The 72,089-nt window shown below is 34.8% G+C and overlaps 1 protein-coding gene, 1 non-coding gene and 1 pseudogene across 3 annotated transcripts; 1 reads left to right on the forward strand and 2 right to left on the reverse strand.

The window, feature by feature from the left end:
- Nucleotides 1-11,525: 11,525 nt before the first annotated feature.
- LOC145037504 (uncharacterized) lies at nucleotides 11,526-17,206 on the forward strand. 2 transcript variants are annotated; one of them, XM_078986185.1, is made up of 7 exons: nucleotides 11,526-11,914; nucleotides 12,743-12,820; nucleotides 14,147-14,305; nucleotides 14,919-15,080; nucleotides 15,375-15,488; nucleotides 16,061-16,174; nucleotides 16,585-17,206. In XM_078986185.1, the coding sequence occupies exons 1-7, from the start codon at nucleotides 11,645-11,647 to the stop codon at nucleotides 16,981-16,983; spliced, it is 1,296 nt and encodes a 431-aa protein (XP_078842311.1). In that variant the 5' UTR covers nucleotides 11,526-11,644; the 3' UTR covers nucleotides 16,984-17,206. The 2 variants fall into 2 exon arrangements, with proteins under 2 accessions (XP_078842311.1, XP_078842312.1); XM_078986186.1 differs by lacking the exon at nucleotides 14,919-15,080.
- Nucleotides 17,207-33,315: 16,109 nt separating this feature from the next.
- Nucleotides 33,316-35,339, reverse strand: LOC145034037 (uncharacterized; annotated as a pseudogene).
- A 7,637-nt stretch (nucleotides 35,340-42,976) lies between these two features.
- LOC145037933 (small nucleolar RNA R71) lies at nucleotides 42,977-43,083 on the reverse strand. Its single transcript, XR_013679043.1, has one exon. It is a non-coding gene; the product is annotated as a small nucleolar RNA R71 (small nucleolar RNA).
- Between the last annotated feature and the right edge of the window lie 29,006 nt (nucleotides 43,084-72,089).

A 72,089-nucleotide genomic window follows, 5' to 3' on the forward strand; every position in this document is an offset into this window, starting at 1 on the left:
CTCCATTCTAAGAAGAAGGGAGAGTAGCTTTTATGCTTTATGATAGATCTTAATGATTAAGAACCATATCTCAATTGATCCTCTAAGTGAGTCTTAGTACAATTGTATGTTTAAGAAGAGGAATCAAGGATTGAAGAAATGGTTAAATCAAGAAGTCTGTCATACTTCGTTCCAATAACAAGTCTTAAAGTTAAGATTGTGACAATGAGTGAAAAGTATTAAAGGTTTATAACATTCATCAAATGTGGAAAGTTGTGATGTCTTGAATAAGACAAAGACCAACTAGGACCAATTTATGAAGTGTTTTGATAAAAACTACACTAACTCTTGAATATTTGTTTGTCAAGAAATGGTTACTGACAAAAGAAGCTTATATGTCAAGGAGTCAGTGGGAGCCTTAATGGTCTTGAAAGGTTTCAAGAACAAGTCAAACAAACCTTATTGATCATCACTAGCACACGAGTTGAGGTTTACAACCTATCGTGTTAACATTATTTTGTTTTTGTGCTGTTTCCAATTGAGTTAATTATGCATGTGAGTTCTATGAGTTCTCATTTTGAACTCATAAAAGGCAAGGCACCTTGATCAATGAAAGGTACATTGATAGGAAAAAGTGAGATGCTTAACTACTTGGAAGACGTGGTGGGCAGCTGTGCTACCATAAGGCAAGAAATCAAGATTAAGAAAGTTCAGTCCATATGAGTTTGAATTTTTCGTAAACTTTGGTTTTAACAAATTCACATGGATAGGAACACATACACCGTTTAAATCTAAGTGTCATAAGATTTCCTCCTTCATGAAAATGATTGTGAGGAAATGCTTTCACTAAGAAAGATTTTAAGAAGATAGTGATTGTAAAGTTGCATTCTCGAATTCAATTATGGTTACGGTATCCCTTTCCATAATTTGAATTGTGAGGTTTGGCAATTAGTCTTAATTGTTAAGACACACATATGAACTATCTAAGGCAAAGGTGTATAAGTTCAAGAAGCCTTGATAAAAGATTATCAAAGCACTAAGTATTAGAAACATGGACTTAAGAAATTCAATAGGTATTGTCTTTCTGAAAGTTAAGATGTTTATGAATACATGTCGAAGGTAGTGGGAGCATAAGTGTTATGTTTTATAGTAATCATCATGATAGTGGGAGCATAAAAGTTATGATTGTATGATTATTATGGAAAGTATTGCAAGTTGGCAATATTAATTATAGAAAAACAAGAGTCATTCTTTGCAAAGTTGTAAGGATGGAATAGTTGTTTTGCTATAATTAAGGGAGAGAATATTATGCTTCATTTCAAATCTAAAGGCTTAGGTTGTGGAATGTTAATAATATTTAGTCAAAGGTACATAGTGTGTTATTAAAATTTCGATTATGATTACGGCATTCCTTTTCACAATTCGAATTTTGAGAACATAGCAAATAAAACATTATGCATCATGTCCAATACGCGTCGGGTATAGGATCGATTGCAAATGCTTTAATGTTTGACCATTCTAAAATTTTCCAAATGTCTAGCGCATTTAGAGGGAAAAAGGACTAGAATCGGTTTTGACTAAAATAATTAAACAACTATCAAAGGACAATCCAAAGTTCGACGAGGATTGGTTGCTTGTAAGTAGTTGGAAGCATGGTATTGAATGGACCATATCGACATTATTATGAATAGATAAGATTCTATTAAGAAATGAGTTGTCATATGGAAAATATGGAAGCGTGTCCATATTGGGAAGTAAATATTGAAAATCTATGACTAGATTAGAAACTTTTATGCAAGAGGATGTTCAAAGAAATGTACTTTGAGTGAGAGACATCATATCTAAGGAATTGTCTTGTAACAATATCCGATAGAGGACTTTGTAATATCATTGGCAATAGTCTTTGTGACTTTGGTACAATGATATTACGAAAGAATCATTGCATAGAATGTTAGAATCTAGTATATTCTATAAGTAGCAAGAATTTGATATTCTTTCACTTATGAAAAAGGATTTGGAGTTGTGAAATGAGAATGATTGGAAATGTGTTCAATGTGATCTATTTCACAAAGTAAGAACCATAGGTAAACATTGTATGCATGCTAGGAGCATGGGACAAGTGTAATAATTCAAGTAAGAAGTTGATTACCCGAAATGACAAATAATGAGTAATCGATATGGTGATAAATAAAAGGTGTTTTATTTATGCTCAAAGGGTTGAGGCCCTATGGGATTAGTATTATTCTTGTGTTTCACTTTGCATGTTTTGACTTCCAGAATAATTGAGTTTATTAAGAATAATCGAATTATTCAAACGGGCCACAGTCGTTCATATGTTGGAAGTAGATATGAATGAAGACTGTCGTGAATTGGTGTGTGGATTGTCTAGAAGAGTATTAGACATAAGCAAATGTTTGCTGCAACGTTCATGAGTGCTTATGAATATGATTTGAGCATTGGATTAAACCCACACTCACTTGGATCACTCCATGAATTGTATTACGAGTGATTGGTGAGACGATAACATCTTATATTCTTGAAACTAAGATGTGTGAGTTGTATCTTGCGAATCGGTTGCACATTGATAATATGTAAATGCACTAGTAACTTGGTGTTATAAAACATATTGTTGTGTGTAATTCGGTGAGTGAGTGCAAGCAAGCATTGTATCAAAGTTTATCCGTTCCTTTTATTCAAAGCAGGATAAAAGCGATATCTTTGGGCCCCTCGATGGTTTCGTGATGACAAACGTAAATGCTCGGCCGGGCTAGGGCTAATTTGATCCGTTCAATTAGTCGGTTGTCATAAAATTGGAAATCGAGATATAGTACAAAGAGAATGGTTTGAAATCATATCTCATATGATATCTAGAATGGAGGAATATATGATCCCTTATCTAAGGACACGTGTATCTGATAGGATCAGAGTTGACAGCGGCTTTGGAAAGCTACGATTGCAGATCAGGATCTGAAGTCATACGCATAATAGTTATTAGACTGATCCAAGTGAGAGACTGTTGGATTAGTGTCTAAGTCCATAACTATTTTGGTATGTACTTGACCCGATGGTGCATGGTCCTTTTGGGTTGCCTTCACCAAAGCAACTTGATTGGATAAATAAATAGAGAGAGAGAGAGGTTGTTATGATTTATTAATATGTTATGAGAATAATATATTAAAGGAGAAATCATATTTGTTTGATTAATATTGGTCAATAATTAATTAAGGATTAATTTTGTGATCAAATGTAATTAATTAAACTAGAGGGGCTGAATTGTAATTATGTGATAGTTACAAAATATGGTCATGGTTATCCTAGATATAGGTTGGACGAATTCAAGGGATAAGATATCCTTGAAATCGTTCAAAGGATGAAGGATAAGGGATTTCTAAGACTTATCTTATGGTTACTTGGTAGGCAAGCAACTAGATAAGGATAAGGACTGAAACCCTAATCCCAACCCTATATAAAGACCCCTAAGGCCTTAGAATTCGTGTACTTGTTCCCAAGAAGTCCTAAGGATGAATTCCTACCTCTCTCCCCTCTCTTTATACCTTCTCCATTTGCTCTTGGTGTTTGTAAGCCATTAGAGGAGTGACACTTGTGACTCTAAGCATTCCAAAGTCAATTCAAGGAGGAATTAGGATTGTTATTACTCTATAACAATCAAGGTATGTTCTTAAACCCATTCATATGTTAATATCGATTTCATATACTAGAATTAGGGTTTATAGTCTTGGATTCAAAGCATGTACAATAGAGAAACCTAGATCCAAGCATTAGGGTTTGTATGAGCACATAGGATGTCTTATGACCAAAACCCATCACTCACCAACTTAATTGTTGACACTTTTTTAAAACTACTTGTATTCTCAGGAAATCAGTGAAACAGGAAAACTTCAGCGCTTTGAGGATGGGACGTTAAACCGTCAACAATTTATTTTTGTCATCATAATGTAATTGATTTAGAAACATGTAAACATATACTTTGGTGTTACTTTTTCAATTATATTTATGATGGTTGTATTTACTTTGAGCACTATTATACACGTTGTTGTGATATTGTACATGAAGTCCTCCACCCCCGGACGTTTCCGCCATCCTTGGTTTGGGGGTGTGACAATAAGTTTATATCTTATAAATGTTTAGAAGATTTTTTATAAACTTTTATCCCCTTTCTTTCTTAAAATCAGGAAGCTAGTGAGGGGAAAAGATATAAAGGCTTTTGATTATAATACAATGTTTGACATGCTTTAGAAGCATGCGTCTTTAACATCATTAATCATAGAAGTATGGGGTGTCTTAAAAGGTTAATACATAATAGGTAAAGGGATAAGCATAAAGGCTTTACACTTGACTTTTCCTCCTCACTTCATAAAGCCGAACACACTCTCTTTTTTTCTATCTTCTCATCCATCTTAATTGTTAAGACAAAGTAGAAACAAAATGATACTTGCATTCTTTCTTTCAAGACAATTGTTATCTTGTCTTAGAAGCTTAAGAGTTTAGGATAAACATCCAAGTTAAGTTGGTAATTGTTGGTGTCAATCTTTAGATGATCACTCTTTGAATAAATCTCTACAGATAAAACAGTTAAACTTAATTACCATTCGGTTGGGACAAACCCTGAACTTTTTACCATGATTAGTCTTCATGGTTGATGTCCAAATTCGAGAAGGGTACCCATAACCATAAGGTTTGCATCATCAAATATCTTATATGTCTTTTAATTTCATGAGTTTGAGTTGGAGATCATGGATTTACTAGAAAGAAGAATCCATTAGATAGAAGAAGTCATTCGTTCATGAAAAATCCCTAAATTGGTTTATAAATGTGGGATATATCAATTAATGTCATTTCATCAAGAAACAGAGAGTTGGTTACTAGTAGTTAACATTTACACACAATGCATAGTTTGTTGGTGTTTTCTATACTAAGATGTTATTTGGATTATGATTTTTAACATACCAAATTTAGATGATGTTTTATGAACGATTATGAAACATAGTTACCATCACGAGTCATTTTCTCTTAATAAACTTTCACATATAATATCTTGCCCATCACTTACAAATTTCATTTACTATAAAATGACATTTGAACAAAATATATAGTTTATTAGTGTTTTTATACAAAAATCTTATTTGAATGATTTCTTTTAAACATACCAAACTTGAGTATGTATTTTTAATGATTTTAAAATATAATTATCTTCCTAAATTATTCTTCTTTAGATATAACTAAAAACAGACTAAATTTAACCTTACACCATGTTCCCGAGTTACAATTAACGGGGGAAAAGGAAAGAAAAGGAAGGAATCGGAGAGAAAGAAGGAGTCTACAGTGTTCCCAAGTTTATTTTATGGAGTGATTTAGAAAGAAAGAAAAGGAAATTGGAGGTATCTTTTCTCTCCTAATCTTCCTCCAAAATTGGAGAGATTTTGAGAGAAGAGAACCATTGATAAATAGAATATCCTGGTGATAACCAAACAACCCATGAACCCTATATAATCACGTATAAAAACGACATGCAGAAAAAAAAAATCGTTGCTTCTCATCCTTTGTTTCATGCTCTTTTCACAACTCACTGCTTCATCCTCTATTCATGCTTCCATTATCAGGTTTCTTATCCTCTTTGATTTCTATTTTGTCTTTCTTATACATGATGTCATTCTATAATGAATACAAGATAGTCTATTTCATCTCTTCTTAGATTTCTTCTTAATATTTCTTATATGTTTGTAATTTGGTGTTAGTTTTGTATTTAATTGGCATTTATATATTCACATCATATTTGGTGCTAGTTGGGCACTTCAAATAATTTTGATTGCATTCTTATACATAAAGGTCGTATATAACTAATTTGGTACTGTTTCTATTTTGCATTATAAAGCTTTCAGTTTAATAATAAATTGACTAGGTCCAACCAACAGTTTTGGGTTTTCTTTGCGTCTCTGAAAATTTTAACAGTAAACTTTAATTGTTGAATTTTTTAGTTTGACTAATGACTCAAGTTCAGTTATTATTCAATGATTTAAGGCTAATTAAACTATGGTCTTATAGCATCATCCTGCAATATAATCAATAATATATTGTCCTACAAATTTGAAAATTGATTTTTTTTAATTCAATGACTATTTTACCCTGCCGTATACTTCAAAACCATGAAAAATAGAAAATACAATGTTACTATTTATAGCATCATATTTTTTCTTTAAAATATTTATTGTACTTTCATGTAATTTTGAAAATCCAAAATTTTTAATGAAATTACCATTTTATCCCTGCATTAGCTATTCATTTATTTAGAAAAAATTAAAGTACGTTGTCATTTACTGTAGGTTTTTAAACAAAGATATGCATTTGGGTTGAAGTTGATTATAATAAAAAAGTGAAATTTGTTTTTAAATGTTGATATTTTGGTTTTTAAACTAATATTATACAAAACTTTACCAAAAACTTGACCAACAATATTATATTTCTACATGTTTTAAGTAGTTCATAAATTTTTCTCCTTATTCGTATCACTAACTAGAATTAATGGTTTTCACTTTTCATGTTATTTTATAAATAACGAAATGACTATTTTAATAAAATGATGTATCACCTCCTGACTAGAAACTCTTAGACATGTTCTTATAATATGTTTGTTAAATTACATTTTTGATCCTTGGTTATACTTCACTTTAGCAATTTTGGTTTCATAAATTTCTTGAGCTTATCAATTTAATCGTTTATTATAAACATTTTTTTTCTCTTTGACCGAAATTGATAAGAAAATATACCATAGTGACCAAATGAACAAAACTTTCAAGAATCACATTTTGATAACCATAATATACCCTATACATCCAAATACAACACAAGAATCATACTTTAATAATTTCAATAAAATAGGTAACATTTTTTATGGATAGTGAGCTACAAACACCCGCTCAATTTTTGAGAGCTAGGCAAAGGCAAGTAGTTCATCTGCTTTGCTTGTTGATGGCCATTCTGACACATCGTGCCCTTGCCAACACAAACCGTTCCAAATTACCTTCTAGAAAAGTTATTTTAAAACGACGACATATACACAAACAATTGCTACACGACCTTTCAAACGGTGGTCAATGTTGTGAACTTATTCGTATGAGTGAGCAGGCTTTTAAGAAATTGTGCACTATCTTACAACAAGTTGGTGGTCTTCCAGCTACTCAACGCATGTCTGTTGAAGAACATGTTGCAAGATTTTTGCACATTGTCGGAAATGATTTTTGAAATCGATTTGTCTCTTAGTTGTATCGTCGCTCTAAATCCACTACAAGTAGGTGCTTCCATAGAGTTCTTCGGGTAATTATATCACTAGAAAGTCATTATATTCAACAACCAATAGGTGATGTTGTACAAAAAGAAATTCAAGAAAAAAAAACGATTTTATCCTTACTTCAAGAATTGTATATGTGCAATTGACGGGACACGTGTTCGTGTCAAAGTACCTAACAAAGATGCCCCTAGATATTGTGGTCGCAAGGGATACCATAAGATAAATGTTTTAGCTGCTTGTACATTTGATTTAAAGTTTACGTACATTTTAAGTGGTTAGGAGGGTACAACATCAGACTCAAGGATACTAAAGAATGTACTCAATAAAGAAGATAAACTAGTAATTCCAAAGGGTAAATTTTTAATACCAAAATTACTCTTATGTGTAATCTAATTTTTAATACATAACAAATTACAACTTATTTGTAGGTCGATATTGTTTGTTAGATGCTGGTTTTCCTCATACAACTACACAAATGGCACCATATCACGGTGTCAGATATCATTTGAAAGAGTATTCTGCTCGGGCCCTTAAGAATGCAAAAGAGTTGTTTAATCTCCGTGATGCTTCATTACGTAACGCTATAGAACAGACATTTGGTGTTCTAAAGAGAAGGTTTCCTATCATTAGAAGTACACAAGAACCTTTTTATTCTTGTGAAACACAATCAAACATTTTCTTGGCATGTTGTATTTTACATAACTTTTTGTTAGAAGAAGATCGAGACAAAATCTTAAAGATGAGGTCCTATAGGAGATGTTAAATGAACGAAGGTAGGAAATGCGCCATAATATAAGAGAGACAAGTGAGGGTAATGCTGCAGCAGAGCAAATAAGGAACTTAATTGCAAATAAAATGTGGACTGATTACTTGCCAAATCGAAACCATGAGATAAATATATTAATGTAGCTACTAGTTTTTATTATAGCATTTCAATTTGATTTTGTATGGATCTTTTGTGTTTGACTTGATCTTGTATGAATGATTAGTTTTTGACTTTATTTGTGTTAGTTATCTTTGGACATGTTATTTACTCATTATTTGTACATCCTCTAAGTATGTATTTTTATGTTATCAATGCATGCTTTGTTTATTTATGATGTTATGCATGTCAAAATGATGAAGGAAGAACAAGTTACTATGAAAGAACAAATAAATAGACAGATTGGATGGATTATTGTTTTATTCAATCTATGATGACACAAGATGAGAAAGGATCAAGGATTAGTGGGAGTTTCATCCCACAAGCGTACAATAACATGGTGGAGGAGCTTAATCAAAAGTTTGGGAAGAGTTTAACAAAAAATCATTTAAAAAATCGTTTGAAAACTTTAAAATCAAGTTTCTCGCAATGGTATGACATTTTCCACGAAACTTCATTGAGTGGGTTCGGTTGGAATTATGAAACACAACTAATTGAAGCGGACGAGGAAGTGTGGGCCAACCTAATTAATGTAAGTTTCTTTTATTACATGTGACTTAGTTTGTATACATTTATGTTATTTTTCTTAACAATAATTGTATTTGGGATTGTGTGTTACAGTCAAAGCCAGGGGCAATTTCATTGTAGTCCAAAAAAATACCAAACTACAATGAAATGATAGCTTTGTTTGCAAAAGATAGGGCTTCAGGGGTGCATACTGAAACCATGAAAGAGAAGAATGCTCGATTGAACAGGACTGGAGATATCAAAGTAGAAACAATTAAAAAAGTGGATCAATTACTAGCAAACAATGACATTACACTTGAGAAACAACAAAAAAATAATGATGATGATGATGATGATGATGATGATCTTGATGATATTTAAGTGTTATTTCCTACATGCTTTTCACCGGGGCAAAATTCAAGTTCTAAGAAGTACAGAAGTACAAAAGTAAAAAAAAAATGAAACATGAAATTGAAGATGAAGATGAACTTGAAGCTGAACCTGAATCGTTTGAAAAGTTTATTATGAGTACAGTTAAAGATGTGGCATCTGCTATGAGGGAGGGTAACAAAATCTTCGAAAACTCTCATCATCGGGTTTATACGGGTGATAAAATTTATAAAGAGTTAGAGTCAATGAATTTGGAACCCAATGAATTAGCAGAAGCTCTCCTGTTTTTGTCGTGAAATTAATCTGATGTGGGGACATTATTTAGAGTTCCATTTAAAATACGAAAAAGTTTGCTGAAAAAAATGATAGGGGCAAGTAAATGACTTACTTAGGATGATAGTTTTTTGAATTTTTTTTATCAATTTGACTTCATATTTTTTGGTTTTTGGTTTGAGTTCATACATTGGAATTTGTTTGATTCACTTTAAATTGGTTTCTTATGAATTTGTTTGATTATTCATACATTTATCTTATTTTTGGTTTGGGTTTATTGACTTCTGTTTCACTTTATATTAGTTTTGTTTGAAAAAAAGTTATACAAATAAAGAACATACTAGAATTGTGATTAATAATGAATTATACATTAGTGATTTTTGTATAAATAATCATGTGAAAAAAATAATTAAAGAAGTTGAGATGTAGGCAATAGTTGGCAAAAAAAATAATAGTTTAAGCATAATTTTGTTTTCAAGAGAATCACGTGGTCTATATTTGAAATTATGGAAAAAAAATGTGACAATGGTATAGTTGTTCACTTTTAATTTTTATTTATTTTCCTTTTAACTCGGAAACAAAAAAAAAATCATTTTCTTTCTCTTAAATTGAGAAATAGAAAAATACATTTTACTTTAGGGAATATGACTTATCAAGGTAATTAACTTTTCGGTATGTTCACATCTGGGTAACTATCTTTTTTTTGTACATATGTAGGTAACAAACTTTTTGGAAGTGTTCACATATGACAATTATGACCTGCTATAACAGGTTAAATCCTAGATGTGAACGCTTTCAACAAGTTTGTTACCTAGATGTGTACAAAAAAATAGTTACCCAAATATGAACAAAACGAAAAGTAAAAATTAAATTACATGAATGGTCCCTGTGGTTTGGGGAATTTGTGGTTTTGGTCGCTAACTTATTTTTTTTAACTTAAATGGCTCCTACTGTTTATTTTTGTTGCGCGTTTGGTCCCCGTCTTACCTAAAAATACTATTGTGCCCTTATGTATTTATTTTTTTAATTAGTATTCTTATCTATGTATTTATCTTTTACATATTCAAAAAAATTAATAGACCACACATATTTGTATCTCCTCCCCATCTTCTATTTCTTTTCCATCTTTAGTAACATCGACATCTTCACCGTCCTTTTTTTTTTGGTACTCCAACTCTGGCGAACCAACACCATAACCTACTGTCTTTTCATCTTTAGTGGGTTGTGGTGCTGATTCGACGGAGTTGAAGGACCGAAAAAAGAAATGATGATGAAGACGTCGATATCACTAAAGATGAAAAATAAATAGAAGTTGAGAATGATGAAAGATGGGATGATGATGAGATACAGATATGTGAGTTCTACTAATTTTTCTTAAACATATAAAGCATAAGTACATAAACAAGAAAATTAATTAAAAAAAATTACCAAGGGCACAATAGTCTTTTTAGGTAAGACAGAGACCAAGTTCGTAACAAAATTAAATAGTAGGGACCATTCGAGTTAAAAAATTAAACTAATTAAAAAATAAATAGTAGGGATCATCCGAGGAGATACAAATATGTGTGGTTTATTAATTTTTTTTAAATATGTAAAAAAATAAATACATAGATAAGAAAATTAATTAAAAAAATAAATTAATAAGGGCACAAAAGTATTTTTAGGTAAGACGGGGACCAAACACACAACAAAAATAAATAGTAGGGACCATTTAAGTTAAAAAAAATAAGTTAGCGATCAAAACCACAAATTCCCCCAAACCACAGGGACCACTCATGTAATTTAATTTTTATTTTTCGTTTGTTTATATTTGGGTAACTATTTTTTTTACACATCTAGGTAACAAACCTGTTGAAAGCGTTCACATCTAGGATTTAACCTGCTATAGCAGGTCATAATGGTCATATGTGAACACTTCCAAAAAATTTGTTACCTACATATGTAAAAAAAAAATAATTACCCAGATGTGAACATATCGAAAAATTAATTACCTTGATAAGTCATATTCCCTTTTACTTTACTTTTCTTTCCATCCTTTTTATCTCCACATTTCTTCTTTTCCTTTTTTCTTTCCTTTAAATGAAACTCATAACAAGGTGTTAGTCTTAAAAAATAAATAAATAAATAAATAAATGGAATTACCTTTGACTTCCACCGCATCATTGTTGACATGACTACTTACCTGGTTTTCGTGGGTACCTGCCGACCTGCGTATCATCGGGGTTACAGCCTTACAGGTTAGGCTTTCAGTCGATTCCCTTCTAAATATGGGCAAATCGGATAGCAAAACCTCAACAACCACTCAATCTGAAGAGGTAGAAGAACGAAAACCGAATCCGTCCCTGATTTTGCTCAGCAGAGACGATGATGCTTATGAGGACCTAAGCCTGAAACCGGTGGAAAAATTAGCTGTAGGAGAATGTAGTAATGTTAATAGCAATGACAATACTTCATTTTCATCCTATTCCGAAGTTATCATCACAGATGTTAGGGAGATAATTAAGAATACGAAGGAGATGACGGGAGCACAAAGCAATGTAAGCACTTTAGATCCAATTGAAAACTCCTCATTTTGTTTTTGTTGTTGTTGTACTACTTATTGAATTCTATAGCTTCGAGTAATTGGAAAAAGTGTCTACAAGTTCGCTCATATTGTGCGCAAATTTGATGGTTGGAGCTTATCTGCTTTTATTTTGTTTCCTTTCGGGGGGATGCTGAATAGAAACTGAAGCTCTTTTAATTCAGTGTTTCAAATATGATTTCTATGACTTCGAACCCCAAACACTACTTCAAAGATTCATAAGAAGTATTTGGTAATCATTTTTTTTTTTTTTTTTTTTGGGTAATTACAAGTTCTGGAGCTAGTATTTGGGGGTTTTTGGATTTGCTTCTCTAAAGTGATTATTCTGATTTCAAGAATTAAATCAGATAATCATTTGATAAAAGTTGGGAGTAATAAGATAATTTACATTTATCCATGATTACCCTACTTTCATTTCTTCCTAAATCCTAATACAACATTACACTTTAAAGAAAAATTGAAACCCATTTATAGCAATTTCATTGAAATTCAAATCAGTTATCAATGCTATAATTGGGTAGATTTTTCAAGGTATAATGTCTTAATATGATTTTTTTTTGAAACACAGTGCCATAATTATGTAGATTTTTCAAAGTACAATGCATTGATAAGAAAAATTGAAAGTACAATGCTATAACTAAAAGAAAAAAAAAACTAGGATGCTATGATACACAAATAAATGGAAGTGCATTGCTATTTCATTTAGCCCTGTATTTTAGTTACTAAATTGGCTGAAAGGTATATTGATGTGACTCATTTGGAAACCATTATTTGATTGCATTAGGTTGAAGACACAGAGAAGAAAGAGGAGAATGTTGAATTAATAGAGAAATCTGATAATGTTGTACTAAGGAAGCTTCTTGTAAGTTGAATAAATCCATTTGAATAGCAACATACTTGCATTGGCTTCTTTATTATATCATCCTACTTTCATTTCTTTCTATTGTAACATTATACTTTAAAGAATGTACCTAATTATAGCAATGTCATCCAAATTTTAACAATTTTCACTGTTAAAATTTGGTAGATATTTCAAAAGTATAATGCCCTAAAAAGAAACAAATTGAAAGTACAATGCTATATTTGTGTACGTCTTACAAAGTATAATGTCTTGAGAAGAAAAAACTTGTAAGCTGAATGCTAGAAAGAAATAAAAGCAGGATCATATAATACACAAATAAAACAAAGTAACTTGATATTTCATGCATTTAGCCCTTAAAATATCAATTCATAGCAATCCAAATGTTAGATTGTTATATCAAGGGTCAAGTACAATAAATAGCAACATACTTCCATTGATTTGTTTTGTGTAGCATCCTACAAAGAACAAATTAGGTAGATTCTTCAAAATACAATGTTTTTTTAAGAAAAAAAAACTTATATGTAAAATACTATGATAAAAAAAAAAATATTAGGATACTACAATACACAATTAAATAAAAGTACATTGCTATTCATGAAATTTAGCCTTTAAAGTATCAACTCATCTTACTAGTTTTATGAAGGGTCAAATCCAAGTAATAGAAAAGTACTTTTATTGACTTGTTTATTACAACATCCTACTTATATTTCTTCCTATTACAACATTATAGATTATACTTTGAAAAATCAACCCAATTATAGCAATGTCATCCAAATACAAATCAATTTTCACTGCTATAATTGTGCTGATTTTACAATGTACAATGTCTTAATATAAGAAACAACTTCAAACTATACTATCTTAATTAGGTAGATTTATCAAATACTTCCAACTACAAATACAATAGAAAGAAGGGTTAATCCCAAAAAAGACCTTATATTTTGTGTTTTTTCCGGATTAAACCTCAAATTTATCTCTTGCCTGAAAAACAATTTTTTTGCCAAAAAAAAATTGTAAAATGTGAGGGTTTTTTCAAGAAAAACTAAGAAAGTTGTGGGTTTTTTTCGGAAAAAATACAAAGTTGAGCACTTTTTCGGAAAAAATACGAGGTCTTTTTCAGACAAAAAATAAATTTCAGTTTTAATCCGGAAAAAACACAAAATATCCCTAAAAAGAAATAAAAGTAGGAAGCTATAATGCACAAATTAATGGAACTACCTTGCCTTTTCTTGCATTTAGCCCTTATAATATGAATTCATTGCAAACCTAATGTTGATGTAATTGTATATGATGAATTTTATTAATGAGTTAATTAATTATGTCTAGAGGGGACCTAGGTATTTTGATCCTCCAGATAATAATTTGAGAAATTGTTATAATTGTGGAGAAACTGGTCATACACTTGTCAATTGTTTAGCAGCTAAACGCAAGAAGCCTTGTTTTGTATGTGGAAGTTTGGAGCACAATGCAAAACAATGCAAACAGGTTTGGATCTTTAATTTTTCTTTAACATTTTTGATAAAAAAAAATCTTTAATATGTCTTTTAACTTTTTTTTTTTATCACTATGTTTTCAGCCCTTCATGTTTAAGGTTCTTTGAGCCCTTAAAAAAAATTGTATAAGGATGTTATACTTCCATAAATGTAGAGAATTATAGGAGTGACAATTGTGTTGTATTTCACTAACATTGCTATAATTGGGTAGATTTTTCAAAGGGCAATTTTGTAATTTGATAAGTTGGAAGTAGGATATGCTATAATAGTAACAAAAAGTTACACCTTTGACCTTCTAATCTACTTTAAACAAAAAAATAAAAAACCTTATCATGTTTGTTTTTTAAATAAATGAAGCAAAACAATAAATCTTATTACAATATGCAACTGCAAAACTTTCACATGTTTGTATATATGTTACATTAATGTTTATTCACAGTTGTTATCAATCATGAATATTTAAAATAAAAAGTTTTTGATATTACAATTAGCAACAATAACTATCCAAAGCATGTTAGATGAACATTATCCATTCAATCCAGTTCTAGACCAAATATATTTTTAACTTTTTATGTCATTGTAACAAAATTTTAATTTTTTGACAGGGAAAAGATTGTTATATATGCAAAAAATCTGGTCATCGTGCAAGAAATTGCCCAGAAAAAACTACAAAAAGCTTTCAAAAAGCTAAATTTTGTTTAAAATGTGGTGATTCTGGACATGAAATATTCACATGCAAGAATGTCTACTCCCCTGATGACCTCAAGGTCAAAATCTCTTTTTACATGAAATAAAAACATACTTACTCCTTTTACCAATAATAGCCCTAAAACAATTTACTTACATTGTTTTTTTTACTGATAATAGCAACAGACTAACATTTCTTTACACATAAAAACAACATTGCTATTGTGGGTAAAAAAAAGGTAGAAGTATGTTGCTATTATGGGTAAAGAATTGTAAATAAAATCCGTTCATATATTTTTTTAGTTATTTTAAAGAAACTGACTCATGACATATTGACTTATTGACATATTGACATGTGTGTTTGCATTTTTCAGGAAGTGAAATGTTACATTTGCAAAAGTTTTGGGCATCTTTGTTGTGTTGACTATGGAAAAGGTGCAAGTGAGGTTTCTTGTTACAGATGTGGTCAATTGGGCCATTCAGGTTTGGTATGTTATGTCCTCTACTTTTATAAATATTTTAGTTCAATTAATTTTGTATATTTTGTAAAAAGCTAGGGTTAGATTCATATTTATATGAACAATGTTTCACCATTTTCCCAATTTATGCAATAAAGTGGTTTTTAGATGAAATTGTATCCTAACATATTTCGTATAATAAACCACTTTGTTGGTTAAATTCACATTTTTATTTTATTTTTTAATGGAGGCATTGTATACAAAAAATTAAATTTTGAAGGAATGAGACAATAATGCGCCTTTTAGTGGCAGATTAAACCATAATAAGTTTCTCGTTTTTCCCAATTGTTTGTATAAATGATTTATTAAAAATATATTTGAAAAAATGACCACCCACGTGGGGAAATGGAAGGAAAATATAAACCAGGGCAAATTTGTAAAATATTAGGACTTAATGGGAAAGCCTCATTTACCTGACCTTCTCTATTAAGTCGTTCTTTATGCTTTAAATTAAAAAAGTAACACTCATACATAGCTTATTGGATTAAGTCTGTGAAAAAAAGACGTAAATGCCCTCCTCATTCTCTGATATTTTTTTACAGGAATGTGTAAATTCTCATGCACATGCAGAAACAAGCAACACAATGTCACCTAGTTCTTGTTACAAATGCGGAGTGGAAGGCCATAAGGCACGTAAATGTCCAACTTCAACTAAGGTAATAATAATACACTCATTTTTTAAACACTAACTTGTAGTCATTAATGCTTAAAAAGATGTAAATGCCCTCCTAACCCTCATCATCGAAAATAGCCCTAGAAAGCTTGTCCAGTCGGTTTACTTTTGTGAATGGGACAAAAATATCATTTTTTTTTTGTCCCACCTAAAAAGTTGGGAAAGACTCGTTTTTAATCTCTTGTTTGTGCAAAAGACGTAAATGCCCTTCTTACTCTAATCATTGAAAATTGGAAGAAAGCTTGACTGGTCCCATCAAGCCTTGTCAATGGGACAAAAATCGCAACCTTTCGTTCCATTGTGGAAAAGACGTAAATGCCCTTTGCACCCTCGTGTCATATTTTATGTCATCCAAACAAATTTTAAACCCTAAATTTTTCTTTTTTATATTAGAAGCGAAAGAGGAAAGCCAAATTTTCACACAAATTACAAGATAACCATGACCAAATAGGGGTTAGGTCCGCACCTCCTACTATAACCGAAGGGCGAAATAGGAATATAACACAAAACGGACACTCAAGTTCATATCAACCAAAGCATAGGGGTGGGTGGATGAATGAAGATCATGATGGGCATTACCATGTTAAAGAATGGGGATCTCCTTCAACACCACAAACTTATCAATCTAACAATAGTTTCCATGGAAATCATGATGCAAATAGTAATGGTTTTAGTTTTCCATATGAAACTTCGAGTGCTTCTAATGGGTATCAATATGGTTTTTCAAGATCAAGATTTGGTGACTCGGGTAATTATGGAATTGGAAGGAGAGATTACAATTTGGATAATTAGAGCTACAAAATAGATTTTAGTGATTTGAAAGTGCTAAAATGTTTTCTTCTTTTTATTCTTCGTTTTAACTTTTCCAATTAGGTAATGTGTAATCCATAGTTTTTACTTTTTATTAGTGTTTTGTCATCATGTCATATACAAATATTGTATCATGTTGTTTTGTTGATACGATAAAGAATGTATTCAACATTTTAAATTTTATAGCATGATTTTTAAGATGTTTCATGGAAATTGCAACTTGTTATACTATCCCTATATGCAATAGCATGTTATTTGGTTTGATGTGTTTTAGACTCGCTTGTGAGAGGATATACACATTTTTATGCGTGTGAGAATATTTTTGGCTCACTTGTTACTAGTATAGACATCCTTAGGTGGCTGAAAGTGATATTTTAATGAACAAAGGGTTAAATGTGTATTTATGGAATAATGTTATACTTTTTTTTCTTGGTTTTTGTAATAAAATGGGTTTTTTAGACAAAATATGCAGCCATATTTCATTTTATGATTAAAAGATGCAACATTTTAATGTAACATGTGACATGAAATATTAGCGAGTGATTGGTTAAAAAGTAAAACATTGTGGGTCATAGACAATATAGTTGGTTCCACCTCGATAGTGTGATTTTTTATTGTAATCATTGTGGGCATTTGGTCCTCATGCTAGCCTCTTAACACATAACACATAAGATATACATGATTCATATATCACATGATGTTTTTAGGGGATAGGCTTAAAGAATAACTAAATAAAAAAAAATGTGTAATGTGTGGTCATTTAAGTCATGTGGGCGGGTCGGGGTCGGGGTGGAGATGTAGGGGTGAGGTGAGGGTGGGTGGGTAGCATGTTGGGGTGAGGATAGATAGAGGTAGGTAAGGGTAAGGGTCGGTGGGGTGTAGGTAGGTGTTACTAGGTAGGTAAGGGCAGGGTGGAGTGGGTGTAGGGTATGAGGTGTGGCTAGGGTGGGATGGGAGCCGATGGGTGGGGTGTTGGTGAGGGTTGGGGTGTGTGTTTAAATATTGTAGAAAAGTTTTGGAAATGAAAAAAGTGTGGAAAACAATAATTATCAGTTTTCTAAGTTCTTTGTAATTTGGAAAATGGAAAATTTTTGTTTTCTAGAAAAATTTTGGAAAAGTAATCAAACCAAACACGTTTTCAAAATTTTCACTTTTCTTTGAAAACTAGTGAATTTTTCACAACCAAACACCACTAAGGTGCGTTAGTTTGTGAAAAATTTGTTTTCATTTTTCTAGAAAGTGTTTCCAAAAAATAAAATTAAGTTTTCATTTTTAGTTTTCAATGAAAATTTTAGAAAACACGTTTTGTTGAAACCTGTTGAATTTTCATTCTCCATTTTATAAATTTACAAAACCTTGAAAAACTGTAAAAATCACTTTTCTAATTTACATACAATTTAGAAAACCAGTGGAGTTCATAACACACGTACCTTGTTCGATATCAGTGTACGGCGTCACCATGTCGCAGTGTCCTTTAAGTACCTTTTAGCAGCCTTGATCTTTGTATCATCATCCACTATGCTTACTCCTTCAAATTATTGCTTCATTTCCCATAAAAAGTCATCGACCACCCTTGCTTCTCCTTTACCCACGAATGTTGATGGTTTTGGGACTTCAACTTTTTGAGCATAGATGTTGGAGCCACCTACTCCGCTAACTATCTGCATGCATATCCTCTACTCGTTGAGTCAAAATAGAGAGCTCACCTTGCACTTACTCACGTAATTTAGCCACCTCACCTAGGAACAACCCTTGTAAGTCACACATTTCTTTCCGTAAATCTCCACCAAGTTGATTGATCGCTCCATTTACATTGTCTTGCATTTCTTCATTGTCTAATGTCATCATGCCCATTTGTTGATGTTGTCACACCCCCAAACCAAGGATGGCGGAAACGTCCGGGGGTGGAGGACTTCATGTAGAGTATCACAACAAAGAGTATAATAGTGCTCAAAGTAAATACAACCAACACAAATATAATTGAAAACGTTACATCAAAGCACGTGTTTACATGATTCCCATCAATTACATTATAATACAAAATGAACTGTTTGACGATTTATCGTCCCATCCTCAAAATGTTGTTGATTTCCTGTTTTCACTGAATTTCTGAGAATACAAGTAGTTTTGAAAAGTGTCAACACAAAGGTTGGTGAGGTCATAAGAAATTTCGTTGGAAAAGTAAATCGTTTTCCTTGTAAAAGCGTTACAATATGCATCCAGAAAATCCGATATTTTCTTTAAAATCTGCGTAATGTAGTCTTATGACTGAAGACCAAAATGTATAAGTAACCTTTCTTATTAATTAGAAAATGTTATGTACTTAAATGGACATGGACGCGTTTGAATTAAATGAAATTTCTGTATGTTCTCATGTTCGTTAATACTTTATATATATGTAGTCCTAAATTAGAGGACCGAGAAATAACAAGTATTGACCATACTTAAAAGTATAAATGTGGTTTCAAATGATGTGTAGTCGTAACTACTAAAACCAAAAGTGTACAGTAATATCTGTACTCATAGAGATAAAAAGTGATTTTAAATCGACATAAAACTCATTTAGGTTTTAAAAATAAAATCCCGTAAACTTATGGATTGTTATATCCCTATGTGAGTCGCTATAATCATACTATGACTATGTGAACCTGCCACGACGTTCTTAGTGTCGCAAAAAAAATAAAATGACATTTGTCACCCGTAGACCTGCAGGTCCAACTGTAGCTAGCAGCAAGGTGTGGGGTGTCAAACCCAATATAGATCTATATACAAGTATCACGTTCTCCCTCAAGGAGATTCTGATTATAACTACCAGGAATTATATCCCGCACTCGGACGTACGGGGAGAGAGAGAGAGAGAGAGAGTCTCACAATATAGGTTAACAAGTTTACGTGAAATGTGTGTGAATATAAATCTTTCTTGTATGAATGTACCCTTTTTGTACGAGTGTGTTGAGTGATGTATCATAAACTATACCTATTATAGTTTATCTAAAATGTATGTAATATGTATGAATTCTTTTATGGAAATGTATTAGTGTTGTGAATTTATCAAACTATAGGTAAACAAGTTTACGTGAAATGTGTGTGAATATAAACCTTTCTTGTATGAATGTACCCTTTTTGTACGAGTGTGTTGAGTGATGTATCATAAACTATACCTATTATAATTTATCTAAAATGTATGTAATATGTATGAATTCTTTTATAGAAATGTATTAGTGTTATGAATTTATCAAACTATACTTTTTATAGTTTAATATACGTGTTCTAAAATGAATGAAATATATTTATTACGAATGACTTAGTTTTAGTTCATGATGATAAACTAACAAAGAAACACATTCAATAATTAGAGCTTATGATTATACACTTTGCTCAACATATTACAAAGTGTTATGATATTTACATGCTGTTGGCTAAATTTAGCAATTCTGCCCTGTTTTGGAAAAATCATAGAAAAATCATACGAAGTCGAAAACTAGATCCATAAATTCTGAGAGTTCACAAAATGTGTCTAGTTTACTCATAATTTTTATCACGATTTTTAATGACCTCCAACTTGGGTGAAAAAGTCCATAATCACAGACTGGTCCGGATTGTTGTTTGAAATGATAGGCAGTTTTGTAAAAATCACCATAAATTGTAGAAAAATCGTATGGAGATGTGCAAGTAGTCATTTTAAAGCTAAAAACTTGAACTATTTGTACCTTGTACAGTTTTGAAAACAAAAATGTTTAAGATGCCCAAAACAGTCCGTGAATGGAGTTGAACTTTTCTGATGAAGGCTGTTAGAAAAATTTAGTTATGTTCTTAGTGTTTTAACTTGTATTCCCCCCCTGAAAACTTGAGAAAACATAAAAATGTAGGGGTATGAACTCACCTTGAGTGATTTCAGTAGATAAGTGTTGAAGAAGAGAAGTGTTCAACCCAAGAACACTTGAAGAATCACTTGAAGATTCGAAGCTCTAACGCTAATATGATGGAGTTTGTGTAAGATATCCATGATTTAAGTGGAAATAAGTGAGATAATCATAAGGAGGATGAATTATACTTACTAAGAGTGGAAGAACACTTGATAATCAGCCTTGAATCTCGAGTTTGGTGGAGAAAAAGTTTGAGAGAAAAGTGGTGTTTGATACTTAGTGAAATGGGAGAAAATGAGAGAAATGAGGAGAGAGGATGTTTGTTCCAGCTCAAAAACGTGGGAATGAGTGTAAATTAGGTGTGAGGGACATTGAAGTGACCTAGGTAAGGTGGGGAGGTGTGGTTAGTCAAAGAGTGGGTGTGGGGTGGTTGCTTGTGACATTGGATAAGGCAAAGTCAACACTCCACCTTTAATAATTCACCCACTTGATTTTTATTATTTAAATAATGATTTTCATCAAAATATGTTTAAATTATGAATATTTAGAGTTTATTATGTTAAAATATAATTTCTGGAGAAAATCCCGTTTTAAAATCATGAAAAACGGGCTTAAAATGTTAAAAATATCAAAAATGGGCTAAAAGTGACAATTTCCCGAAGTCTGGCCGAGGTTCGGCCTTCTGGTGCTGAAACGAGAGAGAGAGGGAGGCAGAACCGAGAGGGAAGAAGAGAGAAGGGAAGGAACCGAGAGGAGGGAGGAGAACAGAGGGGCGCGAAGTAGAGACAGAGAGGAGAGAAGAGACAGAGAGGCGGGCAGAGACCGAGAGTAGGGAAGAGACAGAGAGGCGGGTAGAGACAGAGCGAGAAAAGAAGCAGAACGAGAAGCGACAGAGGCAGAGGCTCGGTCCTCGCGTGCCACAGTCAACAGAGGCTCGGTCCTCGCACGTCTTAGCCAACAGAGGCTCGGTCCTCGCGCGTCTTAGCCAACAGAGGCTCGGTGTTCGGTGTCTTAGCCAACAGAGGCTCGGTCTCCGGTTTCTTAGCCAACAGAGGCTCGGTCTTCGGTGTTTAGTCTCGGCCTTAAGGAGCTTCGGCTCCTTAAGAAGGGTTTCGGTTCTTAAGGTCCCGTTTTCTCGTTTTTACCCCGTTTTAAGCCGTTTTTGACCCGGTTAAGGGTCGGAATGACCCGAATGATTCCAAAAAGTTACGGGAAACTTTTGAGAGAGATTTGGGAGAGATTTCTCACACTTGGAGAGATTTGGGAGAGATTTGACATTCTTGGAGAGATTTCTCATACACAGAGATATTTGCGAGAGTTTTCACATACTTGGAGAGATTTGGGAGAGATTTGACATTCTTGGAGAGATTTCTCATACAGAGAGATATTTGAGAGAGATTTCACATACTTGGAGAGATTTGGGAGAGATTTGACATTCTTGGAGAGATTTCTCATACGGAGAGATATTTGAGAGAGATTTCACATACATAGAGGGATTTGGGAGAGATTCGACATTCTTGGAGAGATTTCTAATACAGAGAGATATTTGAGAGAGATTTCACATACTTGGAGAGATTTGGGAGAGATTTGACATAGAGAGAGAGAGATAGAGTGAAAACGATTGAGAGAGGATCCATGTGTGACAATTGTGAGTGTCCGGCATCGCAATGCATGGTTCGTAAACCCTGTTAAGCCTTGTTTTAGGATCTTACACAATCCCGATGAGTATGCATCATTGTTTTATCGGTTTGGCTCGCCACGTACTACAGTTTTTTTGGTTAAGGAGATCTAGATGTTCGCACTTTTTGTTTTATGATTTCTCATTAGAATAGAAGTTATGTAGAAGTTTCATAGTGTGAATTTTAGTACTCATGGGCAAATTGAGTAAAATGGTTTGACTTGCTGACTTTAGTTGACTTTGACTTGATCGAAATTTGACGGTTGTCACATCATCCCCCCGTTAGAGGGAATTTCGTCCCGAAATTTGAATTTAGGCGAGGAGTAGGCATGAATAATCAAGCCGAGAAGTGAGGATACTTCCTAATCGACTGACTCACACGCTCCCATGTGACTCTAGGTCCTTGGTTAGTATTCCAACAAACTTTCACTAATGGGAAGTGGCGTTGTTTCATCCGCTTGACTTCGATCAATGGTCACCATGGTTCTTCTAAGAAGGTGAGGCTCTTGTGGAACTCGATCTCGTCGAGGGGAATTGCAAGAGTCTCATCGGATAGATTCTTCTTGTAAATTTGGGACGTGTTGGGTAGGGTGTACTTTACCAAGCTCGCGGGAGTAGATTGAAGTAGCGAGTTACAGGGCTGATTCTGACAAGAATCTCGAAAGACACAATTATTTGGGGTATTGGCTTTCCATGATTTCCGAAGCGTACTAAGCCTTCCCAGAGTGAGTGTTTCTAGAGGAATTCGGTCGGTCATACCGGAGTTCTAGAGGTTTCTTCTTCTTGTTTCTCTTCCTGTCAAGGGTTGCTCCCTTTAGGGTCAAAGTTGGGAGGGGGTTCGTATTTTTCGAGAGGTTCCGAAGGAGTTAAGACGGTAGGTTAGCGAGACCCAGAATCTTGGCGTATTTCTGCTAACGCCTTCGGTGCTGACTGTTTCTCAACAGTTTTGATCAATTGAAAGGGTCCTTATGAATTTCCACCTTGGTAACGATGTGTCTTGAGAATTGAACTCCTTAATTCCAAAACTCGTATCTAGAGAACTTCGGGTAATACTTCTCTGATCGTATTTCTTCCGTGGTTTGTTGTAGCTGCTCTCCTTGGTTTCCTTCTTACTACGAGGGTAGATAAGTAAGTCATTTGTAATGACAATGATGAACTGATCCTAGCAAGAAGGGTATATCCTATTTATTACGTTCATGAATCCAACGAGGGGTCTGGTCCTATCCGAGGGTTATCACAACGAACTTTCAACATCTTCATCGAAATTGGAGGATTGTTCTCGGATATCCTTCTTCCATACTCGTGACTGGTGATATTCAGATCTCAGGCCCAATTCCTGAAGGGTACCTCGTTTCTTGAGGTTGGTCGGCCTATTCGTTAATGCGAGGCAGATAGTAAAGGTTTCTATTAGAGATGTTGTCGGGGCCTCTGAAATCGATGGAATTGTGAGCAATTTGTCTTTCTAATTTGAAGAATAAGACGAGAGCTTTTCAGGGTGAGAAACTTGGTTCTTCAATTTCATTGTTGAGTAGTTCGATAGGTTTGACCTGACAGCTCTTGTAGCTCGGTAGGAAGTATGTGGGTTTGGTTTACGCAACTAGGCCTTTTTGAATGGTAGGACATTCACTCATCCTTCTGGGCAACCTTAGCCCGAAGCTCATGGCAGGACTCGTACTCTATCTGTCCCAAGCTTCTATGCTTGAATCTTGTCTGCTACATGCGCGACAATCCCGAAGGTCTCCCGTATATACATGTGATAAGGCTTCGGGAAGTATGACACTCCTCTGGTTCGTGTTTTGGAGTTCCACAGCAAGAGATGACCCAAAGGTCCGTGCTGGGTGTTTATGAGAGATGATAGTTTCGATATTCAGGGGTTAGGCGAAAGGCCCTTTTGTAGTCGTTTAATCAGGAAGATGAGGGCAATATCAATCAAAATTGGAATACGACAACACTATCTTTTTAGATAACATGAGATAAGTTGTATACAAAGGAAGAGATCAATAGAGTGATAAAGTGTCCTGTATTTCTTTTCTGTGTGTTCCGTTTTGTTTGATGTTATGATTATTGTAGATGATTCCTACCACAGTGTCTAGCACTGGTAGTGGGTGTGTTTTCGATAGCCAGTAATGATACTTGATATCATGACTCCTGACAGGTCTCCTTACGATCGAGCGGTATATGATTGTCGTATGTAAATTGACATCGTGAAATTTGTCGAGTGGGTGACCCCACTCAACCCCTAATACTAGACATGGAATTGGAGTCAGGATGGAATTATCTATTTCAAGACTTAAGTATTTTGATTTTAAATTATCCCTGATGTATGGACAAAGTCATTACAACTTACAGGTAATGCTCCTAATGTCACATATGAATGTCTTTGGTTTGATTTGTATGAGAGAGAAAATATTTTAGCTACTTTTTAGAAGGAAGGTTACTTTAGTAAGCGTACCAAATTCATTACAAACATATAGTACTTAAACGTATTGTCGTTGGGAACATTACAAAAGTCCTAACATGGTTCCCTTGCTGCTCCTGTTGGTGTGTTCGTCACATTCCTCCTGTTCCTTCGTCGTTCTCAGTTGGACATTCTCTCTTGAAGTGTCCCGTTTCACCGCATAGGTAGCATACTAGGCCTACCTTGGTGCAGGTGATTGAAGGGAGGTGATGGGCCGAGGCCCTACAGAAACGAACGGTATGCCCTTTCCTGTTGCAGTTTTTACAATGCATCTCCCGGCAAGCCCCATGGTGATGAAAGCCACATTTGTTGCACTTTGGGAGTGATCCCTCATATGGTCTGGCAGACATTTGGGTGGCAGACCCCGAGGCTAGTGTCGAGGCATTTGTCATGACTGCTGTTGTAATGGTAGGGGCGGCCCTAGGTTGTTGTCTTTTAGTGTATCCCTTAGATTGGTGGCGCTCTTTCATGTCCCAAAACTTTCTCTTCTTGTTCGTAGGTTCGTGGCCTGAGGTATTTTTGTTGGTAGGTACCCATTGGTGTCCCTGATTGTTACCACAATTTGTATTGTTAGTATCGCTTCCACCCTTGTTGATGTTGTTAGTATTGAAATGCACCATGACGGCTGCCACGGCTGCCGTCACTGCAGCTTGAAAAGTAGCAGTGTCTATCCGAAGTGTTGGCGCCTTGCTAGTTGGTTTGTTGCCTCTTGGTGAAGACATAGCTCTGTTTCATGAAGAAAACCGACTTCGTTAGTGGAAATGATTGTCTTAAGTGCATCCTTACAATTTATATTTTACGCATATAAATTTTTGCACATTACTGTACTATCCTTAGTGTTTCTACTAACGCTCCCGAGATGGAGTTATGGCAGTAGGTAGGAGTGGGTTTCATACGGACGTTAAGTTTTACTCCTCTTAGAATCATGTTTGTCCGAACAATCTTGGCTGAGGAATCTTGAGGGGATCCGGTGCATTAGTGCTGGTATGATCGCACCCATGGGTCTATGAAGAAGAAACTTCTCAACAAATGCTTAAAGGTGAGACGATAATGAGTTTCTAGGATGGCTATATGTCGCGAGTTTTCTAACTAAGTTTATCTCATATCGATTTGTATCAAAGTTCGGTTGTTTAGGGTGTTCTGAAAACAATTTATAACGAGATTCTTTGTATAATAAACTCATATATTTTAGTAGCTCTGTATTCAAGTGAAACCTTATACTTGACCCAAGCTAAGTCCTCATCACGACCTGTTGATGTATGTTTAGTTATATAATTAAGGCTAGATAGTCCTTCGAGTCTGTTAGGTACATCCTAAGCCCATCTTGTTAATATGACTTTAGTAATCATGATTTTAGTGAAAATTTTGATCTCGATGCAGGTCTACTTCACATTTGTGCATGGGCGGGTTTTGATAGTAGATAGCTTTCTCGATTAGTATGACCATTTAGTTCGTAGTGTCGTGATTTTTACTTACAATAGAGTAGCACCAACGCATACTTATGAAGCTAATTTACCAGGCCTGGTGAGCGGCATGAACTCTACTTACGATGATCCATCCCTTGTGATGCCTGAGGCAAGGTCGATGCAATTTTGTAGCTTTGCCAATCAACGCTTGGCTACAATCATCCTTTCTTTGAATGATGTGTGTCCTACCCTGTTACTCTCTTTCCACTTCACGAGTGGTGATAAGGTCCTAAAAGAGAGTTGGTCTCGGGAATAGTAGTATAATTCTGAGTCACCGGTACATGAGATGGTGGGGTCTATAGTAGTGCGTAGTTTTCTGAACTCAGATTGTAGTCTTCTTGTTTTAATCCCCGATGATCGCGATCCGCCGGGTCTTTGCCGGGAGGGCTCTGTCCGTCGGTCCCCCGTGGTTTAGGTCATAGCACCCTCGTTGGTCTCCACATGGTGGTTGTTTTCATTGTTGTCGACATTCAACCCTCGATCACGATTGCCCAATGTTTCATGGGTTCGTTATAGTCGAAACGGTTCACGGAACCCTTGCTATGCATGGAGGATTGATTACCTCCGGTCCCGCTTATGATTCTTCTCATAATCGTTCACCATTCCTCGAGTTCGGATTAGGAAAGTAAGGGTCGTCCAGTAAGTAGGATTTTGCTATGCCGTATTTGCGAGAATAGAAGGGGAGGAGATAAGTACTATGCGTCTAACTCTATTATCAATTACTTATAGGGGTGATCCTTATTAGTTACTTCTATAATGACGTAGTGCATACTAATTACATATAACAAGATACGATAGACCTTTGACTAAGTGATCCCACTCTAAGTCCACATCCAAACAAGGAAAAGGAAGTAAAGTAATGACCACAATTCTAAGTCTATAATTTCTAAGTTATATATAACCTTAAGTACCCACTTAGGGACTATAGACCTATTAATAAGGATCTATTTAGTTTTCATATAAGTTATGATATTACAAAATACTCCTATAGTATTTTAAACTCATGTTCTATTCTAATGTTCTCATTGTGGTAGTGTTGGTAAGTTTTAGACTTGTTGCCATATCACAACTATTCTTGGGCATGTGCTAATCACTCCTCGGACCAGCATAGTTGATCAGGCTATGCCACTCCCAAGACTGACCATACATCCCCGAGCTTACTTGTGATATTCAACAATCATTACTTTTCTTTTATTCTAGAGTGGTGCTAACCTTAATATGTATGTATGCATGTATACCTTTAATAAGAAACTATTTATTTCTAAAAGTATAGTTGTTTTGAAACTTTAAATCAGAGACTTAGTCCCATTGCATTTATAGTTTTATATCTTATGTGGTTTGATATATTGAGTTCACTATAAACAATGCTCTGATACCAATCTGTCACACCCCCAAACCAAGGATGGCGGAAACGTCCGGGGGTGGAGGACTTCATGTAGAGTATCACAACAAAGAGTATAATAGTGCTCAAAGTAAATACAACCAACACAAATATAATTGAAAACGTTACATCAAAGCACGTGTTTACATGATTCCCATCAATTACATTATAATACAAAATGAACTGTTTGACGATTTATCGTCCCATCCTCAAAATGTTGTTGATTTCCTGTTTTCACTGAATTTCTGAGAATACAAGTAGTTTTGAAAAGTGTCAACACAAAGGTTGGTGAGGTCATAAGAAATTTCGTTGGAAAAGTAAATCGTTTTCCTTGTAAAAGCGTTACAATATGCATCCAGAAAATCCGATATTTTCTTTAAAATCTGCGTAATGTAGTCTTATGACTGAAGACCAAAATGTATAAGTAACCTTTCTTATTAATTAGAAAATGTTATGTACTTAAATGGACATGGACGCGTTTGAATTAAATGAAATTTCTGTATGTTCTCATGTTCGTTAATACTTTATATATATGTAGTCCTAAATTAGAGGACCGAGAAATAACAAGTATTGACCATACTTAAAAGTATAAATGTGGTTTCAAATGATGTGTAGTCGTAACTACTAAAACCAAAAGTGTACAGTAATATCTGTACTCATAGAGATAAAAAGTGATTTTAAATCGACATAAAACTCATTTAGGTTTTAAAAATAAAATCCCGTAAACTTATGGATTGTTATATCCCTATGTGAGTCGCTATAATCATACTATGACTATGTGAACCTGCCACGACGTTCTCAGTGTCGCAAAAAAAATAAAATGACATTTGTCACCCGTAGACCTGCAGGTCCAACTGTAGCTAGCAGCAAGGTGTGGGGTGTCAAACCCAATATAGATCTATATACAAGTATCACGTTCTCCCTCAAGGAGATTCTGATTATAACTACCAGGAATTATATCCTGCACTCGGACGTACGGGGAGAGAGAGAGAGAGAGAATCTCACAATATAGGTTAACAAGTTTACGTGAAATGTGTGTGAATATAAATCTTTCTTGTATGAATGTACCATTTTTGTACGAGTGTGTTGAGTGATGTATCATAAACTATACCTATTATAGTTTATCTAAAATGTATGTAATATGTATGAATTCTTTTATGGAAATGTATTAGTGTTGTGAATTTATCAAACTATAGGTAAACAAGTTTACGTGAAATGTGTGTGAATATAAACCTTTCTTGTATGAATGTACCCTTTTTGTACGAGTGTGTTGAGTGATGTATCATAAACTATACCTATTATAATTTATCTAAAATGTATGTAATATGTATGAATTCTTTTATAGAAATGTATTAGTGTTATGAATTTATCAAACTATACTTTTTATAGTTTAATATACGTGTTCTAAAATGAATGAAATATATTTATTACGAATGACTTAGTTTCAGTTCATGATGATAAACTAACAAAGAAACACATTCAATAATTAGAGCTTATGATTATACACTTTGCTCAACATATTACAAAGTGTTATGATATTTACATGCTGTTGGCTAAATTTAGCAATTCTGCCTTGTTTTGGAAAAATCATAGAAAAATCATACGAAGTCGAAAACTAGATCCGTAAATTCTGAGAGTTCACAAAATGTGTCTAGTTTACTCATAATTTTTATCACGATTTTTAATGACCTCCAACTTGGGTGAAAAAGTCCATAATCACAGACTGGTCCGGATTGTTGTTTGAAATGATAGGCAGTTTTGTAAAAATCACCATAAATTGTAGAAAAATCGTATGGAGATGTGCAAGTAGTCATTTTAAAGCTAAAAACTTGAACTATTTGTACCTTGTACAGTTTTGAAAACAAAAATGTTTAAGATGCCCAAAACAGTCCGTGAATGGAGTTGAACTTTTCTGATGAAGGCTGTTAGAAAAATTTAGTTATGTTCTTAGTGTTTTAACTTGTATTCCCCCCCTGAAAACTTGAGAAAACATAAAAATGTAGGGGTATGAACTCACCTTGAGTGATTTCAGTAGATAAGTGTTGAAGAAGAGAAGTGTTCAACCCAAGAACACTTGAAGAATCACTTGAAGATTCGAAGCTCTAACGCTAATATGATGGAGTTTGTGTAAGATATCCATGATTTAAGTGGAAATAAGTGAGATAATCATAAGGAGGATGAATTATACTTACTAAGAGTGGAAGAACACTTGATAATCAGCCTTGAATCTCGAGTTTGGTGGAGAAAAAGTTTGAGAGAAAAGTGGTGTTTGATACTTAGTGAAATGGGAGAAAATGAGAGAAATGAGGAGAGAGGATGTTTGTTCCAGCTCAAAAACGTGGGAATGAGTGTAAATTAGGTGTGAGGGACATTGAAGTGACCTAGGTAAGGTGGGGAGGTGTGGTTAGTCAAAGAGTGGGTGTGGGGTGGTTGCTTGTGACATTGGATAAGGCAAAGTCAACACTCCACCTTTAATAATTCACCCACTTGATTTTTATTATTTAAATAATGATTTTCATCAAAATATGTTTAAATTATGAATATTTAGAGTTTATTATGTTAAAATATAATTTCTGGAGAAAATCCCGTTTTAAAATCATGAAAAACGGGCTTAAAATGTTAAAAATATCAAAAATGGGCTAAAAGTGACAATTTCCCGAAGTCTGGCCGAGGTTCGGCCTTCTGGTGCTGAAACGAGAGAGAGAGGGAGGCAGAACCGAGAGGGAAGAAGAGAGAAGGGAAGGAACCGAGAGGAGGGAGGAGAACAGAGGGGCGCGAAGTAGAGACAGAGAGGAGAGAAGAGACAGAGAGGCGGGCAGAGACCGAGAGTAGGGAAGAGACAGAGAGGCGGGTAGAGACAGAGCGAGAAAAGAAGCAGAACGAGAAGCGACAGAGGCAGAGGCTCGGTCCTCGCGTGCCACAGTCAACAGAGGCTCGGTCCTCGCACGTCTTAGCCAACAGAGGCTCGGTCCTCGCACGTCTTAGCCAACAGAGGCTCGGTGTTCGGTGTCTTAGCCAACAGAGGCTCGATCTCCGGTTTCTTAGCCAACAGAGGCTCGGTCTTCGGTGTTTAGTCTCGGCCTTAAGGAGCTTCGGCTCCTTAAGAAGGGTTTCGGTTCTTAAGGTCCCGTTTTCTCGTTTTTACCCCGTTTTAAGCCGTTTTTGACCCGGTTAAGGGTCGGAATGACCCGAATGATTCCAAAAAGTTACGGGAAACTTTTGAGAGAGATTTGGGAGAGATTTCTCTTACTTGGAGAGATTTGGGAGAGATTTGACATTCTTGGAGAGATTTCTCATACACTGAGATATTTGCGAGAGTTTTCACATACTTGGAGAGATTTGGGAGAGATTTGACATTCTTGGAGAGATTTCTCATACAGAGAGATATTTGAGAGAGATTTCACATACTTGGAGAGATTTGGGAGAGATTTGACATTCTTGGAGAGATTTCTCATACAGAGAGATATTTGAGAGAGATTTCACATACTTAGAGGGATTTGGGAGAGATTCGACATTCTTGGAGAGATTTCTAATACAGAGAGATATTTGAGAGAGATTTCACATACTTGGAGAGATTTAGGAGAGATTTGACATAGAGAGAGAGATAGAGTGAAAACGATTGAGAGAGGATCCATGTGTGACAATTGTGAGTGTCCGGCATCGCAATGCATGGTTCGTAAACCCTGTTAAGCCTTGTTTAAGGATCTTACACACTCCCGATGAGTATGCATCATTGTTTTATCGGTTTGGCTCGCCACGTACTACAGTTTTTTTGGTTAAGGAGATCTAGATGTTCGCACTTTTTGTTTTATGATTTCTCATTAGAATAGAAGTTATGTAGAAGTTTCATAGTCTGAATTTTAGTACTCATGGGCAAATTGAGTCAAACGGTTTGACTTGCTGACTTTAGTTGACTTTGACTTGATCGAAATTTGACGGTTGTCACAGATGTGCATCCTCAACTTGAATGAACGTCTCTATAATGGTCCCAACTTCGCCAAGTCTCTTGTCTATGGATCCTTACATATCCTTAGACTTGCCTTGTCCCTTGCTTGCACCTTGACGAGTCTCCTCTCTTCGTTCTCCACAACACCAGTAACATTCTTCTCCATCTCACCCGACATACCTTCCTTTACTTGATGTGCTCTGATACCACTTGTCACAGACTTGACTATTCAAGCTCACCGTACAACACTTAGTTCTCAAACTAAGTCAGCCTAACTCGAACCACCACATAAAATCAAGGAAGAAAGTAACTCAACACTCGAAAGCTCTTTATTGCTCTAGAAAACGTAAACTCAATTACAATGTAGAGAGAAATGAAATGGAAGAGCCCTATATATACATGAGATAAGAATTATTAGGAACTAAGGGGCATCTTTAGAATGTTTCTAGAAGATGACTCTTCATAGGACTTCTATGATGTTTCTAGAGGGTTTCTAGAATCTTTCTAAAAAAACCTATTCTAGAGGCGACTAAAATAATTGGAAAATATATCTAAATAAGGCAGGTCTTTACAATAAGGTCACCACTCAAAATAAGTATTGTAGTTCAAAATCCTACCCATGTAACAACATGTAGCTGTCAAGGCTCAGTTCTTTTAATAAGATTAACATTCAAAAGCTACCAACACGTAAGTTGAACTATTTCCTTGTTGATTACTATGATCCCATAAACAACCGTTTGATCTTGCAAAATGTTTATTTAGATGTTACAAAAATAGAGGATTCATTCTGTTATACGAAAAAAGTGGTTTTAGTCTTTTGCTCATTAGAACCCTGTGATCCGAATGACTATATTCTTAGAATCGAAAGATTAGTTTCTTGATGGGAAGTATAATAGTGATGCTTATTTGGAATTCATTAAAAAATCACCTAACGCTGAGATGATGTTCAAACTAAACTCTCTTACATTGTTTATCAATACATTTTTTTTAGTCAATGATGATGGGTACACGTAACATATGACATTTACCTTAAATCACTTGATCAAATTGCGACATAAAACTGGGTATCTTGTGAGCAAACTTCGTACTTAAACCTGTTCTTGGATACTAATGAAAAGGTTTTAGTTCAAATTTTGCAAATAAAAAAGAATGATAAAGTGCAACTAATTTGACGTCTCACAACGGAATATTGTATTTATTTTATGCAAAGAATTAAATGCATTTTAAAACGAATGTGTAAATGACCCAATATGAATATGAAAATCATCTTGCACACCAAATGCCAATTTTGTTCTGACCCTATGCCTTATGGTTCTAGTAGTTTAAGGAACAAATTATAATCACAACTGTAGACTTTTCATTTCGAGAAACGGTAGATGACACTGAATAAGTATCGGGTAGATATTAAAAAGCTACAAAAATGGTCTGCATATTTTAATGTGAAGCTGAACATTAATGTGACATAAGATGAGAAAAGTAAATAGATAACAATGAAGAACAAGCCATGATAATGGTGAATTTGATATTGGCTAACAAAAATAACTAAACGATAACAAACTTGCAGACCAAAGATCACCAAAACCACACCTTTTAGAAAACCAAGGATGTCATCTACACTGTAAAACAAGGAGCATCCACTCCTTCCTTTGGCACAAGCTTACCAATCAACTTAAGCAAAGAAGCATCTAAAGATCTAGCTTTTTATATGATCAAGTAACATTGCTACAGTTGAAGCATCAAGTGAAAAACATTTTCTTTCCATTTCCTGTAGAAGCATTTCTATGGTATCATGTTGTTGGTTCTTTAGAAATCCTTGGAGAAGAATACGGTAAGTCACATCATTTGGCGAGCAGCCTCTCTTTTCCATTTCAATAAACAAATCTTTTGCTTCCCCCATCACACCTTCCCGGCAAAACCCACCGATCATTGTATTATATGTCCAAATATCAGGTGTTAAACCTTTAACAATTAGTTCATTAAAAAGGTTCCTTGCAATATCAAACTTCCCACTTTTACTTGCACCATCAATAAGTATATTGTACACAATAATATTTGAATTTAGGTTGTTGTCACCTATTAAATAGAATAAAGAAAGTGCTTTCTCCACTTGATTGTTGTTGCTTAGACCCTCCAAAATTATTTTGTAAGTGCATTCATCCGGAATCAGTTTGTTTGCTCGCATCTCATTAAAAACTTCATCTGCATCTTTACAACGTCCAACTCGAAACAATCCCTGTAGCATGGTGATGTAAGTGATGACATTAGGTCTCATACCTTTTTTAGTTATTTCATGAAACAAATGCATGGCCTCTTCTATCTTCAATTTCTTGCAATACCCATTCAACAAACTATTATAAGTCACAATATTAGGAACGAGACCTCGAAACCCCATGGAATCAAAAGTTTCCCTTGCTTTCGTGACTTCACCTCGCAAACAATAACCATCGATAAGTGAGTTGTATGTGACTACATCAGGATCTTTTCCTCTTTGGATCATTATGTTGATAACACAGTTTGCATCCTCCACCTTCCCTTCCTTGCAAAGTGCATCAACTAATATATTAAAGGTGTTAACACTTGGGGAAATCCTATCATCCTCCATCTCTTTGAGCAATTTAGAGACCTCATCCCAACGACATAAGTTACAAAGGTCATGAATCAAAGAGTTGTAAGTCACAACATCAGGTAGGATGCCTTTGTTGAAGACCATTTCTTTGAAGAGGTTTAAAGCATCATCTACCATTTTGTCCTTAAAAAGACTATCAATGATTGTGTTATATGTGACCACGTTAGGTTTACAACCACTCCTATACATTAGTTTAAGCAATGCAATGGCAGTATCATTATTGCCAAATCTGCAAAGCCCTTTAATCATAGTGGTGTACATAATTGTATCAGGTTCACAGAGTTCCTCTTTGATTAGCTTCTTAAATAATCTTTCTGCCTTGAGGACACTATCTTCTAGGATGAGCCCATTTAAGAGTGCGCTAAAGGTGCAGACATCAGGTGATATATCACGTTTGAAGCCATAGCCTAAGACTGCAAATCCTTCACTCGTGCGGTGCATTTGGCAGCAACACTTGATCACAATGTTAATAGTGTAACATCAACAGGAACACGAACAACATTCATTTGTTTAAAAAGCTCAATAGAACAAGAATAATGCTTCATTTTGGCAAGAGCTTGCAACAACTGGTTGCATTTAACAACTGAAGGCAGAGGTTGTCTTTGTGCCATTTCATCAAACAGTTGGAGGGCATCATCGAGGTTAGTAATCTTCTCACTCATAGATCGAGGATGCTTAACCATTGTTTGCCGGTTGGAAGAAGCCGTTGAATGAGAACGAGCTGAAATCGTTTTGGGGGTAAATATTCCGTTGCTTAATTGTGAAAATGATGAAGGATTTCTGAATGAAAGGATGGGGGAATGAGACGAAACCTGAGACGATAAAAGAAGCAAGGTTTTTGGGTTTCGCTCTAAGCATCAAAACCATCTTCAACTGCGAGGTTCAACTACTTGGATTCACCATTAAAAGACCGGAGTGCTTCTATTTCATATAAAAGAGAAACCAAGAAATCAAATCGTATGCTCGACATTCATTTTAGAATAACTTTTATCTTTTTAATTTTTGAAAAAAAAAAATAATAGAAAAGTTTTTCTGAAAATGAATTTTTGTATAGAAGAAAATGATGGATTTAAAAAAGTCATAAAAAATACAAAACTGCAAGATTGATTTTTGTAGTATTCAAAAATTTTTGGTTGGAATCCAAAAACTTTTCAATTTTCATGGAAATATCCAAAATCAAAATTTTTCTTTGATTTTAGTCCAAAAAGATTTGAAAAGATAATTATACCCTTTTAATTTTTTTTCTTTTTTCTATAATTATTTTAATGTTATTTTTATTTAAAAAAAAAAACATAATATAATCCATCACCCACCCCCACCATAGTCTCTCTATCTCTCTCTCTCACACGTATACGCACACTTCATCTTCTTCCCTGTTGAAACACATTGAAGCTTAAACAAACACTTCACAAATACATATACCTACGAATAACCCACATGAATCCCACTAATTTGGTCCCAACCACCATCCCTCATCGTCTCCAATATTCATAATTCAAAACCACCATAGTTTTAGAGAAACCTGATTCGTCATCTCTCTCTCTCTCTCTCTCTCTCTCTCTCTCCACCTGTTTTAGAGAAAAAAAAGTTATGAATTTGATGCTCAGTTGATGTTTGAATCATCTCGCCCCCAAAACTCACAATGAAGAAGACGAAAGTTGATTATTACTATTTGTTTGATTCTAATCAGATTTGCTTTTCTCTTTTATTTCTCAAGTTCAATTCAGATTTTTGAGTTCATTGTTGGAGATGACGAGGGAAAATTTTCCATTGCCACACCATCAAACCGCATCAAAATTGTATAAAAACAGAGTCTAGATTCTGATTACCTCTATTGGCAATGGAGTCCCATCGACTGCAACCTCCCACCATTCGACCCCAACCACATGTAATCATTGCTCTGGATTTTTTCTCAGGTTGAAGAAGCCGATGAAGTGTATCACGATGAAGAATACTGAAGCAAAAAATTGTTCTTCTGCTTATAGTTGACCTAATTTGGTCCTAATTTTGACTAACCAATTTCTTTCCATGGGTCTAATCGAACTTCATCTCAATGAAGTTGACCTAGTTCGAGCTAACCAATTTAATGACTATCGAACTAATTTGGTAATTGATTGAATTTGAAAAGCTTCAGTTTTTCCGATCTGAAGATAGTGATAAGGAACTTCGTCAGAAAGTGTGCTTGGAAATGGTCTTGTTATTGTTGTCAAAAGCTTAATGAAGAAAGGGGAGAACAGAGTTGAAGAGGAAAAGGGGAGCCGACAGTCACAAAAAATGGGTTTTATTTGCAGTAGAAAGTTGTGAGAGAGAGAGGGGGGAGGGGGGGGGGGGGGGAGGAGGAGGAGTGGAGTTATGGGGGTGGACATTTTTTTATTTATATCCACAAAATAGAAAATGAAAAAAAAAGTACAAAAAAGAAATTTAAAGGGCAAAACAGTCAATTCAAGTGCTCCATGGACCAAAACTAAAAAAAAAAAATTCGTAATTTTAGGGCCAAAACTAAAGGAAAACCTTGATTTTTAACTATCCATGCAAGTTGGAAACTTTTTGGACCCTATCCAAAGTTTTTTTGAATACCACAGAGGCTAATTTTGCAGTTTTGTCCATAAAAAACCTAACTTTTGTGACATGTAAAAGTTAGGGAAAATGACTTGTAAGGGTAACAAAGTATTAGACTTATACAAAAAATACCATTAAACTTTTTTTTGTACACATATCACCAATCAACTATAGCTTTTGTGCATATATGACCATTAAACTTCACCTTTATTCAAAAAATACCATTATGTTACCGGTAATAGTAGGTCACCAGCCACGTGGCATGTCATGTGGCTGCTGATATGGATTTTATTGTATATTATGTACACATTATACCATTAAACTATTTTTTGTACACACTATACCATTAAACTTTTTTTGTGTACATTTTACCATTAAACTTTTTGTACACATTTTACCATTAATCTTATATAATTTATTAAAAAAATATCATTTCAAAAAATACATATTTTTACATAAAATGGGTTTTCCATCATATATTGTGACTCCGTGATTTTGTAAGGTTTGGGGGAAAGGTTTGTTTTTTACAATGATACTAAGGACTTTCTTTTACAACTACATTGTGAATTTATGTTGGTCATACATCGATTGAAACCCACAAGGTTTGAACTTGAGACATCTATCTGGAGCAGCGAAGAAATACTCAATTGTTCATTATTTTAGCTAATGTCTAATAAACATATTGTTATAAGTCATTTTCTTAGGAAACTACGTTTGATGCACACTTATAAACTCATGAAACATTGTGTACATGTTACCTTATTAAAAACACCCCTCTTCTTGATTATGGTTGATAATTAAAAAAGTGCATTGAAATTATATCGTTGTTTACCGATAGGAAAATGACTTATAATGATAAGCTAACTAAAATTTAGAAAATCAGTAAAATCCACATCAGGTGATGGGAAACCTACTTTTATGTAATAATTTGTATTTTTTGAAATGATATTTTTTTTCAATAAATTATATAACATTAATGGTAAAATGTGTACAAAAAAAAAAGTTTAATGGTAAAATGTGTATAAAAAAAGTTTAATGGTATAATGTGTGAAAAAAATAGTTTAATGGTATAATATGTACATAATAAACAGTAAAATTCATGTCAGCAACTACATGGCATGCTACGTGGCTGATGACATATTATTATCAGTAAGATAATGATATTTTTTGAACAAATGTGAAGTTTAATGGTCATATATGTACAAAAGTTATAGTTGATTCGTGTTGTGTGTAAAAAAAATTCAATGGTATTTTTTGTACAAGTCTAATACTTTGTTACCCTTACAAGTCATTTTCCCTAAAAGTTACACTAAAAATCATTTTGCTAATCCAAACATATTTTAAATAGATCCTTTTACAAAAATTCATTCTACAAAAAAGACTTTTGATGTTCAAAAACAATTCCGAACACCCCCTCGTTTTCTTTATATGACCGTGCTTGGTCAAAATCTAGGTTCCCCAATCGAAGGTGTATGGGGCGAGGTCATCTATTGATTTGGATGTGTTTTTCAATTTATTTTTATATTTTGCAAGTTGCAACAAGTTGAAAAAAAAATGTGAATATTGAAAGCACAACAACAACTCAAATAAAGTCACATACTTAATACTTCATTTTAAGCAAATAGACATGAATTTTGGAAATTATGATTTACAAATAGACATGAATTTTGGAAATTATGATTTACAAATAAACAAGGTAAAAATTGATATTTTGATTTCACAAAAATGTCTTAAGTGCAAATAATTTAAAGGAACAACTTATGTTCACATTTTGCGACACAAAATAATGTGTGTTTCTTCAATACTTGGCCTTTAAACCATTACTTAAAGTTAAAACGACTTTTTATAAGTTAACACATCAAATATCACTCATATAATGTTAAAGTATTAATCGCAAAATTTATATGACTTTGACGCGTTTATAAATGGCTTAGAAAGAAAATAAAAGTATATTACATAAATAATCTATGTCGGTAGAAGAAGATTGTGGTTTCAATCCAAATTTTTTTTTTGTAATAATTTAGTCCTTGGGTTTTTGTCGTGGTTTTAGTCTATAGTCATGCTAAATTACAATCTTATCATTTGTAATTTCTTTTATTTTTCCTATATTGATTAAAATTTATACAAAAACATCTTTTTAAGTTGTTAATATAATGTTTTTGAGATGTCATAATATTATTGTTTTTAATATATAAATTATACCATAAATAACTATTTTTTAGCCAAAAATAGCTTCTTTTAGCCCCAAACAAAAAGGTTGCCCAAAATTAATTGGGAGCGGCGTAACAGGGGTGGGGGCGTGGACATAGGTGGGGCGTGAACATGGATGGGGAGGTTGGAGATTTATGGGTGAAGGTCGGGGGAATTTCAGGGGAGGGGCGGGGGATGCAACCCTCATCCTATTTGGTCTCGTTGACATCCCTACTTCTTCATTCACACACACATACATACACACTCTCTCTCTCCCTCCCTCCTTCTCTCTCTCTCTTATTTGGTTCTCTCTCTCCAAAACTCTTATTAGCTATCGGAGAATAACAATCCACCGCTACCGCCTTCTCCGCCTCCTCCTTTCACTAAGCCACCACCTTCCTCCTCCATTTTCTTATCCTACAAATACCATTTTGGGTGAGCCTATGACCAACATTAAAACCCTACCAATGCCGCCTCCACGTTTGCCACCAAGCTTATTTTCCACCCTTTCATCCGCCTCCCCCAAATGTCATGTTTGCTGTTTCAAACTTGTTTAAGGTTTGTTTCAGATTTTGGTAAGGCTTGTTTCAGAATGAACTATAAATGGAGGAATAAACGAGAGAATTAGAGATAAAGGTTTTTTGGGAGGGTGAACAAATTAGAGACTGGTTTTATTGTTGTTATAGGTTGTATAGTGGGAAGCTAAAAAGCTAATATACTTATGGTTCCACTGGTGAATGGGTACCGAAAGAAACGAGAAGGAGAAGGTAGTAGATGGGGCTCAGAATCAGTACCATTGAATCATGGGATTCCAATCCTTAATGGCTTTGCACTCTAATTGTTTGTTGTTTGCGTTGAACATATGCACCACTTGAATTCAAATTTAATTATGGATTATGGCATTGTTATTCCATACTAGCATTCATTGTTGTAATCTTGAAGGTTAACTTGATCCAAACAATAAAAAAATTCCAGTCATATTTGTGCCCAGATCTATTTGAACTTTGAGTAATTTCTCTTGAATTTGACAATTGGTTTGTTGTGAAATTAAACGGGAATCAATATTACCACCATAACTTTTTTGATCCATTGGTTGCCCTTATTGTAGAAGTTTTATTGATCAATAGATTCCCCTTTCTCGCAAATGGGGCATGTTTAGATATCTAGGTTATATATTCTTTCTGATAAGACAATGAGGACTATGATATCCTTTTGATTTCTTCACATGAGAGTGGGAGAGAGGAAAATATGGAGGGTGGGTGGAGGAGAACTGATATGTGCATATATTTTACATCGTATCTTAATATTTTTAGCCATTTTTATGCCTATTATAGAACAAAAGGTTCTTAATCTATTATATGTTGTGTTACAGTGGTAAAAGATAGCTTGGAGCAAAAAGGAAGCTAGAAGCTAGAAGCTAGGAACTTGGATCAAGGCTAAAATAAAGAAAAGCCTCATTACCACATCGTGGCATTTTGAAGTTTCCCGTCAAATCTCGATGACTTTTGGATTATGGGATAAACCAAAAGACTACGTCGTGGTGGACTAACTTCGAGAAAACTATAAATAGAAGACATGGAAACTTTGACTGGAAATATTGTCGTCTTTTGAAGGCCAAGAACACACTTTGAAGCTTGGGGTTGAGAAGATTGATTTAAAGTTTGGACTTGAGAAGATTTAAGGCAAAACCAACTTACTAACACTTTTTCTTCTTGAGTTTGATTATGAATTACAAGACGAACCTCATTTTTATGTGTTTACCTGCTGAAATCATGGGCTAAAAACCTATGAATTTCGTTTAGATTAAATTGCTTGACTTTTTATGGTTTGATTTATGGTTATGATTTAGCTTGGTTGGTTATTATTACTTTAGCTTATTAAAGAACCTCTTTATGCTTATGAGAACTACTCTTTTATTTATTGTTGAGTTTAATCAAGTTTGCATGACCATCATTCTTAATTGAACTTGAATCTTATGATCTTTGTGAATTGCAAAATTATAGGATTAGTTTTTTGACCAAAACCTAGGGTTAAATAGAAAAGTGAGTAAGTAATTATAGGAGCTAATATATGACAACCAATCATATATTGAATTGATTTAATGAACCAAATTGATCGATCCATTATAAGTCTAATTTAACTCGATCCGAACACTAGTAAATTTGTTAGTTTATTTGCCTGGTCACCGTATGAATGAACTTATTTGCTAAAGAATTAGGTTAGCGAACATTAACCTGGTCATCTTAGGAATCGTAACCAACGAAACATTAATCCATTGCACTTCCATAAATCAACCATAATAGCAAGTATATCGAAGCTAAGCGAAAGTCTCTCAATTATCTTGGTTAAATCGTATTTTGTGTTTCTTGCGTTTAATTTTAGTGATTTATGGTTTGGATTAAGCTTAGTTGGTTATTTGTTACTTTAGCTTATTAAAGAACCTCCTAATGTTTATGAGAACTACTCTTCTGTTTATTACTGAGTTTAATCAAGTTTGCATGACCATCATTCTTAATTGAACTTGAATCTTATGATCTTTGTGAATTGCAAAATTGTAGGACTTGTTTTTTGACAAAAACCTAGGGTTAAATGGAAAAGTGGGTAAATAATTGTAAGAGCTAATATATGACGACCAATCATATATTTATTTGATTTAATGAACCAAATTGATCAATCAATTATAAGTCTAATTTAACTCGATCTGCACACTAGTAAATTTGTTAGTTTATTCGCATGGTCACCATATGAATGAACTTATTTGCTAAAGGATTATGTTAGTGAACATTAACCCGATCATCTTAGGAATCGGTAACCAACGAAACATTAATCCATTGTACTTCCATAAATCAACCATAATAACAAGTATATCAAAGCTAAAGGAAAGTCTCTCAATTATCTCGGGTTAAATCGTCTTTTGTGTTTCTTGCTTTTAATTTTAGTTTTTGTTTCGTTAGTTGATAATTAGTTGAGAATTTTAATTAAGTTAATATGAACTTGTAAAATCAGATACCCCCCCCCCCCCCCCCCCCCGCCTTTAGTTGTTTTTCTTAGTTTAACTTTTAGTAGTTATTTTTCTAATCAAATATCATTCCCTATGTTTGACACCTGACTTACCTAAGCTATTCTACAATTTGACTAGCTACACTACCTAGGTGTATTTTAGCTAGTTAAGTTTGTTAGGTTATAAATTTAAAACTAGTATGTACTTTTGTGCACATCAAGTTTTTAGCGTCGTTGTCAAGGAATGACTTATTTGATTTTCATTTTAATTGATTTTAGTTATTCGATCCTTTTGTGGGGTAAAAAACGCAAAAATTAATTTTTATGCATTTGTTTTTCTGTTTGATCAGCAACCACGTCATGGGCATCTTGGCCACATCGTGGTTACGTTACAGTCATTTTTTAGTTTAGTTATTTTTTGTTCGTTTTATGCGTTTTTTTTTTGTTTTAGCAAAAAAAATCGGCATATGAGGAACGAAAACAAATGAGGTCTTGATCCACCAAAAATCCCAACCACAACAAAGTTTGAAATTTCAGGGCACATTCTTAATATGCTAAAAGATCTACCTTTTATGGAAACGAGCATGAGGGTGTTTATGAGTACATAGAAGAGGTGGTGGAGGCTTCACATTATTTTAATGCACCAAATGTGAGTAAAGATGCAGTGATGCTTCGACTTTTTCTGGTCACGTTGAAGGGTAAAGCTAAGGAATGGATAAAATCACTTCCCTTTGGAGCATTCACGACATGGGTTGATTTTAGGACTGAGTTCATAAACCAGTTTACCCCTCCTTCAAAAGTGGTGAGGCTAAAGTGAAATATATAGAATTTTCAAAAATTAGAAGGGGAGTCTCCATAAGAAGCTTGGGAGTGTTACAAGAGATTGTTACAACATTGCCCTCAACATGACTTCAATATGCAACAATAAATATCGATATTTTATGATGGAGTCAATGTGTGCACTCGTTAACTTCTAGACTCGCAAGGGCCCATGACAAAGAAGGATATGGCAACAAATAAAGCTTAAATTGAAGAATTCTCTAAGCATTTAAGAGAGTATCACAACTCAAATGAGGATTTCACTAGAGTAATATCAATTATAGATGGAGGTAAACATGTTGTCAGTGCATTTATTGCAAAGCTCAATGCAACGGAAGAAAATATCACAAAAATGGGAGGATCAATTCAAGATAGATGTGGAGCTTGTGGGAGGGGGTGGGCATTTTAGAAGGGATTATGAGTTAGATTACAAGAGAGGTCGAGATACAAAAGAAATTTAACTAAAGCATGATCTTAGAACAAATGCAATCAGAGAAAATACATGCTCTCGAGTCAATGTTATTTAGATTCATGGAAGCTAGCGAAAAAACAAGATGATGCTACAGACACAATACTTAGAGAACAAAAAGATTCTATTTTAAGTATAATTAACAACGCTTGTACAAGAAAAGCTACTAGATTCACATTCACAAAAAATCGAGTCAATTCAAAGCGCTCAAGTCATGGCTGTTTATATAGAGAAAAAAAAAAGACAAATTGGTGCTTATGGAGGACCTTGAAGAGCAGTCTGATCAGTCACTCAAAATAAAAATGAAAGAAGAAGAAGAGTGTCATTATTCTGACCAGTCACCGCGACGTGGAGGCAACAGTGTCACGACATGGAGGCAATAGTGCCATGTCATGGACGATAAATGATTATGATTTTTTCTGTCATTAAGCCATATCTACCACCTCTCCCTTTCCCATCTCGTGCCAATGCAAATTTGGTGAAACAAGAAAACGCGATGTTCCTTAAGCATGATGAATTTGAACGCGTGAAGGAAGAAGAGTGAGAGGAAGGGGAGGAGCCTTTACCCGAAGAGCAATTGGAAAAAGAAGTGAATTATTCGAAACCTCCAGTTTCAACACCTATGATTTTTGAGGTGTTTGCTTTTAAAAGACCGCCACATCAAGTCACAGAACTGATTGAAGAAAAATAAGAAGAGAGTGATGAGTCTAATTTTGATAAGAAAAATTCAGAAAGAAACAAGACAATAGGTAAAGACATGGGAATGAGAAAAGAACCCAAGCAAAAGCACAAAGAAAATGTCAACCCAACAATGCAAGAAAGCTCAAGAAATGCATTCAACAGACGGGTTGCCTACAAATCAACAAGGCTCAAGATGATGGAGAAGGGGAGATTACACTTCCACCTAACGTAACCTATAGTGGGAAGGAGTCTGGCTCACGAATCTTCAAAAAGAAGCGCTTATCGGGAGGCAACCCGATGTTTTAAGAGTTTGCATTTTATTTTATTTTTTAAATTATTTTTAGTTTTTGTATTCATTTTTTTTTTGTAGTTTAACCAAATGATGATGTGTTTCTCTAGTCTTTGATCTTATTTTGTAGTGAAGCAGTGAAGGAGCTTAATTGTGGATCGTCAGGAGATATAAGAAGACTAGAAACTAGAAGCTGCATTTTTGAATAAGTGTGAGGTACAGAACAGGAAGAGTTTTGAAGAAAAGCACTCTGTGAAGACACCATGACGTGGTCATCATTACCACTTCGTGGCAATTTAGATTTTCGCCATCAAACGAGTTCTGACTAATCACCACGACATGGCCCTCAATTACCACGACGTGGCAATTCTTATTTTCGCGATCAGATTTTTCCACCATCGACACCACGACGTGGCGTCACTTTCCCACGTTATGGTCGGGTTGTAGTGAAATATTTTTACGTTTTTTGTATCGTACTTTTTTAAGATGCAAGTCTATGGTTCACATTTTTCCGAGAGATTTATGAGTATTTGCATGGGTCCAGTTTCCAGTTACATTTTCAAGATGTCCAAGCTTTCCCACCAACAATTAGAGATCGACCTCGCAACTTCTATCCCAGGGGAGCCTATTCCTCTTTCTCCATCTTTAGTTTTATGTTTTGCATAGCATGCAATGGGGACATTGCATGCAATAAGTGTGGGGTAAGGGTTTGATTACATTAGAGTACAAGCATTTGATTTTTACAAAAATTGCATTATCATAAAAAAATTACTTGTTTTGACAATATGCATTCACATAAACTTGAAATAATAGTTTAATTTAGAAAATCTAGAAAATTAAATTTTTTTGCTAGTATCGTGTAAGATGATCCGATGCTAACCCAAATGTTTACCTAAGCCAATATATGCAAACCACAAATCGTAAGCACAAAGCTTAGTGAGTTGCCTACAATACCATACACAACACAAAACAAATAAACAACTCTGAGTTATCAACAACCATGGGGACTACCAGTAGTCTTACTGAGCTAACTGGTGGGTTATTAGCAACCCTAGGAACTATCAGCAGTCCCAGTGAGCTAACAACACGTCTGGTGGGCTATCAGCAACCCTGGAAACTATCAGCAGTCTCAGTTACACATAAACAACATAACACAATAATCACAGCTAGACGCAACTGGTCATCATAGATACATCCTATTCTACCACACAAGATCATACAGACATGCAAGAGTCACAAAGACAGCTAGCATCCTACATACACAATTTAGTGAGCCGACATTGGTGCCTTCGACTCACGAGCATCAGGAGAAGACTCACCTCTACTGATGATAACTAAAACAACACTTCATCCACGAAGAACACTGCTCCTCACGCTAAAACAAAACCATAAACAAACCCAATCAATAATTATGGTTTAACCCAAACCCATGGTCTAGTCCATTCCTCATCATGATAAGGGCAAAAGACCATTTTGCCTTTTATATACAAGCCCAACTAAACTAAGCCTAAAACCTTAATGGCCTAAGGCCCAAAATCGATCTATTAGGCTTCTGTTGAGAACACCTGACGTTCCACCCTATGACGTCTGGTGTCTGAATGATGGGTGCTCCCATGTAAACACCTGGTGTTTGCTCATTGATTACCAACTTCTAAACCAATGTCTTAATGGATTAAGATCTCATGCCCAAGATTGCATTTTTATGATTCTAGACTCACTATTATGCTTGAAAGGACAGTCCAAACTTCTGGAGCATTCCAAACTCACAAGGACCAAGTCTTTAGGACCAAAAAGAACATAAACTAGTCCTAAACCAAGATATAACAAATGAGACATCAAGATCGATCTGAACTTTATACCTCAAAATGATGCTCCAAGATGTCAAGAGTCTAGATCCACAAGCTAGAGATCAACCACAATACTCCAAAGATCTTCCTTCTCTTATCAAGAACACCAAATGATGCCAAAAAGATGAATCAAGGCTTCAAACTCTCATACACTCTTAGGGTTTTCGAAATGACAATGGAGGCTGGAGTGGTGAAGGGTTATGAGGCCATGATATTCTTTAAATATGGTGCAAACCCTAAAAATTAGGGTTTAGTCTCTGCGTGCAAGCGTTGGGCATCCATCATATAACGCCTGGAGTTTGGACCAAAGTGCCAAAAATTAAAACAAGGTTAAAAGTGTAAATACCTTGAAACCATGGTGTTACAAATTAATCAATTCTGACTATCCTCAGTTAATTCATATTTAATTATTAACTATTTCTAATTAGTATATTAATCACATAATAAATTAATAAATCATTTATCTCTCTGCTTTGATCAATCCAAGTCATTTCCTGGTTATAAGGGTGACTCAAAAAGGACTTTACTTTTATTCATCAAGATTATGCCAATTTAGTTAGGACGTTAGACACCTTAATCCAATAAGATAAACATTTGTTTTCTTCAGAAACTCTTTCAAATGTTCTTTCAAGGGCTAAGGTATGCAAGATAAACACCACCAACGATGTCAAGTGCGTTTCAGATATGCTGAAGTGGTGGATGACAGTCCACATGGTTCTTAAGGGAATGATTCCAAAAGTTTTTTATGAGCAGTAGTGAAGACTATCTTTTTCAACTTTACGTAAAGGGGGAGATTGTTAGGTTTAATATATTGTGTAGTTGTGTCAAGTCTATATACAAAAGGTTTCGCAAGTCTATCATGTATAAGTCTTTATTGTTTTGTATGTGATTTGACTATTTGTATTTTGTATATTTGTTTATTACTTAGGTTCGTAGTATAGGCTATTAACTTGGGTATCCAGACCTCATTAAGACTCTTCGCTCATGCAATATATATATATATATATATATATATATATATATATATATATATATATGAGGGTTAGTTAGATAGAGAGGGTATCTTTTGGAGTTTAGTTCTTCTATCATTGTTTAGAATTATTCTTTACTCTTTAATGAAATCATTGATCTTATTTACTCTTGTGTGTTCATCTGATTTGATCATATTTTCCATCGCATTGTTTGATTAGAATATATTTGTTTCTATTATTCTAACAATTACGACATCCCTCTTCTTAATTTCGGATTGTATTATCGGGACGTACCCTTGAATATTAGTTTGATTTAAAATATTTAAGGACAACCAACTAACTAAAATCTTACATCTTATTTTTTATGTTTGGAAATGGTAATCTTCCTTCTACTTCCTACCCACGCCTTACGCACGCTCTTTCACCTCTTATTCCTAATGAGAAACCCTCTCCATTCTGTTCTTATGAGTATTGAAAGATTTGATATGAACAAAGCCTTACTTGAATGCAAGTACTATGAAGGAACTTCTATATATGTGCGTTGGTCAATAAAGTGAAAATGTACATTGACAGATTGGGCAACATGGGGGGTGAATTTCCTATGGAGTTTACTATAGGTTTGATTCTTACAAACCAGTTGTAAAAAATGTCCACATGAAGAAATTCAAGGTTACCGTAATGGAACTTTCTAACATGTTGATGGCCGAAGAATTTGTCATCTCTAAAAAGGAAACTCTATCTAAAGTTGTTAAAATTGGAAATGGCTATGAGCAAAAGATGATTAATCTTATCAAAGAAAATGAGAAAATCGTGACTAAGGTGTTCAATCAAAGACTCAATAGAAAGGTGAATCAAAAATTTTCTCCAAACCATGATTCAATTGAAGCGTATTGTCCTTGTTGTCAAGAGAAAGGCTTCTGGAAAAGAAGCTGCCTTGATGAAATCTTGCATCCCACCAAATTTGATTCAGGTATTTACTAAAACAATTCATACTAATAGATTCATTGTTTCTTGATAATGGATGTAATGATCACATATGTTCGGTATTTTAGGAACTAAACAATAGAATCTCAAGATGGAAGAGATCAAACTATTTATGGAACTAGATAAAGGTCATATGTTACATTGGTTAGAGAGATCAAGTTGAAGCTTTAGAGTATAGTTATGATTAGTGTTTTTCGTTTCTACAATATTTTTGTTATTCATCATAAATGACAAGAAACATAATTTCATTTAATTTTTTATTTATACAAGGTTATCGTTATGGTTTTGATAATGACAATGGTGTAATTTAAGTTTATAAAAATGGTGCATTTATTTTCAAAGCTTTTCCTTGTAATGGTGTGTATGAAATTGTTGTGTGCATGAATGGACTTGGCAATTGTGTTTATTATATTTATTCTTCCAATAGTTTGGATAAGGAATGATTATGGCATTATCGTCATGGGCATATAAACAATAAACATATTGCCCAACTCCAAAAGGATGGAGTGTTGGAATCATTTGGAGGCTTCCAGAAACCCTAACATGCTCCTCAAAACCGTCCATATAATGGAAGGTTCTGGAATGCTTCTTTGTTAAACTATTGAACAATTGCATCTCAGCCTTTGCACTCTTAATTAATTCTCATAATTAATTTCCAAATTAATTCTGATTAATTTTTAATCAATTATTACAATTTCTAATTAATATATTAGTCACATAATATATTAATAAATTATTGATTACAATTTCCATTTAATTTATTAATCACATAATCAACTAATAAATTATCCTATATACAAATGTCATTCTAATCAAATCCTAGTTAGGAGGGCAACCTAAAAAGGAATTTGCTTTTAACTAAAAGTATATATCAATTTAGTTATGAGCTTAGACATCTTAATCTAACAGTCTCTCACTTGGATAAGTCTATAACTACAATTACAGGTATAACCTCGAACCAAACAAAAAAGTATTCTTTCCAAAGCCATTGCCAAACTCTGATTCAAATCAAATGTTGGCCCTATGATAAGTGATCAACTATTCCATCGTTCTACAAGATATTGTATGAAAAGAGTCATGGATTAAATGATTAACCTCATGTCATATATTTGTTTTCCAATCTCTTATTTATGATCAAATTCATACTACATAATTTGTTTCTCAGTGTCCGATTTCTAGACCAGGCCTGGCTCTTATAGATCAACTCAAATCACCGACGAGCCTAAAGATATCGTTTTTCCTGTTAGGGAAAAAGGAATGAATAAACTATGACTAAATAATCATAACCTTTACTCATCAAATCGCACATGAGACTACATCTTATAACATCAAGTTAGTGATGCATTTATGCAATACCGATGCACAACTGACTTGCATATTACAACTTATGTATCTTTGTTTGAAGAATAGAATATATTATCGTCTTAGAATTACTTATGATAGAATCCATGAAGTTATCTCTAAGTGTGGGTTTATCTAATACTTAAATTCCCATTTCAAATACGCATGAGTATTACAACAATCACAATGTTATGTCCAATCACTATGGACAATCTACTAACACTCCATGATAGCTTTACGAATTATTCATTGTAGATTGCTTCATATAATCAACTAAACACTTGAATTAAATTAACATCATTCATGTCATGTTATGGACATACATAATACACCTCTCTATGGTCCTTCCTTTGTGAACAGACCGACTGAACATTACTCCAATGATGTTCATTTCACAATTACTAATTCTTATTGTTATCTATGATGTAGTGGAATTCATCTTTACATGTATTGAGTTTTTGTGATGTCGAAGTTCTAAAGTCGTAGAGATTGAGCCTTCAACATTACAGAATGTTCCACTAAAACTTGTTACTCGGAACAATTTCATGGTTATGAAGTCTCAAATTCAAGGTACACTCCTTCGACACTTCTCTTGCATTAAAGTTTCTAACTCACATGTAGACTTTATAACCATCTCCCATTATGGAAACATTTCCATATTCTCATATGACCATCAGTTATGACTAAGAATCATCTTAATCCAAAACATGTCACTATGGTATATCCCAAATGATATCATACTTCTAACTGTCCACAAGCAACCAATCTTCAGTAAAATGTTATAATGTTCTTGACATTTGTTTAACAACTTTAGTCACATAAAATTCTAATCCTTTTCTCACAATGCTCAAGGCAATTGAAAAATCAGAATAAGAGAATATTATAGCCTATATGGTCGATCTTATATCAGAAGCATATGGAACTCGACTCATTATTACCTATACATGGATTTAATATATGTTTAATTTCTTGCTATAATATTTCCATATATAATCTCTTATGTTGAAACATTTTAACATGCTATTCATATATGTTTTTTGACTAAATTCTATTAAACTATACGATCTAAACTTTTAGATTCGGAATGAAGTATAAGTGCCATCTCCCCTAAGTCTATCATAGAGGAACATTTCCTGAATTTTGCAATTTGCAAACTAGAGACGTCGTTTCCTATGAAAATATTGTCCTCGTGCAATTCTAGCAAAACAGTTATGCTCCCAATAGCTTGGGACATGTACTCAGAAATCAACTAGACTTATAGAAATCAATACTATTTGACTTTCTTACGGAAGTGTAGATTCCTATTTCGTGATGCTTTGGTAAGTCTCTAATTAGGCTTCTCAAGCTTATGCACTTTAGTAGGATAGTGTAAATGCTCAAACCCTTCAAGACGTGATAAACAAATCTCTTGAAAGTTTAAACAATTCCTTGCCATTCCTCATAATTCATAATATGAAGAGGGATGCCGTAATCATATTATTAATAAGAGAATGCAATTAATATAATTAATATCCATATTGATCTTTATCGAATCTCTAAAATCTATCAGCGAAATCATTTCTTCATAACCATATTCATGAATTAGAGTGAAACCTTTTGCCACTTAGATTTGAAGGTGCATATGTTCCTATTCATGTGGATCTTACATTTCTAACCTATAGTCATAAGACTAGGTTTAGGACAAACCAACATCAAACTTAGATTTCCCTCAAGGACTGAACTTCACTATTCTTAATTTCTTGCTTTCCGTCAGCTTAAAGGCCTACTAGTGCTTCTGTGCCGTTAGCAGCTCACTCATATTGATCAATGTACCTTCACTGACCAACGCGCTTTGTTTTGCAGTTAAATCAAAACCAGAGAACTCATAAGCATTACTAACTTAACTTGAAGTGCACATAAATAAAGTATGTCAACACAACAGGTTTTCAACCTCAGGTCGCGTGCTAGTGATAACTAAAAGGTTTATGGTCGGTTGACACTTGCAATTCTCAAGATCAACACGATTCCCACATAATTCTTGACATATGAGTTTTTCTATCAAGGAACACTCCTTGATAAGCTAAATCAAATATTCAAAAGTTTGTGATGATTCTTGACAAGAAACACTCTTCATAGAATTGGAATTAGTTTGTCTTTTGTTTCTCGATCAATAAAAACATCAAAACTCCAGCTCCTAAAGTTCTTGAGTGAAGAAATCACTCCTACTCCACATCTTGCGAGGTGGTATCAACCTTCTTAGTTTGGAATGAGTTTTAAAACATGATTTGGAGTTACTAGAGCATCGCTCTAAAACTTGATTGGAACAAATCATAACTCATATATGATCAAACCATTTCCAACACTGCTTGATTCCTCTTGTTATTCATAAGTTTTCACTAAGATGTTCTTGGAGGAGTCAATTGTGATATAATTCCATAATTACTAAGATGATCATAATACATGATACTAAAGTACTATCCTTTTCTTTCATATTGGAGAGTTTTTTACCTTTCTACTTAATAGATTCTTCTATGTCATTTTGTTACTCTTTAAACCTTTTCAAAATTATTAGAATTACACTTAATCTTATAAACAAAATCATATTCACTGAAGCATCAATAAATCATGACGATTAGAGTTATCGTCCCTTCTGGTGGATCTGAAGAATCTATAGCAACATGTACTAGATCCAACGATCCTTCATTTTCCTTACATAAACATGTGAACAATGATTTAGTCATAATTTTCCAATGAACAAGATTCTCATGCATCATGCAATTCGTATTGTATGACTCCAAGTTTCTGTCCAATTGAAACTTGGTGATGAGATTTCTTTTCATTTAGTCAAATTCTAATAGTATCACAAGCTCGATATCATAAGAATCAAATCCACAATTAATATTGCTATTATTAGAAACATAATCGACATGCTTATCAATGTCATTGCAAGGAAATATAAAACAAGACAACTATGTAAACCAAAACTTCACTTTTATTGATATAAAATGAAAATTGGAACATGTCCTTACAATGCATAAAACAAAAACTATGTTTCTAGATATCTCTGAAGAGTAATAGAAAACTATTAAAACTATCCTAACTCTTTAGTAGTAGCTCTGACCATGGAACCATGAGACTAAAGTCCATTTCCCATGATCAGATTCAACTACCTTTACTTAAGCTTCCTTCTTTCTTTTAGATCCTGTAATACCATCAAAAATGTGATCATCATATTATGTTTTAAGAGTCTATGAATAGGAACTTATAAAAATAATGGAGTTAGATAATGGATATACTTAAATTAGGGTCACACGACTTGACTTTACCATCTTTAAGATCCGTTAAGCATTTCGGGCAGCTTTGCTTCCAATGTCCCTTCATTTGGCAGTAGAAACAAATAGAATCATTAGGGTCAACATAGGGAAGGATCTCAGAGCGAGCCTTTCTCTTTACCATACGATTAAACGGTTTGGCCTTGGCTGATCCCTTTCGATTGGGAAGAGAAATCTTTTATTGATGACCAATATTACCATTGTTAATGTCCATGGAACTCTTGGGATTATATTTCTTAAGAATTTCTAGTTTAGTTGTATTCTCAAGAATTTCTATTTCAGTAGTTACCAACATATAGGTAAGATCAGTTAGGGTCACGTTGAGGTCCCTCATATGAAAGTTCTTAATTAACTGACCATATAACTTTAGAAGCGACAGAAGAACCAAATCATCGGTTTTCTCCTTTGGGAATACGAAACCCATTCTTCCCAACTTGTTAATGTACGATTTCATTTTTAGAACATGCACACACACACACAAAGTATCCATCTTCGTGTTTACATGCTAATAGAATTTGAGTAGTTTCATACCCTTAAACTTGAGGAAAACGTGAAGATAGGAGAGTTCACAGGATGAGGATGTGGAAGAGTTGAAGGATGATGATGTCCAATTCCACCGTTTCCCGAAGAAGGGAAGACATTTTCACCTTGACCAGAATATGGAAGACACCATCTCCAAAAGAACGAGGAAAAATGTTTACATGAGAATGAGGAAGGTCATTACCATCTTGACCAGACATCTAAAGATGGGGAAAGAGAGAATTCAATTTAGTTGATTTTAATCCTTAATTATTAACCCAAAATTTAAATTAAGACTAGGATCCATATTTTCATTTTGTAATATGAAGAGAGATGACATAGTCATATCACAAAACTATTTTAGGTAGGTAGAAACTGTTGGATAAGGTGTCTAAGTCCATAACTTATTTGGTATATACTTGACCCGACCCGGCATGGTCCATTTGGGTTGCACTTCACCCGAACAATTTATATGGATAATCTTATGAGAATAGTATGTTTATGATTTATTAATATATTATAAGTTATAATATATTAATATGAAGTCATGTTATTTAATTAGTTTTAGTCTTAAATTAATTATGAATTAACTTAGTGATTAAAAGGAAGACTAATTAAACATGGGCTATTGCATTTTATATAATGTGGGCTTAAACTCATTTGGAATGGGCTAAGCATGCATGGGGGTCCATGGATGATCCATGGAGCTTTAACCCATGGATCCTTGGAAAGGAAAAGACATGGGTTATTAGGGTTTACCCTAATCCTCCACAATATATAAAGATGCACATATTGCAAGAAATGTAACTAGTTGTGTGAGACTTTGTGGTGGCTGATTTCTACATAGCATATTATTCTCTCAAGGTTTTTCCAAGTTTGTGGTGATTTGTGATTCCACTTGAGGCATTCACATTATTGGTTCTAGGCTCTCAAACTCCAAGCGATCAATCACTATCAAAAGGTATGTCATTCTTCTAGTATTTTATGATTCTAGTTCTTCATGCTATGCTAGTTAGGATGTAAACCTTGGAAATTATTATTTTCATGTATTTTTAGATAAAACATATATCCAAGGTTATTAGGGTTGCATGCACACCTTAGGAGTGTTAGAATGCTCAAAACCCAACAGTGGTATTAGAGCCTAGGCTTGTTTTCTTAAATACTTGATGCAAATTGCTGAAAAATGTCGAAAATCTGCATTCTGCACAGCTGACTCGCCGAGTCCTTCATGGAACTCGCCGAGTCCATGCATATATTCAACCAACTCGCTGAGTCATTTCATGCACTCGCCAAGTTGGCAGGTCTGAGTCAGTTCATGCACTCGCTAGCTGACTTTTGGTGCTGGAATTGGTCTAGAATCATTACCTTAAACTGTTTTGAACTTATAAAACTTGTTTTTGATGTGGTAATGATAATGGTGGACCAATTTCAAAGTTATAATCAAATTTTCAAGTTTATATATGCTTATATGATTCTTGAAAGTTATTGATTATGAATGTTCATGAACTTATGAGTTTTGATAGATCATAGGAATTGTTTGCAAATTGTTTGATAGAATAATTCTTGATCTTTATGACATTGAATGAACTCCATAACTTGTCCTCAAGTTATGGAATTCCAAAAGTTTTTCTTTTAAATGTTTTTTAAGAAGACATAAGTTACACTTTTGAAGAGTTTTTTTTCTAATAAATGTTTTTATGGACTCCATAACTTGTCCTCAAGTTATGGATTTCCAAGAGACTCTTCATTAAAAGTTTTAAACACTTAATTAAAAGGGATAATGACTTAAAAAGGTAATGAAGTTTCAAAAATGTACAAAAAATACCATTATTTTATTTTTAGTATTCAAAATACCATTAAAGTATATTTTTTATACACAAAATACCAATGAAGTACACATGTGTTCAAATAATACCTTGTGGGTAACCTACAATAGCCGGTAAAATGGTATTTTGTGTACAAAAAAAAAAAACAATGGTCTTTTTTGTACATTTTGAAACTTCGTTACCTTTTTAAGTCATTTTTCCTTCTTTGAATGTAATGGAAATTTAGCTACTTTTTATAAAGAACCATCCACTTCACTTCGGCCACTACTGTTGTTCATCGCCACCCTCCACCACCATGGCAAAACCCTTTTTCTTATTCTTCCTCCTAATCATCTGCCTACTTTCATCAACGTCGGAATCTCACCGGCCACCTCCGTTTCTCGGCAAATCCCCACGGCTTCTCAAAACCCAAAATTTTTTGTTCAGCCGAAGTACACTTACGAGACACGATATTTTGATCAGACTCTTGATCATTTCAGTTTCAATGATCTTCCCAAGTTCCAACAACATTATCTCATCAACTCCGATCACTGGGTGGGCCCAGGCCCTAGTCGTTTGGGCCCAATCTTCCTTTATTGCGGCAACGAAAGCGACATCGAATGGTTCGCTGCCAACACCGACTTCGTTTGGGAACTCGCCCCTCGTTTTGGTGCCATGGTCATCTTCCCCGAAGTAAAATCCCTAATCACTCTACTCTACATTAATTTGTTCACTTGCAGACCTTTAATAATACAATTTTATCCAAAGTTGTGTGATTTGATCTAGCATCGATATTATGGTGAATCGATGTCATATGGAAGCCAGAAAGAGGCATACAAGAATGCTTCTACTTTAGCCTATCTAACATCCGAACAAACACTTGCTAATTACGCTCTTCTCATCACCGATTTGAGAAAAAATCTATCAGCCGAAGCATCACATGTAATCTTGTTCGGCTGATCATACGGTGGAAGTAAGATCTTTTCCAACAATTTCAACAAAAATTAAACAAGCACTTGCTGATTACGCTCATCTCATCCCATTTACCTGAAGTACCTGGTTACCACAATGTTTTAGTTGAACACATGTGTATTTTGTTGGTATTTTGTGTACAAATAGTAACATTAATGGTAATTTTTGTACTAAAAAAACAACAATGGTATTTTTTGAACATTTGGAAACCGAATAACCTACAATAGCCGGTAAAATGGTATTTTGTGTACAAAAAAAAAACAACAATGGTCTTTTTTGTACACTTTTGAAACTTCGTTACCTTTTTAAGTCATTATCCCTAATTAAAACTCATAAGTTATGAATAACCAAAAGTTTATGAATTGTTCAAAACTTTCCCTCAAGTTTTAAAATTTGTAAAGTCTCACACAAACTTTAATTTCAAACCCTTAGAGTTTTAAAAGTTGAAATTCAACCCTTATACTATTATAAAATTAATGGTTAATATTTATATATATGTATAAGATTAAGTCATTTTACCGTTAGTAGGCCTCATTCACGAAGCCGGTCTATAAGGGGGGTATAAGGTTGTTGCCTATAAAATGGAAGCTTAATGGGTGTCCACTCTCACCCACCGCTTCCTTGATCGGTGGAGGGTCATTAGCCGAACAGGTAGGACACTGACTTTAATTCTCATTAAAAGTATAATGATTATTATAAAGTAACTAAATATTTTAATTCCCAATCTTAGTTACTTTAGGAAAAATGTGAACATGGTGCTAGCCCATGGAATTCGCACTTTGTACCTTACCAAGTCGTTGGTGGAGCGTGTGTGGTTAACCGGCACACTAACTTGGACTAGTAAGGATCACGAAGGGTGACTTAATGTTTGTCATAGATCAATAGAGTGTGTGTGGTTAACCGGCACATTGATTAGGTGATAATATTAAGGGTACCAAGTGAATTAGTATAGTTATTCACACCTTGTTTTGTGATCCTTGACATCCCAGTCACAAAACTTGAAGGGCACACTTGAGACTAAAACATGTCATTGAAAAGTTCAATGAATCTCAAAAGATCTAGGAGTTTCAAATCCAATTAAAAGCTAATAAATTATTTCGTTTTTCATGGTGGAAATTGGTGAATTGTCATTCGCCTACCTTCAAATATTTTATAGCTTGGATTACGGCATCCCTCTTCCAAGTTATAAAATATTGTGTTGGGTCCTAGCCTTAATATTTCATATTGGGTGTTATATTAAGGATTTTGAATCAACTAACTTGATTATCTCCCATTATATATGTGTGGTTCAGACAACTATGATCTTCCCAAATCTCTTGGAACAAGCTTTCCTCTTAAAGATGATGTCCTTCAACATCATGCTTCACTTCCTCCACCTCCTCCATTTATTCTCCCTAACCCAAAAGCTCGAAGACTTGAAAAGTTCAAGATCACTCAAGCCCTACTGGCAATGAAACATAAAGATGGAAACGCTGTGTGTACTCATGTCTTAGAAATGAAATCACACATTGACAAGTTGAGAATGTTAGGTGTCGATATCTCAAGGAAGTTGGCTGCTGACTAGGTTCTTCAGACACTTCCGGAGTCATATAGTGAGTTCATTAAGGACTACTATGTGATAGATCACGACATGACTTTTATTGATCTTTCTTATTTACTCATTGCTGTTAAATTAGAAATGTTTTGGCGCACTAGAAAAAGTAAATATTGGTGAAAGATGAAATTCACAAACTTCCATGGACATGGATAATGATAACATTAGAAGTCCAGAAAAGCTTTCTCTTCCCAATGGAAAGGGATCAACCTTGGTCAACCCAGTTGACCGAAAGGTAGAGGGAAAGGCTAAGTCTATGATTGTATCATGTACCATTCCCAAAGAGTCTGTATGTTTTTATTGTCATAAGAAGGGACATTGGAAGCGAAGTTGCCCTGAATACTTGAAAGATTTGAAAGCAAAAAGTGACAAAATGGTTGACTCTGCTTCAGGTAAGTCCACTATCTAACTTTACTGAAGCTCCTAATTGTTGATTCTTATTACATGATATGACTAGATTGCATCTTGATGTTTAGCATAATCAAGCAAAAGGAAGGAAGCTTAAAAGAAGAGTATGTTGAATCTGATCGCGAAAATGGATTTCTATCGCATGGTTTGAGGATCGGATTTTTGAGCTACTACTTAGAAGTTATGATAGATTGCTAGGGAATATGTAATAGCATAGTTTCCATTTAAAGTTGCATTGTAAGGAATTTTTTCCGCATTTTAATAAAGAAATAAAAGTTTTCTTTATTTTATTTTATATTCTATCCCCTTACAATGACACTTATAGAAAATTGATGTTTGTATGTTTCTAGCAATATTGGAAAAATGAGTTTGATTCTTTCATTTGTGGTAGTGTCTGAATTTAACACATGAGGAAAGTTTCTCATCACCCAAGTTTCAATTGGACAGAAATTTGGAATCATACAAGATGTATTGTATGATGAATGAGAATTTTCATCTTTGTAAAATTAAGACTAATTTATTGATCACATGCATATGTGGGTCAATTGAAGGACTAAGGGATTAGGTACATTGGGTGTGTGCTGGTCAAGGTCCATCACAAAGATCGATTCGTCATGATTTACTAAAGTTTAGTAAATATGGTTATACTTGCAAGTTTAAGTATAATTCAGAAGCATTGGAAACTTTTCAATGTGTGGCATAACAAATGGGAAAGAATCAAATTAACCAGAAAGATAAAAGTTTCTCAAATCTGAAAAGATGGGAGAGTACTATAGTATCTGTGCCATCCCCAAAATCACGGCCAGAAAAGACCGATTTTCATTTATGCTTTTAGAATAATTTCAGAGTAAATCCTTTTGATTTAAAAGAGTTGCAGAATTTGTTCCCAAAAACAAAACGTGATAAAATAATATTTACCAAAGCATTTCATAAAGAAATGTATTTTCATTATATAATCAAAACTCGGGATGTCATGTTCCGATACAGACCATAAAGCATAAACGATAACATTACAAGTCATTCAACAAATATATACATATACAAACTTGTAAAAAAAACAACTTGATGACTCATCCATCTTATGCCCTTGCGCCACTTCCTGTAATACAAATAAACTGAGTGGGTCAGGATTGGGAGCCTAGTGAGCATATAGGGTTTTCAACCCACAATAAATGATTAAATTAATTTTTATCAACCAACAATAACCCAATTATCCATTCCCGTTATTCTCACTTTACGTCCCTAAAACAACTAACACAATGGACCTAGTCTTAGAATATTTCATCGGGGCGACAACACATGCATTCGGGGGTTTCCCGACAATATATGTCAAATAAGGCAACCATGAGGGGGATGGAGTATAGCGAATGAACACCCAAGTTCATTAACACCTACAGGTGGCAAACTTGCTAGCATTCCATAGGACTGTCTAAAAAAGTCTGTGGTCGTCACCTAAACTTCGCTAGATAACTGAATCAAAAACAACATCGAGGCCTCTCATCTGTTTATCACACAACTATCTACCTATGTTCTACCCGACATATTACTAGATAAAAATATATATTTTTATACATAGTTTAAAACTTGTATAACATTCTCATTCAATACATATTCCAAACAATAGATGAGACACATACACATAACATGTATTTCATAGAGAATAAATCATATATATGAGATAGAAGAAAGTGAATATACAGTCACACATATAACACAAAATATACACATAACATGTATTTCATATAAAATACTTCATAATTATGCGTTATAAGAAAGTAACCACACACTCACCTGATCAGAAGATGATCGGACAACACTGTGGCTTATAGAAGTAGTATTCTTCGGCAGATCTGGAAGATCTTCACAAAAACCGGACTCCTCACAGGCAGAGCTTCGGCTCGGGAATTGCGCTTCCCGGGATCTTCAGGGCTTCGGGACTTGCTTCGGGGCTCGGGAATGATACCGGGACTTCGGGATAATTCTTGCACGAAAAACGATGCAAAAACGCGAAAAAATGCAAGAAATGAGCAAAGAACTCGGTTGCCCTCGACATCCTTTTATAGGGGGCTAGAACGTCGATTTACACTGGGCGTAAACTGAAATTACACTGGGCGTAATGAGGATAGGGTCGCTGACTCCCCCCCCCCCCCCCCCCTTCGGATAATATCGGTATTTTATATTTAAATTAAATATCGAAAATATTTAATAAACTTCAAAAATTCATATCTTCCTCATACGAACTCCGTTTTGACGTTCTTTATATTCACGCGTAGCTGAGACAATGCTCTACAACTTTCGTTTAGACTCTGTTGGCTAATTTTGATTTTATTTTTTATTATTTATTTTTAGTAGGCCAGGACAGGAAAACTCCGTTATAAATTCATAACTTCTTCATCCGACGTCCGTTTTCGCCTACCTTTTTATCGTTTTACTAATATTAACAAGACCTTCGATTCTCATTTAGATTGTTTTTGCTAAAAACCGCTCGATCTCAAATCGAGTATTCGGGCTGCATACTGCTAAGTCGAAACTTCGAAAAATCATAACTTCCTCATACAAAGTCAGATTTGGGCGTTCTTTTTATGCATGCTCTCGGTTTAACGAACTCTATGACTTTCGTTTAGATCACTAAGGCTAAATATTTCTCTAACGTAAATTTCACTTTTTACATCATTCAGCGTCGTCGGTTCTATCGCGAAACTTCGACAGGTCATAACTTCTTCGTTATAACTCGGATTTTGGCATTCTTTATATCTTCGGAATCCTTGTTTCGACCACTACATCTTTATGCAAAGATATCGGGATTATCTCATACTTTAATTTTGATGCTTATTTTATTCTTAATTAATGAAATTATAATAATTAAGAAAATAAACACATAATTCACATAATACTCAAATATTTCATCATTAATACTTCAAAAAGAGTTACAAGGGTTAACGTAGACTATTACATCAATGATAATGCCTAGCCTGGAAACACGGGCGTTACAATTCTCTCCCCCTTAGGATGATTTCATCCCTGAAATCACACATCAACAAACAAATGCGGATAGCGACTCAACATGTCACTCTCCGTTTCACATGTAAGATTTGGCCCATTTGAATGTTTCCAGCGGACAAGCACTAATTCGACCATCTTGCGTCAAAGCTTCTTAGTCTTTCGGTCAACAATTGCCTCTGATTCTTCAATTAACCTCTTGTTTTCATCAATTCTCAATTCAGAAATTGGAATTATATCGGGAACTTCTCCCGTGAACTTCCTCAAATAACACACATGAAAAGTGTTGTGAATTCCATTTAGTTATTCGGGTAAGTCGAGCTTGTAAGCTTGGTTCCCAATTCTCTGAAGAACTTTAAACGGTCCAATAAACCTTGGACTCAACTTTCCCCTTTTACCAAATCTTATAAGTCCCTTCCACGGCGAGACTTTAAGCAAAACCGAATCTCCAACCTCAAAAGTCATTGGTCTTCGCTTCTTGTCAGCATAGCTCTTTTGACGATCCTGAGCTGCTAACATTCTTTCTCTAATTATTTTCAACTTTTCAGCGGTTTGATGGACCATCTCGGGACCCATAAACTGCTTTTCCCCAGCCTAAAGTCAACACGAAGGCGTACGACACTTTTGTCCGTACAAAGCTTCATAAGGTGCCATCTTTATGCTCGAGTGGAAACTATTATTGTAGGAAAATTCTACCAAAGGTAAATGTTCATCCCAATTACCTAGGAATTCCAGGGTACATGCTCTTAGCATATCTTTAAGTGTTTGTATTGTTGTTCTTTCACTCTGACCATCAGTCTGTGGATGGTAAGTTGTACTTAAACATAACTTGGTACCCATTTCCTCTTGTAGACTTTTCCAAAATCTTGAGGTGAAACGACTATCACGGTCTGATACAATCATTAACGGAACACCGTGAAGCATCACAATTTCCTTTACGTAAGAATTTGCAAGCTTTTCCATAGACCATTTCTCATTGGCTGCTATGAAATGTGCACTCTTAGTGAATCGATCAACAACCACCCAAATCATGTCGTGACCACTTTTTGTTCTGGGTAGTTTAGTGACAAAATCCATCGCAATGTCTTCCCATTTACCCATAGGCACAGGTAAAGTTTCTAAACCCCCATATGGTTTCTGATGTTGTGTCTTGACTCTCGCACAAGTCACACACTCGGCCACATACTTTGCAACATCAAGATTCATCGTTGGCCACCAGTAGTAGGGTTTCAAGTCCCTATACATTTTAGTGCTACCAGGATGAATCGAGTACATGGTTTTGTGAGCTTCTTCCATCAGAAGATCTCTTATTCCTCCTAACTTAGGTACCCAAATCCGATCTTGGAACACCTTCAGTCCGTGACTGTTTATACCGAACACCAACGCTTTGCCCAAAAGTTCTTCCTTTCGGTCATTCTTCTCAGAAGCTTTCTCTTGAGCTTTCTTTATACTCTCCACAATTTTCGAGACAACTTCTATTCTCAACGCTCTTGGCCTTTTTCTCTCAACATTGACTTTCCGACTAAGAGCATCAGCAACAACATTAGCTTTACTGGGGTGGTAAATTATCTCACAGTCGTAGTCCTTGAGTAACTCTAACCAGCGTCGTTGCCTCATATTCAATTCTTTTTAATTAAAGAGATATTGGAGACTCTTATAATCAGTGAAAATTTTGCACTTTGTGCCATAGAGGTAATGCCTCCATATTTTCAGAGCGAAAACCACCGTTGCCAACTCCAAATCATGAGTAGGGTAATTCTTTTCATGCTCCTTTAGTTGTCGAGACGCATATGCTATCACCTTTTCTCTTTAGGTCAAAACACAACCCAATCCAACCCCAGATGCATCGGTATAAACAGCGAAGTCTTCAACCCCATCGGGTAAAGAAAGTATCGGTGCCTCGCACAGCTTCTTCTTTAGCTTCTCGAATGCTTCTTTATGCTTATCGCTCCAAGCATAAGTAGCTCCTTTGTGGGTCAAAGCTGTTAATGGAGTAGCAATCGAAGAAAAGCCTTGGATAAACCTTCGGTAATATCCGGCTAATCCTAAAAAGCTTCGAATCTCCGTGGGACTTTTCGGTTGTTCCCACTTCATTACAGCTTCAATCTTTGTTGGATCAACCATTATCCATTCTTGGTTGACCACGTGACCCAAGAATTGGACTTCTCGAATCCAAAAATCACATTTGGAGAACTTTGCATACAACTTCTCCTTCTTCAAAACTTCTAACACTTCTTGCAAGTGTCTGCCATGATCCTCTTGGCTTTTCGAGTAAATCAGAATGTCATCTATGAATACTATCACAGATTTATCAAGGAACGGATTACAAACCCTGTTTATTAAATCCTTGAATGCTGATGGAGCATTGGTTAGTCCAAATGACATAACCAAGAACTCGTAGTGTCCATATCTAGTTCTGAATGCAGTCTGCTCGTTATCTTACTCTCTTACTTTTAGCTGATGATATCCTGAACTAAGATCGATCTTTGAGAAATAGCTCAAACCTTGCAATTGATCAAACAGGTCATCAATCCTTAGCAACGGGTATCTATTCTTTATTGTTGCCTTGTTCAGCTCTTTATAATCAATGCACATCCTCATACTTCCATCTTTCTTCTTTACGAATAACACCGGAGCTCCCTAGGGTGATGAACTAGGTCTAATGAAACCTTTGTCCAATAACTCCTGAAGTTGCATCATCAGCTCCTTCATCTCCGTCGGTGCTAATCGATAAGGTGCTTTTGCTATTGGCGTGGTTGGTGGTAACAAGTCTATTCTGAACTCCACTTGTCTATCAGGTGGTAATCCAGGAAGATCTTCGGGAAATACTTCCGGATAATCACACACCACTGGAATACTTTGCATCACCTTCTTTTCCTTCTTAGCCTCGATCACGAATGCTAAATATGATGTACATCCCTTGGTCAAACACTTTCTGGCTTTCATTAGAGAAATGATTCCAGAATTTACTCTATGTTTGTCCCCATACACCATAAACGAATCTTTCCCATGCGGGTTTACTTTTACTATCTTCTTTCTGCACAATATCTCGGCATCATTGGCGCTAAGCCAATCCATTCCCAGAACGATGTCGAAACTATTTAGTTCGATAGGAAATAATTCCTCATGAAACTTATTCCCATTAAGGTCGATTAAGATGTTTTTCATACGATGGCTAACAGGTACAAACTTGCCACTAGCAACTTCGACTAATAAAGCATTATCTAGTCTATCAACAGGCAAAGCTAGTTTTCTACCAAACTCATGCGAAATAAAGGAGTAGTTGGCTCCATAATCAAACAAATTTTGAGCAGGTAATTCGTTTATGAGAAAGGTACCTGAAGCGACATCAGCTTCATCTTTCGCAGCCTCAAGTGTCATCTGGAAGGCTCTCTCCTTCGGCTTTGGTGGAATGTTGGGCTTAGCTGCATCCTTCTTCTTCGGACAGTCTTTCAAAATGTGCCCCTCTTCATTGCAACCAAAACATATCCTTTTGTTGGACGGACACTCATTGGCAAAATGCCCAATTTTTCCACACTTGTAGCAGGTTACATCCTCACTACATTTCCCAAAGTGCTTTTTCTTGCACTTCTCACACCATTTTGCTTCGCCTCCTTTTCCTCCAAACTTTATCGAATCAGACTTCGAAAATTTGCTTTTCTTATTGGAACCTGAAGTTCCTTCAAACTTTCTCTTCTCGCCAACTTCAACCTTGTTGGCAGATCTTCCCTTGATCATGTCGTCAACAGACATGGCAGCCCAAATAGCTACCTCTAGAGTAGGTGCCTGTAACAACCCGAAATTTTCCATCGCTGAAAAACCCGTTCTACCCGTAAATATTTGCCGTTTATCAATTCGTTCCGATTTCGTTTTGGGTTAAATTATTTAAACTTATATGTTTATTATAATTTCATGAATGTTCAAAACCCTTAAAACTCATGAATATGGCCCAAAATAATTAAATTGAAAAATTCTTAATTCTATTCCGCCGGATTACGGAAACTTAATCGGGTGCGACCAAAAGCCCCGTTTAATGCTGGTATCGGGTAGAATTCCACCGTGTCCCCAACTTTCAGCATATATAAAGTTGAGAGAGCCTCATTTGAAGCTTTTTCCACTCTCTCTTTACTTTCTCTCTCTACTCTCTTTCTAGAATCCGATTTTGAGCCAAAACACCCAAATCAAGCTTCAAAACATCAAGGTAATTATCCTAGCTTCTAGTTTAACACATTTGGCCTTCAAATTCGAGATTTTTATGAGGATTAGGACCTTTATCTTGAGTTTACAATCCTCGAACATCCCTAGGCCGTGAACTCATGAAAATGGGGGGTTTTGTGCCATAAAACCCTTCCAAAACACTTCAAGGGCTTAGATTCGACTTAGAAACTTGCATGCATGAACCAAGGACCAAAAAATCATGGGATTTGATGTGTAAACATGAGTTTACGGCGCAATAACCTTCTTGGACCGTATACCTCCATGCAAGGACCTTAAACACCTCTTAAGGTGTTAGTTTGCCCCTAAACACCTTCAATGAACTTCTATGGTAGTGTAGAACGTCATAAGCCTTCAAGTGATGCACCAAAACATCCTCAAATGCATCAAAATTGAGTTTACGGCCCAAGAACATTCTTGGACCGTAAACCCACCTCCTTAGACCGTAAACACCCATTCATGGGGAATAAACTCATCTTCTTAGACCTTAAACCCACTTTTATGTGTTAAGGTGCCACTTAAACACACCAAGAGCCTTAGAAATGAGTCTAGAAGCAACCACAATCAAGTTAAGGACCTTAATTCATGAAAAAACTACACCCATGGATGTTTACGGCCATAAACCTCCCAAGAACATCTTCTTAGGCCGTAAACTCCATTACATGGTCCATATGTGGGTTTAATCCATTGCTAAGCCCTAGATTCCATCCTAGCCAATTTTCCCAAGTGTGTTAAGACCATTTGACACCATAGAACACCCCACCATGAGTTTACAGCTGTAAACTCATGGGGAATGGGTCATTAGGACCGTAAACCCTCTTGTGAGTTTACTCTTGAGGGGTAAACTCCATATCCGAGCCATATACGTCCCTAAATGTCACCCGAGTCACTCCAAACACTTGATTTGAAGTGTTTTCGCGTCTTGGAGTGTATAAACATATCTAATTAGTGATTTAAAGTCTAATTAGATATATTTGCATATCATTTCATATTACATAGGAACCTCACGTGATATCAAGCCCCGAACCGACACTTAGTATCCAATCAGACACGCTTCTCGATCGGTGAGTTCATACCCCTACCCTTTTTTTCAATGATTTTTAAATGATTTCAGGGGGGAATACAAGCAAAAGTACAAGGAAATCTTGTACTCAAACTTATTGTTTTCAATTCAAATGTCTATATTCTGTATGTTTCTAATATCAAAAGTTGTGTTAATCAAATAGTTCGAATTACGAAGTTAGCTTTCAAACTAATCATAGATTTCTTGATAAAGTGTTACAACCTAAATCATATTTCATAATCTACGAATAATTCATGCTAATCATCAATTAGAACTAATACGAATACGAATACGAATAGTATTAGGATTAGGAGTAGGAATACGAATACGAATGCGAATATGAATGCGAATACGAATACAAATAGTATTAGGAATAGGAATAGGAATACGAATACGAATGCGAATACGAATACGAATGCGAATGCGAATACGAATACGAATATGAATAGGAATAGAAATAGGATTAGGAATACGAATACGAATGCGAATAAGAATACGAATACGAAGGCACACATCTAGGTACATTCAAGTGTAACACAATTAGAGTATCAAAATACCTAGCTAATATAACAAGTATGAAAGATAATCAAACATTACATTGGGATTCAATAACTAAACTTACTTTTAGGAAAATATAGGATTTTCCTGGGATAACAATTGAACATAACCAGATTCGTGTAATAAAACAGTTAACCAAACTTCACATATAAGAAAATATGGGATTTTCTTGGATAACAAACTTTTCGGGAAAACCAAAGGGAACTTGTACATTTTCAGAAAAACAAACATCTTATGAACTCACCAGCTTTATGCTGATTTTCAAACTGCTTGTATTCTCAGGTCCATATTAGACAGGTACCCGCGAATCTTTTGGAGAAGACGGAACGTACAGAAGACTCGTCTCTACTTTTGTTCATATATACATATGTATAACACTTGTAATACTTTACTTTTGAACAAATGTAAATTTGAATATGTAATGTAATGGTTGTTTACTTTGCTTACTATGTACATTGGATTTGATACTCAACGTGGAGTCCGCCCCGGGAATGTTTCCGCCTTAGGTTTTTGGGGTGTGATAGTGCCTGACGAACTGGCACTGCGTACTCCCATGAGAGTCCTTTTGCATACCGGTCAACCTTTGTCAGCTTATCTGGAACGATGCGCAAGGCAAACTCCATTTTGTCGGTGAAAGCATTTGTGTATTCATCAACTGACATGCTGCCCTTTGTTAATGTCAGAAACTTGTTCTCCAACTCCAACATATTTTGACCCGAGCAGAACTTGCGTTTGAAATGCACCAAGAACTCTACCCATGATAATTGCAGTGGCTCATTAGGGCTTAAAGTCTTCCCTAGAGTGTTCCACCAACGAATAGATCCACCTCGGAACTGACGCACTGCAAAGGTAGTCTAAAACTTGCCTCTGCAGCCACAAGTCATGAAGGCTAACTCCATTTCGAAGATCCAATCCATCACTCCGATCGGGTCCTCCTTTCCAGTGAAGGTCGATGGTTTGCAAGTCAGAAAGTCCTTATACTTTCATCCATTCCATCATTCCTTCTATCCTGGTTGTTCTGCCTATCTATCGGTGGGTTGGCTTGACCAATAGACACACTAAAGTTTCCACCTTCCGAGTGCCCTTCATTTAATTCGGTCTCTTCCACACGAATTAACAGTTCTTCACGATTCTATTGAAGCAACCGCCTAGTCTCCTCCATTTGACGATCCAACATTGTTTGAATCATCATTTGTACACCAGCCATTGTTATTGGCTCCAGTGCTGCAGCTACAACAGGTATTTGCTTAATCACTGGTGGTTGATTCCTGTTTTCATCAGCATTTCCAATGCCACTTCTTGTTCTCACAATTTTTGATCTATACACCGAATAAGGTGAAATTAGATCCTCATTCACGATAGATATTCAAATCATCCTTATCACTCTGAAATGTTAACATGCTAGTTCTAATATCTTAGACGTACGCTTAGAATCCTACACACATAAGGTTTCAATATCCGGTCGGTAACAGACCATAGATCCGAAAAAATAATATCATATATGGCAACATATAACATTTAGCACATAAAAGAATTTTAGGCAAATTTCCTAAAATAAACTAGTGCTCGTGTCTAAAACATAACAGATAAACATCTCAAAATTTCACTTAGCATTCTAAGTTTAAGTCTAGAAATCCTACAAATTCCTAGTTCGCTTAAACTAATGCTCTGATACCAACTGTGACATCCCCAAAATCACGGCCAAAAAAGACCGATTTTCATTTATGCTTTTAGAATAATTTCAGAGTAAATCCTTTTGATTTAAAAGAGTTGCGGAATTTGTTCCCAAAAACAAAACATGATAAAATAATATTTACCAAAGCATTTCATAAAGAAATGTATTTTCATTATATAATCAAAACTCGGGATGTCATGTTCCGATACAGACCATAAAGCATAAACGATAACATTACAAGTCATTCAACAAATATATACATATACAAACTTGTAAACAAAACAACTTGATGATTCATCTATCTTATGCCCTTGTACCATTTCCTGTAATACAAATAAACTGAGTGGGTCAGGCTTGGCAGCCTTATGAGCATATAGGGTTTTCAACCCACAATAAATGATTAAATTAATTTTCATCAACCAACAATAACCCAATTACCAATTCCTGTTATTCTCACTTTATGTCCCTAAAACAACTAACACAAGGGACCTAGTCTTAGAATACTTCATCGGGGCGACAACACATGCATTCAGGGGTTTCCCGGTAATATATGTCAAATAAGGCAACCATGAGGGGGATGGAGTACAGCGAATGAACACCCAAGTTCATTAACACCTACAGGTGGCAAACCTGCTAGCGTTCCATAGGACTGTCTAGAAAAGTCTGTGGTCGTCACCTAAACTCTGCTAGATGACTTAATCAAAAACAACATCGAGGCCTCTCATCTGTTTATCACACAACTATCTACCCATGTTCTACCCGACATATTAGTAGATAAAAATATATTTTTTTATAGTTTAAAACCTGTATAACATTCTCATTCAATACATATTCCAAACAACAGATGAGACACATACACATAATATGTATTTCATAAAGAATAAATCATATCTATGAAATAGAAGAAAGTGAATATACATTCACACATATAACACAAAATATACACATAACACGTATTTCGTATAAAATACTTCATAATTATGCATTAAAAGAAAGTAACCACACACTCACCTGATCAGAAGATGATCGGACAACATTACGACTTATAGAAGTAGTATTCTTCGGCAGATTTGGAAGATCTTCACAAAAACCGGACTCCTCACGGGCAGAGCTTCGGCTCGGGAATTGCACTTCTCGGGATCTTTGGGGCTTCGGGACTTGCTTCGGGGATCAGGAATGATACCGGGGCTTCGGGATAATTCTTGCACGAAAAACGATGCAAAAACGCGAGAAAAAGGGAAGAAATGAGCAATGAACTCGATTGCCCTCGACATCCTTTTATAGGGGGCTAGAACTTCGATTTACGCTAGGTGTAGATTGAAATTACGCTGGGCGTAATGAGGATAGGTTCGCTGACTCCCCCCCCCCCCCCCCCCCCCCTTCGGATAATATCGGTATTTTATATTTAAATTAAATATCGAAAATATTTAATAAACTTCAAAAATTCATATCTTCCTCATACAAACTCCGTTTTCGACGTTCTTTATATCCACACGTAGCTGAGACTATGCTCTACAACTTTTGTTTAGACTCCATCGGCTGATTTTGACTTTATTTTTTATTATTTATTTTTAGTAGGCTGGGACAGGAAAACCCCGTTATAAATTCATAACTTCTTCATCCGACGTCCGTTTTCGCCTATCTTTTTATCGTTTTACTACTATTAACGAGAGATTTGATTCTATTTTAGATTGTTTCGGCTAAAAACCGCTCGATCTCAAATCGAGTATTCGGGCTGCATACTGCTAAGTCAAAACTTCGAAATCATAACTTCCTCATACAAAGTCAGATTTGGGCGTTCTTTTTATGCACGCTCTTGGTTTAACGAACTCTACGACTTTCGATTAGATCACTAAGGCTAAATATTTCTCTAACGTAAATTTCACTTTTTACGTCATTCAGCATTGTCGGTTCTGTCGCGAAACTTCGACAGATCATAACTTCTTCGTTATAACTCGGATTTCGGCATTCTTTATATCTTCGGAATTCTTGTTTCGAGAACTACATCTTTATGCAAAGATATCGGGCTTTTCTCATACTTTAATTTTGATGCTTATTTTATTCTTAATTCATTAAATTATAATAATTAAGAAAATAAACACATAATTCACATAATACTCAAATATTTCATCATTAATACTTCAAAAAGAGTTACAAAGGTTAACCTAGACTACTACATCAATAATAATACCTAGCCTGAAAACGCGAGCGTTACAGTATCGTGTTTTATGATCATCTTAATGATTAAGATACCATATCACAATTTATACTCTAAGGACATCTTAGTGCATTGTTATGACTAAGAAGAGGGGTCATGAATTGTTGGAATGGTTAAAATCAAGAAGATGAATCATACTTCTTTCCAAAACAATTCTTAGAGTTACACTCTAGGATTGTAACATTGAATGACATAAAGTAAGGTTTAAAACACTTATCGAATGTAGTGTAAAATGTTTTCTACTCTTGTACATTTGAAATTGGTAAGTTGTGATGTCTTGGATGAGACAAAGACCAACTAAGACCAATTGTGTGAAGTGTTAGTCTTGATAAGAGTCCACACTATCCCTTGAATATTTGTTTTGTCAGGGAATGCTCTTTGACTAGGGAAACTTATATGTCAAGAGGACAGTGGGAGCCTTAAAGATCCTGAAAGAGTTTCAAGATTTAATCAAGCATAAAACTTGTGTTTTATCACTAGCACATGACTTAAGGTTTGTAACCTATCATGTTGACACAATTCTTGTGACAATTAAGTTGACTGCATATGATTTCTGTTAGTTCTAAATTGTGAGCATAACAACTTGGAAGCATTGGTGGGCCTTGTGCTACCAGGTGACAAGAAGTTAAGATTTAACAAGTTCAATTTATGTAAGGTTGAATTTGTCACTAACCTTGTCTTGTGATTATGGTTATGACAAATTCACATGGATAGGAACTCATACACCATAAAATCTAAGTGTCATAAGGTTTCTCTTCCAATTCATGAGAATGATGGTGAGGAAACGCTTTCACTAGGTAGATTTTAAGTAGATAGCAATTGTGTTATTTGCATTTTCAAAAGTCATTAGTGGAGTGCGTGTGGTTAACCGGAAAACTAACATGGACTTGTGAGAAATGGCAAAGGTCTAAACAATTGAGACTATGATTACGACATCCCTTTTCATAGTTCTAGAATTTTTTTAGACACACATGTGAACTATCTACGGAAGGGTGTATGAATCTAAATTTTAGAAGTCCAACCGATTTCTGAATACATGTCTAAGCTAGTGGGAGCATAAGTGTTCTGCTAATAATCATCCTGTTAGTGGGAGCATGATAATTACGATTATTATTATTGCAAGCTAGCAATGTTAATTATAGAAAAACAAAAGTTTCAGTTCGTGAAGTTGCAAGGGTT

Source organism: Lactuca saligna, chromosome 3 (assembly GCF_052625555.1).
Source record: "Lactuca saligna cultivar CGN05327 chromosome 3, ASM5262555v1, whole genome shotgun sequence".
Taxonomy (NCBI): domain Eukaryota; kingdom Viridiplantae; phylum Streptophyta; class Magnoliopsida; order Asterales; family Asteraceae; genus Lactuca; species Lactuca saligna.

Bases quoted from the DNA above. Each gene is read 5' to 3' on its own strand.
- LOC145037504 (XM_078986185.1), top strand. From the start codon at position 11,645: ATGGGCAAATCGGATAGCAAAACCTCAACAACCACTCAATCTGAAGAG. The intron at 12,821-14,146 runs GTAAGTTGAATA...AATTATGTCTAG, and splicing joins TTGTACTAAGGAAGCTTCTT to AGGGGACCTAGGTATTTTGA. The intron at 16,175-16,584 runs GTAATAATAATA...TTTTTATATTAG, and splicing joins AATGTCCAACTTCAACTAAG to AAGCGAAAGAGGAAAGCCAA.